Genomic DNA, 67925 nt, shown 5'->3' with positions numbered 1-67925 from the left:
GGTTTCTTTGACCAGAAGAGCCCCAAATATAACAAGAGCCCCAAATATAACAAGTGAACCAAAATTCCCTCAAGAACTATGAATAATGAACTGAATCCCTCACTCCAGGCTCATCTGCTCAAGACCTGCTGCTGGTGTGTGTTTGAAAGCCCAGCTCCATCCTCCCAACACCAGAATGGTTTTAGAGCCCCGAGCCACGAGCTGCTGAAGAACCCAGAAATAATGTTGTTATTGGAGTAGTGCTAATTCCATCCCTGCTAAATCTGGGGGAAAAAAAGGATTGTTAAAGGATGGGGTTGTTCCTTAGGGGGAGAGTGTTTGTGTGGGTTTATTGCTGCTGGGTTTTAAATGTTACAGATGATGTTGGTAAACTCATAATAAGTGGAAAGTGGTTTTACTTCTGGTTTTACTTCTTCCCCTGCAGCTTTTGCAATTATTAAAATCCAGAGGTTACGATGGAATTTGTTAAAATCTCTTCTGAGGGATGCAGAAGGAATTATTCCAAGTGACTCAGACCTGCTGAGACTGGAGGAGCTTTTCAGAAAGGTTTGGGAGTGTCTGAGCAAATCCAGGAAGGCCCTGCTTAAATAATGAGCTGCTAATTGCAAATTTAGGCATCAGGACCAGGAGTTTTGGCCATTTTCTGCAAACTGCCTCCCCTCATTCATTCCTGTCTCCCATGGGAGGTGGTTTATCCAGAGGATGGATCAACAAACCCTTGGCTGTTGGGAAGCTGAAATCAGAGTAACCAATTTGCCAAGCCAAAAGGTGGTGCTGGGCTGAGGAGGTGAAAATCCATGGGTGTGGAAAGGTTGAAGATCAGTGGGAAGGAGCTCTGGAATTTGGGAATTACAGGAGTCCTTTAGCATCATCACACATTTCTGAGAAACCCAGCCCTCCCTGTCCACCCCTAAAAACAAACCAGTGCCTTCCAAACAAATGTTCCTTCAGCTGGTTTGGGAGAGGGTTTCAGGATGGTGAGGAAACGTTATGGGATGTTATAGTGAAAGCAGGGCAACGGCCACAAAGGCAGGAAATGTCAGGGAGAACTCCATAATATCAGCAGGCTAATTAATTACTTTATTATACTCTATTACTCTATATTATATCACACTATGTTACATTACATCTAATCTGAATCTGCACAAGCACCCAACTCAACTCAGCTGCCCAGATTCTCCTGACTGTCTGCTGACCCACACTCTGCACACGCTTGGCCCTGACAGGCCAAGGAAACAAAACCCCTCACTGTGGGTAAACAATCTCCATATTGCATTCTGCTTTGGTACAACACAGGAGCAGCCAATGAGATAGGAATTGCTTTGATCATTCTTTTCTCTGCTTCTCTCAGGTTCAGGGAATGTGAATGCCACAGAGAGGGGCTTTGGCAGGGGCCTGGTGTGACAGGCCAGCTGTGGATGTGGGCTCTAAGGAAACAGCCACATTCTTGTCCTACATTATACTGTATTATTCTCTACATTTTACACTATATTACACTACATCTTGACTGAATCTGCACAAGCACCCAACTCAACTCAACTCAACTCAACTCAACTCAACTCACCTCAACTCAACTGCCCAGATTCTCCTGACTGTCTGCTGACCCACAGTCTGCACACGCTTGGCCCTGACAGGCCAAGGAAACAAAACCCCATCACTGTGGGTAAACAATCTCCATATTTCATTCTACTTTAGCACAACACAGGAGCAGCCAATGAGATAGGAATTGCTTTGATCATTCTTTTCTCTGCTTCTCTCACTGCTTCTCTCAGTTCAGGGAATGTGATTCCCACAGAGAGGGACTTTGGCAGGGGGCCTGGTGTGACAGGCCAGCTGTCGATGTGGCTCTAAGGGAAACAGCCACATTCTTGTCCTACATTATACTGTATTATTCTATACTATTACCCTACATCTCAACTGAAACTGCACAAGCACTCAACTGCCCAGAATCTCCTGACTGTCTGCTGACCCACAGTCTGCACACATGCTTGGCCCTGACAGGCCCTGACAGGCCAAGGAAACAAAACCCCATCACTGTGGGTAAACAATCTCCATATTGCATTCTGCTTTGGCACAACACACAAGCAGCCAATGAGATAGGAATTGTTCTAATCATTCTTTTCCCTGCTTCCCTCAGGTTCAGAGAATGAATCCCACAGGATGTCTCTCTCTAATTCCTGCTCCCTGCAGGCTCTGGACACGTGTGAGCACAAGGACTCCAAAATCCACAGGAGCTTCTCTTTGGGCAGCTCCCACAGCCCCTTGGGCCTGGACTGACGTGCAGAGATCAGGGGGAGCACTGGGCCCTCCCCACACCCCCTGTCCCAGCAGGAGCCAGCTCCTGGCCAACCCTTCACCTCCAGGGAATTTGGGGTTTGTAGTGAACCCCCAATTCATGATTCCATCTCACCCAGGCTGGTTAAGGCACAAATGCCCTAAGTGTGATTTTAATCCTGATTTATGCAACTCATCCCATTCAGATTTGGGGGTTTGGGTGGTTTTGAGGGAGGGGAAGCACCAGAGGGGGTTTTGCCTTGGCCAGAGCTGTTCTCACACCCTGGGAAGGCAATCTGGACATTCCCAGGGCACAGCTGCTGACCTAACTCAGGGTCAGGGGGTATTTTACAGGATATTTTACAGGAGATTTTACTCCCTGTTCCTGGCAGATTTTCCCATGGGACAGCTCCAGAACATGGATGAGTGAGAAGCTGCATTTTCCAGTAAAATTTTAGGGATTGGTCTGAGAGTTTTGCTCCTCAGCAAAGAGGGTGGAATTTGAACCCTGGATAATCAATCTGTGGTTTTTAGAGATAAATGCGAATCAAATGAAGAGATTTGACCTAAAGGGTGTTGGGGAACTCCCTATCCAATAATCCCTATCCAATATCCCTATCCAATAATCAAAGCTTAAATGTGGAATTTACTGCTTAAAAAAATTTTGAGTTGTGCATTAAACAGCAAGTGGTGTGCTAAAATATTTTCTTAAGGAAAAATAAAAAGAAAAAGGAAAAAGAGACGGGAGAAAGGGAAAGAAAATGGAAAAGAGAAAGGGAAAGAGTTGGAAAAGAGAAAGGGAAAGAGATGGGAAAGAGAAAGGGAAAGAGATGGGAAAGAGAAAGGGAAAGGAAATGGAAAAGAGAAAGGGAAAGAGATGGCAAAGAGAAAGGGAAAGAAAGTGGAAAGAGAAAGGGAAAGAGTGGGAAAGAGAAAGGGAAAGAAAGTGGAAAAGAGAAAGGGAAAGAGATGGAAAGAGAAAGGGAAAGCAGATGGAAAGAGAAAGGGAAAGAAAGTGGAAAAGAGAAAGGGAAAGAGATGGGAAAGAGAAAGGGAAAGAGATGGGAAAGAGAAAGGGAAAGAAGTGGAAAAGAGAAAGGGAAAGAGATGGGAAAGAGAAAGGGAAAGAGATGGGAAAGAGAAAGGGAAAGAGATGGGAAAGAGAAAGGGAAAGAGATGGGAAAGAGAAAGGGAAAGAGATGGGAAAATAAAATGTAAAAATAAAATTAAAAACAAAAATAAATGTAAAAACAGAAAAAGAATGTGACAAAGAGAAAGCAGAATAAAAACAAAGAAAAGAAAGAAAATAGAGAAAAAAGAAAAGATGAAAAGAAAGAAAAGTAGTTGGTAAAAACTGATGCTTAAATTTTACAGAATCTCACAGATTATGTTTGCTCTAGAGATGGAACCAAGGATCACAAATGGTGCCAGGTGACATGAGGGGAACAGGATTTTCTGAGGGATCCCTGCTAAGTGGATAAAATAATGGAGCAGAAAGGCAGTTTAGGGACCCAGAATCTCCTCCAGAAGGAGGGAAAATCCTGGCTCAAGTCTAGCCATGAGATGTTGTGGGGAGTTCCTGCCTCAGCTCCATCTCTCTGCTCTGCTCGGGGCGGTGGGATGGGACAGAGCACCTGGGGACTCACTGAAAAGGGATTTTTTCACTGTAAACCACAAAATGCCTCTTGTGGTGAGGTGCTGGGACGCTTCGGAGCCCAGCTGAGGTCAGCAGCACAGGGCAGCTCCTGCACAGCCTCTTCCTTCTGCTGCTGCCTGCGCTCATCCCTGCCCTGGAAATCCCTTCCTGGAGCAGCAACTCCTCCTAGGCCCAACCCTGCTGCTCTCCCGGAGACAGGAACAGAAATTGTCCAGCTTTGGGTTACTGCAGTGCCAGAAATGTCCCTGTCACCAGTGGGGCCACACCCAGCAGCACACGGACACCTGGCTGCCACCCAGCCAATTCCTGCTCTGCCAGGAGGGAGGGATGGATGGATGAGGGATGGATCCAAATGCTGATCCCTGCACTGAGAGCAGGAGGGCACGGAGGCTCTGCAGAGGGATCAGGACAGGCTGGATCCATGGGGTGACAGCAGAACTGTGAGGGTCAACAAGGCCCAGTGCCCAGTCCTGCCCCTGGGTCCCCATGGAATGTTCCAGGCTGGAGGAAGTGGGGCTGGAAAACTGAGAAAGGCCCTGGGGGTGCTGGGGACAGTGGCTGGACAGGAGCCCAGGTGTGCCCAGGTGGGCAAAGACAAGGGCACCTTGTGCCAGCCATGGTGTGACAGCAGGAGCAGGGCAGTGCTCATCCCCTGAGCTGGCACTGCTGGGGCACCTCAAGTGCTGGGGACAGTTCTGCGATAACCCTGGCAAAACCTGGAGGGGCTGGAGCGTGTCCAGGGAAGGGAACAGAGCTGGGAAGGGGCTGGAGCCCCAGGAGAGGCTGAGGGAGCTGGGAAGGGGCTGAGGCTGGAGAGGAGCTGGGAAGGGGCTCAGCCTGGAGTAAAGGAGACTCAGGGGGCCCTTGTGGCTCTGCACAGGCTCCTGCCAGGAGGGGACAGCCGGGGCGGTCGGGCTGTGCTCCAGGGAACAGGGACAGGAGCAGAGGGAACGGCCTCAGGCTGGGCCAGGGCAGGTCAGGGTGGAAATCAGCAGAATTTCCCCATGGGAAGGGCGGTCAGGGATTGGAACTGCCCGGTGCGGTTTGAGTCCCCATCGCTGGAGGTGGCCAAGGAACGCTGTGCGCTGGTGACCAGATGGGGACGGGCCACAGGCCGGTTTTGCTAACTCCGGTTTTGCTAACCCCGGATTCGATAACCCCGGAGCGCTTTTCCAGCCCCAGCGATCCTTCAGGGACAGGAGCGCCCCGGAGGCTCCCGGCGCCTGAGGGGCCCCGACCGCGGCCGCCAGGGGGCGCCAGGAGCAGCGCGCCTCACGCACGCGCAGCGCCCGCTCCCGTGTCCACCGCCCCGGCCGGGCCGCCTCAGACACCGCGCGGGCGGCGGAGGGGCCGCACTGCCCGACCAGGGACACCGGGAGCACCGGGGGCACCGGGAGCACTGAGGGCACCACGGGCACCGGGAGCGGCGAGGGGACGGAGAGCGGCGAACCCCAGCAACCCGGAAGCGCCGCTTCAGCCGTGCCAGTGCGCAGGCGCGGGAATAGAAGCGACCAATCGCAGCCGGCGGCGCGGCGGTGACGTCACAGGGGCTGTGAGGGGGAGCCCCGCTCCGGGAAGCGGCGGCGAACGAACCGCGAGCGGCTCCGGGGACGGTTCTGGGCTCCGGGCTCGGCCCTGGACTTCGGGGGCCGTTCTGAATTCTGGGGGCGGTCCGGCGGCTCCGGGCTCGGCCCCGGCCCCGGCCCCGGGCTCCGGAGCAGTTCTGGGCTCCGCGAGCATTTTGGCTCCGGAAGCGATTCTGGGCTCCGGGACCTGGACCAGGGCGTCCCAGGGGTCACACGGTGGCTTTAGGAGGGTCAGAGGAAAGAGTCGCCACTTGTGGGTGACAGATCTCGGTTGAGAGACACGCCGTGGAAGAGGCTGGCGCTGTGCTGGTGCTGGTGCTGGGGGAGTTTTCCAGGCTGGGTTTGGTTGAGGCAGCTGCAGTCCTGTTCGTGTCCCAGGAGAAGGGCAGAAACCCGGTCACAAATGCTCTCCAAAGGAAGAATTTGAGGTAGTCAAGGAGCTGCTCCAGGCTGTGGTTAATCCATGATGAGCTTCCCCAAACCCTGTTCTGCTGCTGATGTCTGCTAAAGAAGGCAGGAGCCTCCCCTGAAATGGAAAATGTAACACCCCCCCCCCCTCCAAATTGCTATAAATTTTAAATTAAGGGGCTCTCGGGCAAAAAATAAGGGAGCAGGAATAACAGTTTTCTACTAGGTAAGAAAATAAAAAGATAAAATAAACAATGCAGTAAACTAAACTAACACTGACAGAGTCAGAACAGAACCTGACACCCTGTGGGTCAGGCTGTTGGCACAGTCCCATTGGAATTGTGGCTCAGCCCTCCTGCAGTGTCAGGGCTGGTTCTGGAGCAGGGATCCTGGAGAAAGGTGCAGTCTCTTCCTCTCAAGATCCAGGGGAAGAGGCAGCTGCTGCTTCTCTGGGGAATCCAGTGCAGAAGCTGTGCTGGTGTTCCAGAATCTCCAGATTTTATTTGGGTAGGAATGCTTGGCTCCTCCTCTGGGCTCACATCTCCCAGTGGGATGCTGTAGTTCTTGTCAGCCATGCAGAGACATTCGATGGCTGTTAGCAGGTGTCCCCCAGAGGGAGGAGTGGGTGTGGGAGAGAGAAGGTCTCAGGGTCTCTGCTGCTCACAGTGACCCCGAGATGTGTTAGAAAGTCTCTTTTCCCAGCCCAGCACTCAAAGGAGGAGTCAGGGCTCTTCATTTCTCAGTCTCAAGGTTGTTTATTGTTCCTTATCTATAAAATTCTTTCTCCTGTCCTGCCGAGGTCCGCTCAGCAGGACAGTTCCAGGCACTTTGCCCACCCTTGCAGCGGTGTTGTTATCTTTTATACTAAAAACTACCTGTACAATGTTTACAATTCCTTACCTGTATTAGACAGTGAGCTTCTACTCTGAACCAATCTGTGAGTGCCACCAGCACAGCAGAAGATGGAGGCCAAGAAGAAGGAGAAAGGCTGGACAGGCCCAGATCCCTACATCTTGCCCCCTGAACCCCCATTCTAAAAACCCCAAAAATCTATTTTTTCACCCCATGATAAATTCACTCTCATTCTACTGAAACTTTCGTGGCTTGTAATTCTTCATACAAGGTTGGTAATTGTTTTTTCCAAGGGCTAAATCAAAGGCACAGGAGTCTTGGGCTCTGTGCCAAGGTCTCTGAGCCCCCTGGGCAGGGGCTCAAGCCCTGCAGGGCAGCCAGAAGAATTTCCTGGGTTCCAACAATAAGGAAAACTGCCCACTGAACAGAAGACAACTGCCATACAGATGGCAAATAGAATAAAATCTGCTTGGCAATCCAGGACACAAGGCACCCACCTCTGACCATCCCTGCTCCCCTCCTTTCCCCTGCACACTCAGAGTTCCTGCCAGGGCAGACAGGGGCAGCTGGAAGGGGAGCACAGAGCCTGGGGAGCAGCAGAGCAGCTGTGACAGCCACCACAGTGTGCCCAGGGAGTGCCACCCTGGGGCAGTGCGAGCTGTCCCTGCCCATGGCAGGGGCAGAGCTGGATGAGCTTCAAGGTGCTTCCAACCCAAACCAGTCTGGTAATTAATGACCTTGTGCTAATTACCCACAGCAGCACTGACACAAAGCCTTCACACCCTCAGCCCACCTCACGTCCTTCAGAGGATTTTGCTGATTTTTGGGGCGTTGGAAGGACTGAGTGCTGCACACAAGGCACTGCTGCCCTGCATTTAAATAGCATTTATTGATCCCCTGCAGTCAGGGTGGGCCAGGGAGACAAAGGAAGGCCTGGCTGGTGACTTCTCCTGGTTCAGAATTGCCCAGAGCTCTAAAGGTGCCTCATTTCCCTGGGCACGGACAGGTGGGAGCACTTTGTGCCTGTGTGAAACCCTTCCTGCTCATTTTGTGGCTCTCTGTTCCCTAAAACCGATGGAAATGTTCATTGTGTGAAGAAAACCCTTCAGTGAAGGCAGGGAGAGCCTTGGAACGTTTGCTGAGCCCTGAGTACAGCTTTGATCAGAGCAGTGAAGCCCAGGCTGCTTTTTGTGCACATTTTACACAAAATGTTTCAGTCTTTGGGTTTTGGCAGCTCAGTTTGGGGTTTTTCTCCTTGACAGTAAGGATTCTGTGGGGTCACTGGTTTGTTTCAGAGCACTCCTGAATTAAACAATACCTGCTGGTGAAGCTATTTTTGTCTTGTGGGCTGAATTTATAAATTGGGATATTTTTGGGAGTGAGCACAACTTCCTGCCTGCTTTCCTGTGCTGCTGCTAGAGATGAAGGGCACGCTGGTGCCTTGATCTTTATAGCTCTGTGCCAACAGCCCTAAATCCCAAATCCAGGGCAGTCTGTCAAGGAAGGAGCTGAGCCCCACCTCCTTCAGCTCTTTGTGGTCTGCCACAGTCACAAAAGCAGGAGTTTGAAGCGCTCAGTGCTTGTGCAGGGGGTGCACTTGGCTCCTGGAGTGAGGGGTTATCTCTGCACAGCCCCTGAGCTGCACTTTTTACAGCTTTTGGGTTCTTCAGTGAAAACCTGGCCAATAAAACTTCAAAAATTAACAAGTTGAGTGTAGAGGATCTGTGAGCAGAAGGCTCGTGCTGAACAAGGACAGCTCAGAGCAGCTGCTGGCAGCAAGTGAATGTTGTCATTGTGCAGCTCAGTTAGAAACTGAGTTCCAAAATTGGAGACAAGTTGTTCTCCTGCAAGAACATCAGGGAATTAGACAGATTTTATCAGAATATTCTGACTTTGGACCATTTTCTTCAAAAATCTGCTTTAAAAATAGAGGAGAGGTCCAGAAGGAAGGGGGGTGGGAGAGAAAAAAAAACCATTTTACTCTCTTCCCCCTGCACAGCTAATCAAACTTGGAATTTTTTTCTGTTTAATTGGGATATCTGAGAGTTCAGCAAGAGGAACAAAGAGGTAAAATGGCTCCAAATTCTGTGGACCTTGGCACAGTTTTAGGGGACACAAAGTTACTGTCACAGCTTCTCCTGGGATTTGTTTTGCATGAGTATAACACGAACACACCCAGAGTCAGACAAAACTGCAATTGGGGCTTCAGGGTCTGACAAGAATATTCGAAATGTAAATAGAAAACACTTGTTAAAGTCCAGTACAAGAAGGAAGGGGGGTAGGTGTTTTCCTGACATATTTCCTGGTTTTTAAAGGAGAAATCCAAACCCATTTTTACGTCCATGTTTGCTTTGAAAGCTTTAAGGAATGGGGGGAAGAAAGCTTCAAAAAGCTTCAAAACCTGGAATCCTGAGGGACCAGCACTGCCTTTCCCACCCATTGAACAGTCCAAGGTTTGCCAGGCTGGAATTTCCTTGGAGCTGCCTGAAGCTGCCAGGTGCCAAGGGAGGGGGGGGGGGGACAAGGCTCTGAGGGGGGACACACGAGGGAGTGATGGCTCTGAGGGGATGGCACAGAGGGGACACAAGGGGTGATGGCTCTGAGGGGACACAGGGTGATGGCACTGAGGGGACACATGGGGTGATGGCTCTCAGGGGACACAGGGTGATGGCACAGAGGGGACACAAGGGGTGATGGCTCTGAGGGGATGGCACTGAGGGGACACAAGGGGTGATGGCTCTCAGGGGACACAGGGTGATGGCACTGAGGGGACACAAGGGGTGATGGCACGGAGGGGGATGGCACTGAGGGGACACACGGGGTGATGAGGCTGGAAGGGGATACCCGAGGTGATTGATGGCTCTGGGAGGGGACACTGTGAAAAACACCAATCACTTGTTTATAAAATTTAAAAAGTTTAATAGTAATAAAATGATTATAAAAATAGCAATGTAATTAGAGTAATAATAATTTGGACAATTAGGATTTAGGACAATATGAGACAATAAAAACAAAGAGTTATAGACAGTCCGGGTACCTTCTCTGGGCAAAATAAGCCCGAAAAAGGACCCACTGTTAACAGAGGATTAACCCTTAAAAGCAACAGCCTGTTGCATATTCATACACCTCATCCATGATGCATCAATTCCATTCAAACACAGGATTCTGTCTGGTCAGTGTCAACTTTTTCCTCTGAATCCTGATGGTGTCTTCAGGGCTGAGCAGGCAGGAAGAAGTTCGTTTCTTCTGATAATGGAGCAATAAATTCTCTTTCTCTGAAAGATTCAGGTGTCCTGTGGCTGCTGTCTCAGTGTGAGTCCTCTCTTTAAAAAAAGTATCCTATATAGCATAGTTTCTATTTTAACATTATGTTCTAACCTAAAACTATATTTAACACACTATTTAGGAAAATTAACACAGCATAACTTTCTAACATAACACATATAATATTATTTTTTATTATTTGCAAAAAGCCAGTCATAAAATGCGCATTTTTCACAGACACCCAAGGTGACTGATGGCTCTGTGGAGGGGACACCCAAGGTGATGGCCCCAGATCCATGGCAGCAGCAGCTCCCAGGATCTCTGGAAGCCAGGAAACCCCAGCACATCTCTGAGTCCACAGGTCTGGGGCAGCTGCCAGGAGTACCTTCAGCAATAAATGAGCCCCCACACGTATAAATCTGTACATCATATGTGGATTTCTAAATATGTATCTTCAGCACAATCCTATTTGCCTTGAGGAAGTTAGGGTGGTTTAAAACACACCGTGGGACACAAGCAGGAATTTTCTTGCTTGCGAAAAAAAGAGAGAAAAGCCAATTAACAGCATGTTAATTAGCTGGGGCCTCTGTGCTCCAATGCACTTAAAGGTTTAAATAGGTGTGAGGCTGGGTTTGCAGTGGCAAAGCGCTTCCTACGGCTTCAGGGGGCTCCTAGTGCCGAGAAATTTTACTGCAGAGGTGCAAAAATCAAGTGTCGAAGGAGTTTTGAGGGAGAACGTGCGGAAAAATAGGGAAGGAGAGAGGAGTGTTTCCGATCTGGCAGGAAAAGTGAAGCTTCCCATACCGGGAGTCGAACCCGGGCCGCCTGGGTGAAAACCAGGAATCCTAACCGCTAGACCATATGGGAGGCGCTGGAAGGCGCTTCACCCGCGCGCCTGAAAGAGCTACTGCCCGCCCCGCTCACCGCCAGAACGGTTCCGCTGGACCCTGCTCTGCCGTTCCATGGGAGACACCGGGAGTCCACCGGGAATGCCCGGGACTCATCGGGACCCCCTAATAAACGCCCCCGCCTTGCCAGAGAGACGCTGCCCTCACCCAACATGGCGGCCGGGGCTTCGGTCACCCCGCGCCCGCATCACGTGACAACGGAGCGCGCGCGTGCGCGGGGCGGGAGGGGCGCGCGCTCACGTGACCGGCGGCGGCCGCCGAGCGCTGGGTCCCGTGAGCGGGGCGGGGGGCGGGACGGGGGCGCCGCCACAGCCCCGGGTAACCCCGGGCACCGCACCGGGCACCGCCACAGCCCGGGCACCGCCTCCGGCCCGCCGAGTCTCGCACCGGGCACCGCCTCCGGCCCGCCGAGTCTCGCACCGGGCACTGCCACAGCCCCGGGCACCGCCTCCGGCCCGCCGGGCACCGCACCGGGCGCCGCCACCGCCCCGGGCACCGCCTGCGGCCCGCCGGGCACCGCACCGGGCACCGGCCCGAGCCCCGCACCGCCTCCGGCCCGCACCGCCCGACCTGCCGGGGCTCACACCGGCAGCGTCCCCCGAGCCGCCGCAGGTGCCGGGGGTCCCACCGGCATCGTCCCCCAAGCCGGCCCCGAGCCGCCCATCGCTGCCGGAGGTACCGAGGCGCGGCCCGGTACTGCGGGGAATCCCGGGGGAATCGCGGGGATGGGGCTGCGGGGAATCCCGGGGAACGGAAGGACGTGCCAGGAGAAGGGGCTGCGGGGATCCTGAGGGAAGGAAGGGGCTGCGGGGATCCTGGGGGAAGGAAGGGGCTGCGGGGATCCTGGGGGAAGGAAGGGGCTGTGGAACGTGCCGGGAAGGGGCTGCGGGGATCCTGAGGGAAGGAAGGGGCCGCGGAGGCGCTGCCGGCCCGGCCGCAGCCACCCCAGTCGGGCCGGGTGGTTTCGGGAGCGCCGGAGGTTTCCCGGCAGCAGCGGGAGTTCCCCATGGGCCGGAGCAGGGGGAGGGGAGCTGGGACTGTGTCAGCGCTTCCCCAGTACCGGGGATGGGATCGGCCCTGGGATTGGGGTTGGCATTGGCATCAGCATTGGGATCGGCATTGGGATTGGGATCGGCCCTGGGATTGGCATCAGCATTGGGATTGGCATTGGCATTGGGATTGGGATAGGTGAGTGGAGCCTGTGCGTGTGGGAAGCAGCGATCCAAGGTGGGCTTCTCTCTGCAGGTGTGTGATGCCAAGCACAGCCATGAAGAAAAAGGTAAGGACGGGCAGGGTGTTTCCCTTCCCCATCCCCATCCATGAGCGCTGTTTGTTGGATCCGTCCCTTGGCTGGGGCTCTGGTGCCTCTCAGTCAGTGCTGCATCTTCTGCTGGAGGTGCCAGGCATTATTAAACCCGGCTTTAATCCTGGCCTGGATGGGCCGGGTTAAACCCGGCTTCAATCCTGGCCTGGATGGGCTGGGTTCCTGCAGAGCCTTCCCCAGCAATTGCTGTTCCCCGGGCGCTGCTGGGGCTGTTGCAAAACCCTCTGCAAAACCCTGTTCTCGGGGAGGAGGATCTGCTCCTGTCCCTCCCCGGTCCCTGGGCCACCCTCCTGAGGTGTCCCAGGAGCCCCAATCCCCTCGGGGCTCCAGGAGGATGAAATTTAACACGTGGGGAAGGAGCAGCAGCTCTGGGCATGGCAGGGGTGGGTGTATCCCAGCAGGAGCACGTCCAGAGCTCTTAAAGGAATATCTGGCTGCTTCTCCATGGTGAGGTAGGGTTAGGTTCCCTGCCTGGCTCTCCGTGCTGCTGTCTGACCCCTTTGCAAGGCCTCTGCAGCCTAAACTTTGGGAATTGAGGCTGGTTTGGGCCGTGCCTCAGACTGGGATCGAGTTTCTGCCTGGGATTTTGTGCTGGTGCTGTGAAATAGGAGCTTGGCTGTTCTCTGGGATCAGCTCAGGGGACAGGACAGGACAGGGCAGCATCCTGGGGGCCCTCCCCAACCCTCCTGGGTGTGGAAGAGCCAGGAACACTCCTTGTTCCCTACCCCTGGAGCCTGTGGGCAGCGTCCCTGTGGCCAGGGTGCTCCCAGCCCGGAGCTGCTGCAGGGATGAGCTGAGCACACGGCCCTGGGGAATTGTGCCTGCCTTTTGTGCCCAGCTCCTGCCCTGCTGCCCAGGGTGGGAGTGGGAGCTGGGCAGCACTCACTGGGCTGCTCTCCTGAAATCCCTCCTGGATGGCAGACTGGCAGGGCTGCTGCCAGGAGCTGCATTTGGCTTTGTGACTGGAACTTGTTTAACAGCTGGGTTTTGTGAGCAGCGCTGTGTTGGCTGCCACTGATGGGTTTGTTTTGTTTAATTTTTATTTTTAGATCACAATGTAAAGCCTTGCCTGGTGTGACTGTCTCCCCTCATCCCCACCCCCAGCAGCATTCCCTGCTTTTTGGCTGCCTCCCCTTTCCCCTGAGCTCTGCAGGGAAGGGACATCATGGAGCCAACAGTCTCCTCTGGTGGGGCATCACTGGAGCCATAAAGGGTCTCCCCTACTCTGGGGATGCTGACCTGGGCTGTCTCATCTGCTTTTCCCCCTTTTTTGGTCTTCTGGCACCCGAAACTGGGAATTTCCCTGTTATTTAGGGAAAAGATAACCAGTCATGTTGTGGGAAGAGCAGTATTAGAAGGTCTTTAAGGTCCCTCCCACCCTGTCTGGTTGGGACAGAGTGTTTGGGGTGGAAAACCAGGAGCTGATTGGTTGTTTTTGGTCTGGAGGGGTTGAGACAAAGCTGTTCCTCATCTTTAAAGTCCTTTGGTGCCCCCAAAGCCATCAGGTGGGAGGGGCTGGGAATGGGGAGGCAGCTCCTGCTTTTCCCAGGTCCTGTCCATGTTTTTGGAGGAAAGTGTTCAATCTGACCATGGCCCAGGGACCAAGGCCAGCAGGGACGTGAGATGACCATGGCTCAGTGACACCCAGGACTGCTTGGGGTGTCTGTCCTGCTCCCCACGTGCTCCTCTCTGCCTCTCTCCTGGTGCATTCCCAGCTGGACTGTGCCAGTGCTGTGTTCAGTGCCTTTGGCCCTGAGATGTCAGCTCGAGGGAGCTGGGGGGGGACTCAGTGCTCTGTGGGAGCTCATTTTTCCTTCTTTCCCTGTGTGCAGGTGCTGCTGATGGGTAAAAGTGGGTCTGGCAAGACCAGCATGAGATCCATTATCTTTGCCAACTACATCGCCCGGGACACGCGGCGCCTGGGGGCCACGAGTAAGGACCTGCCCCGTTCCCACAGCCAGGGCTCCAGCCCTCAGCAGACGGGTGGGGCCCTTCCCTGCAGCCATCCCTGGGTCCCCTGGGTGTGTCCCTGCAGCTGCCACACCCTGCTGGGAGCGTCGGGATCAGCCAGGGACAGGCAGGAAGTGGAGGGAAGGGAAAGGCAGCGCTGGGATCGGCTTTGCTGCTCTGTTGTTCAACATTTATCCTTAACTCCCTTTTTTGGGGTCAGAAAGCAGCCTTTGCTGCTTTATTATTTAACTTTTATCCTAACTCTTTATTTTTGGGATCAGGAAGCAGCCTTTGCTGCTTTATTGTTAAACTTTTATCCTTAACTCCCTGTTTTTGGGATCAGGAAGCAGCCTTTGCTGCTTTATTGTTAAACTTTTATCCTTAACTCCCTGTTTTTGGGATCAGGAAACAACCTGTGATGCAGCTACACCTGTCAGAGCCTCCTGTGTGTTGGTGGAATGTTCCTGCTCCTGCAGGGATCTCTGCACAGGGATCCTGCATTGCCCCCGTGGTTTTGGCAGGATGATGCACTGGGTTTAATGAATGCCTTTCCTTCTTCCCTTTCCAAAGCCTTTGTTGGGAAAGAGCAAGAAGTGATTCCTCTGGGAGAGGTGGATGAGTTGTTGGGATCTGGTGCTTCTCACTGGGAAGGGCCTGTGTGGATTTAACGTCAGGGATTGGTGTACATTTCCTCTTTGCCGTGGATTTGGCCTCTTCCTGAAGTTTACATTCCCTGTGTTCCTGGTTTATTTTGTCAGGGATGGCTTAGAGCCCTGCCCAGTCATTCCTACAATATCCCAGGGATCAGGGAATGTGTGAGTGAAGGGGAACACTTACTGCACTTCTCAGGAGAGCAGTGGGCAGGGAGGCCTGAGTTCCTCTGGGAAATGGGGTTTTGGTGGGATTTTACAAACTGGGGCTGCTTTGTGAGGAATGCCCATCCCTGGAAGTGTCCAGAGCCAGGCTGGATGGGGCTTGGAGCAGCCTGGGACAGTGGAAGGTGGCAGGGGCTGGAATGAGGACTTTAATCCCTTCCAGCCCAAACCATTCCATGAATTGGTGCTGATTTCCATGATTTTTGGCTGCCAAGCTCTGCCCTGGCTGTGGTGCAGTCAGCGAGCTCCTGCTGTCTCTTTGCAGTTGATGTGGAGCATTCCCACGTCAGATTCCTGGGAAACCTGGTGTTGAACCTGTGGGACTGTGGAGGGTAGGTACTGATTATTCCTGGCCCAGCCTTTGGGGGAGGCTCTGGGGAATCAGGGATGGAGCAGGGGGGATTTTCCACCCCCTGGGATGAGGTGGTGCCAAGGGAATGCTCCTTCTGCTGTCCTGAGGTGCTGGAATTGCTCACTCCAGCTCCATCCAGGTGGGATTTGTGCAGAGAGGCCATGCTGGAGGTTGATCCTGTGGCTCCTGGAAGCAGCTTTTTTCAAGGAATGTGTCCCCTCCTCAGCTCCATGGCCTCTGGACCATCTCTGTCATGTTCAGCCAGAGTTAAAGGAGATTTAAATCCTGGGATTTAAGGCTGAACTGATGCTTTGGGTCACGTTTCACCTGTTCCTGCTGCTGTGGGCTTTCACAAACAGCTCCTTACAGCCAACCTGAGGCCAGAAGCAGCAGCACATGAGGGAAGCTTTGGTTTCCTGTGGGACTGGGGGGGCTGATGCTCTCCAGGAGCATCCAGCTTTCCTTGGGAATGCCCAGGGCACGCAGCCCCAGCCTGGCCTCCCGAGTGGGGGCTGCAGCTCCAAATCCCAGCCCTGCCCTCCTGGCAGGAGGAGCTTCCCACAAACCCAGCGTGCCAGGCAGGAGCTGCCCTAAAGGGAGTGTCCTGCTCTGCCCCCTCAGCCAGGACACCTTCATGGAGAACTACTTCACCAGCCAGAGGGACAACATCTTCCGCAACGTGGAGGTGCTGATCTACGTGTTCGACGTGGAGAGCAGGGAGCTGGAGAAGGACATGCACTACTACCAGTCCTGCCTGGAGGCCATCCTGCAGAACTCTCCTGATGCCAAGATCTTCTGCCTGGTGCACAAGATGGACTTGGTGCAGGAGGACCAGCGGGATCTGGTGAGGAGCTGGCATTGCCATGGAAATGCATCCCCTGTGCCCTGTGGGTCACACCTCAAAGGCAGCCCCAAGGGGCTGTTCCTCGAAGGCTTTCTCAGATGTCCTCAGAGCTTTTCCTGCCTTCTTTTAAAGTGTGTCATGCTAGAATCAGTGGAGAACAGCAGTGCTGGTTTTTAGGGACAAGAAAAGCCTTTCCTGCTTGGTTCCAGAGCTCCCAGCACACCTTGGCTCCTTCCAACCCAAACGATTTTGGGATTCTGCAGCAAGACATCCCTGGCCCTGCTGCTCCCTGGGAGGGTTCCTGGCCACTCTCCCCTGCAGTGTCCCAGAGATCCATGTGAAACTCGTCCCATAAATCCATACAGCAGCCACAGCACAGGCAAGAACATTTCACTCAACCCCTCAACTCTCTTTGCTCCCCAGATTTTTAAGGAGCGTGAGGAAGACTTGAAGCGCCTTTCCCGGCCCTTGGAATGTGTTTGTTTCAGAACTTCCATCTGGGATGAGACTCTTTACAAGGTTGGTGCAGCTTCCTCTCCACATCTGCCTTCCCACTGGGAGCAGAGCAGGAGGAGGATCCCTGGAGCTGCTGTTGGTGTGTTCAGCTCTGCAGCTGCTGCTTCTGCGGGGTGGCAGTGAAACCCAAATTAATCCTGGGTTTATTAATTAATTTTAAAAAGTCAGGAGCATGTGGTAAATATTGGGAACTTGGCAGATAGGGATCCCAAATATCCCCCGAGCTCTGGGAAGGGTGAGCTTGGAAAATCCGAGTGTGGATGAGCACAGATGTTGATCCCAGCATCCCCCAGCCCCTCCTGGGCTTGTTCCTGGCCTGTTGGGATAAGTTGGAACTTTGGGTCAGGGATGAGCTGCCAAGTGTCCATCTGTGTGCTGACCTTGCTCAGGATTAAAGATCTCTGTGAATTCGAGTGGGACAAGGAGACAGAAGCATTCCCAGCTTAAAGCAGGGATGATTTAAGTCTGTTCAGCAGCACTGTAGTTTCTCTGCCTGCTGGAGAAGAGCTGGAGCCAGGGAAGGGTCTCCTCAGGTCTGGGCTCCCACTGGGACCTGGGCATGGAGGGTGGAGAAGCTTCTCAGCCTTGCCCAGGCTGTCAGCACCCAGAAGTGCCCAAAATCCCTCTGGGAGCACATTTCTCATGAGAGGCTGAGGAGAGGAGCTGCTGGGACCTTTGTGTGTCTCCCTGTCCAGGCCTGGTCCAGCATTGTCTATCAGCTGATCCCCAACGTGCAGCAGCTGGAGATGAACCTGAGGAACTTTGCTCAGATCATCGAGGCAGACGAGGTGCTGCTGTTTGAGAGAGCCACGTTCCTGGTGAGTTCCTGGCAAGGGTTCCCTGGGTGGAGCCTCCCTTTCCCTCCCTCTGCTCTGGAGCCAGGCTGGGAGAGCTGGGAGAGCTCACCTGGACAGGAGAAGGCTCCAGGGAGAGCTCAGAGCCCCTGCCAGGGCCTGGAGGGGCTCCAGAGAGGGACTGGGGACAAGGGATGGAGGGACAGGACCCAGGGAATGGCTCCCACTGCCAGAGGGCAGGGATGGATGGGATATTGGGAATTGGGAATTGTTCCCTTTGAGGGTGGGCAGGCCCTGGCACAGGTGCCCAGAGCAGCTGGGGCTGCCCTGGATCCCTGGCAGTGCCCAAGGCCAGGCTGGACACCTGGGGCTGGGAGCAGCCTGGGACAGTGGAGGGTGTCAGGTTGGAACTGGATGAGCTTTGAGGTCCTTCCAAGCCAAGCCATTGTGGGATTCCATGGAAGCTGGGAGGTGCCAGCCCCAGTGCAGAGTGCCCTGATCCAGGCCTTGGCATTCTGACAGCAGCTGCTGGGATCCTGTGGCCCATGGGACCATCCCAGAATTCCCCCCTGCAGCAGCTGAGCTGAGCTTTGGTTGGGGTTTCCTCTTGCAGGCTCTGGGAGTGTTTCATGTCCCCATTGTGGTGGGACTGCTCTGAGAATCCCCCTCTGCACAGGGCAGGAACCTTTTGTAGCTTCACAACCAAACCTTTTCACTTCCTCCTGCTGAGGCATTTGAGCTAGACCTGATTTCTTTTGGTTTTTGATGTTCTGCAAATCCAGAGCATGGATGGGGGGTCAGCCATGGGATTGTGATGCTTTTCCAGGTCCTTGTGCTCCAATCCCTCTGCAAAGCTGCTGGATAAAACCACTCTTGTCCATATTCTGATTGCTGGGCTGGGCTCTTCACACTTTGCACCAAACTCTTGCTGAGCTGAAGGAAATACTTGAATTATTTGGAGTGTTTTCCTTGCTGGTGATTTGGAAATGATGGAGGGAATTTGGGAAAGGAGCCATGACTTTTTTTTCCTCCTTAAACTATCAGAAACAAACACTTGCCATGCCTGGCAAGTTCTGCTTTTTGACCTTTTGGAGATAATGAATAGTTCCACCTTGGGGTGTGTGACAGTGTGATTGTTACAAGGACATTTTTAACTGAAAGAAATTATCTTTGCTTCAAAAATTGTGGGCTTAATTTAAGTGCAATGGTGACTTGTTAAAAAACTCCTTCCTTTTTTTCATACACTTAAACGCTCTCAGGACTCTCTTCTCTTGAAGGGAAATCTTCCTGTGAAAATCTCTTTGGGAAATCTTATTCTGAAATTGTGTTTAAATTGTGGAAAAACCTTATCTGGGAAGTTTAGGAAGGAAATTGAACACTGGCAACTGCAAGTCTTGAATGTGGCTAAAACTGTGCTTATGGGAATAATTGGGCAAGTTTAAAAAGTGATGGGTTTAAGGTGGTTAAGGGAAAAAAAGAGGAAAAAAACCCTAAAAAAAACCTGTTAAATGTGACTCCCCTGAATAGAGCAATTTCAGGTCCCTGTGCAAGGGCTCCTGACACATCCAGTGAGAGCTGATTTTGGGATTGAGAAGAGTTCAAAGCAGCTGGCCTAAGGTTTTGAAGAGATTGCTGTCAGGTTTTACTGTGGGGATTGAGCTGTGTGGGCAGGAAATGCAGCTCTCACTCCATGTGGCTGAGGAATAAAGGGCTGGGGCCACCAGCTCGGAGGGAATGGTTATGGAGATGTTTTCAAGGGTTCCTAAAGCCCTTCAGACCCTCTGGGTGTTGGCACCCAGGCACTCAGGGCTGCTCCCTCTGCTCAGACCGGAGTCAGAGAAGGAATGGAGAAGGGATTCCCAAGGAAGCAGCTGCCTTTGAGCTGCTTGTCTTGGGGAGGAGCAGCTTGATTTGGCTTTGGGATCACTGCCTGTGCAGGATGGGAGGGAAAATCCATCACAGCACTCAGCCCATTCCTGAGGTGATGGACACATTTTTTACTCTGTTTCCACCTGTTCTTGGATCAAGATGTAAATTGCTGCTGAGGTGAAGCCCTGAGGGGACAGTGGTGTCACCTGGCAGGTCTGTGCCATCCTTTGTGTGCTGATCCTGTCACTGAGTTTCCCCACAAAAACCCCACAAGAATTTCTGTAGAACTCCCAGGATCAGTCAGCCAAAGGCAAAGGGGATCCTCCTGCTCCCCAGGCATTCCCAGAGCTGCTGTGGGAGTGCTGGGCTGGAATCCCTGACTGCCTGTGCCCTCTCCAGGTGATCTCCCACTACCAGTGCAAGGAGCAGCGGGACGTGCACAGGTTTGAGAAGATCAGCAACATCATCAAACAGTTCAAGCTGAGCTGCAGGTGAGCTGCTCCCATCAGCACTGGGCACATCAGGGCTATTCCAGCTCTTTGCAGAGAATCCCAGTTTGACTCCTCAGCAGCTGGAATATTGCTGGAACACAAATGATTTAAATGTTCATTTAACACCCTCCTTTGCTCATGGTGGGAGAGCTTTGGTGCTGTTTTGTTCCAGACCTCCTTCTCTTGGATCAAGGCAGGGGAGTTCCAGGGCTGAAGTGATCAGAAGTGTTTCTCTTGGAAACTGGGAATGGAGAGCTCTGCTCCAGCCCAGGCCCACAGGCTGCTTGGGGAGGATGGGGCTGCAGGCACTGTTTATCCCTGTTTGCAGTGGAAAAGTGGGAAGCTTGGCTTTGCACAGCCCTCAGGCTCCACTGCCAGGTTAATTCTGAGGGTGTGTGGAGCTGGATAGAATGGAGAAGTTTTTGGGGGGGTTTACAGGTGTTCAGATGTCTCCAGATATTCCCATTTTATGCTTATTTCTGCTGCTCATCCAGAGTGTCCAGCTGGGAATGGCTGAGCCCTGGTATCCATGGGGAGCAGGCCTGGTCGGGGGGGTTGTGTCTGGAATTTCCTTCATTCAATGCACAAGCAGCTGATATTGTTCTCATTTGGCCCCAAACTGAGGAATTTGCCTTTAAAACCAAGCCCAGCCAAAGCCCTGCTGTAACCACACCTTGCCAAGTGGGAATTCCAGCTCCTCCTTGTTCCCAACAGCTCAGATCAGGGATTTTGGCCATGTGGGCACAAAAGCTCTTCATTCACTCTTTTTTCCCCTTTATTTCCCTGTTTTTCAGTAAGCTGGCAGCTTCTTTCCAGAGCATGGAGGTCAGGAACTCCAACTTTGCTGCTTTCATTGACATCTTCACATCCAACACCTACGTGATGGTGGTCATGTCAGATCCCTCCATACGTAAGTCAGAGCCAAGAGAAACCTGCTTGGGGCAAAAAAACCCAGAAAAAAAAACTTAAAAAAGCTGGAATTTGTCCAATTTAAACCGTGTTTCTCTTGAAAAATGAGTTTTTAATTACAGAACTGATTAAGAGAGAGGGATTGAGTGTGAGCAGGACCCTGCAGAGGTGGTGGTGGCACAGCTGAGCTGCTGCTGCTGCTGTCACAGGGAGCCACCAAACCAGACCTGGCTGAGCAGGTCGTGCCTAAAGCCTATTTTGGGCATTGGGAGCTGGCAGCCCTGGTGATTTTTGGGGAGGAAGCAGAGCTGGCTCATGTTTGGGTGTTGCTGGGCTGTCTTGGGTGGACAGGCTCTAATTTTAGCAGCCTCTATTTATCCCAAGGAGGAGCTGCAGCAGTGCCAGCCCACAGCCCCTGGGAGCAGATCCCTGTTTACACAGCTCTTGGAATTCCTGCTGGGAGCTCAGGGGCTCCAGGGACACTGCCCAGCACTCCCCAGGCCTGCTGCTGTGCTTTCCCTGCCCTCCTCCCTTGGGGAATTAGGGACACTGTGGGATCCCTGGGCATTGCTGGGCTGGGGAGCAGCTCTGGGATGAGCAGCTCTCTCTGGGAGAGGCTTTTCCTCATGTTCTTCTGGGATCAGCCAACAGCCCTGACCATCCCACATTTAATTTGCCCAGACCATCCCACACTAAACTTTGCCCAGACCTTCCCACATTAAATTTTGCTCAGACCATTCCATGCTGAATTTTGCCCAGACCTTCCCATGCCTAATTTTTACCCATCCCACATGAAATTTTGCCCAGACCTTCCCATGCTTGATTTTTACCCAACCCACATGAAATTTTGCCCAGACCTTCCCACATTAAATTTTGCTCAGACCATTCCATGCTGAATTTTGCCCAGACCTTCCTATGCTTACTTTTTACCCATCCCACACGAAATTTTGCCCAGACCTTCCTACATTAAATCTTACCCAGGCCATCTCAGATCAAATTTTGCCCAGATGTTCCCCCATTGAATTCTACCCAGACCATCCCACCTTAAACCTTGCCCAGACCATCTCACATTAAATTTTTCCCTGCCCAAAAGCCCGCTGTGGATTTTGCCTGGCTTGGGAGCAGCAGGATTCACCAGCCCCTGCAGACAGAGCTGTTGGAGCCAGGCAGCCCTGAGGCCGTGGTGACTCTCACCCTTTTAAACTTCTTTTTATCTCCCCTGTCCCTTTTCCCTCGCAGCTTCCGCGGCCACACTGATCAACATCCGGAACGCCAGGAAACACTTTGAGAAGCTGGAGAGGGTGGATGGACCAAAGCACAGCCTGCTCATGCGCTGATCCCAGGCACCGGGGCTTTGGGGGGAGAAAAAACACACCGGGACTACTTCTTTTTAGGAGAATCTAACACTGTCCATGTCTTTGTTGGGCTTTGAAATGAGTGTGCTGCTTGTTTTTTCTCCTCATCACGTTGGACACTAGAGCTGGAGGCTGCCGGATCTGCTGCGGACCTTCCCGGATTCCCTGGCACGGGAGGGTGGGGAAGGAGGCAGGAGGGTGCTGTGCCCGCAGGGGGTGTGGCAGAGCCCTCCTGGAGGCGCGGCTGCCGGCTGATGGGATATTTACTGTTTCCTTGGATGGTTGCTAGAAAAAGTTTATAAATTTCTCCTCATCTTTGGTCATGGAAATAAATTTTTGCTACCAGGGATTTCAGATCTGAGAGTTTTGCAAAGTGGGTTTGCTTTCTCCCGAATCCCGAGGCAGCTTTGGGAAGCAGGAGCTGTAGAGGCTGGGTGGCTCCTTTTGTGGTTTTGGGGGGATTTGGCCGAAAGCCAGTCCAGAGTTTCACTGGGAATCGCTTGGCAGCATCTTCCTCCCTTTATTCTCTCTTGCTGCATCAAATTACTGTGTGAAAAAGGGTGTGGTGCCTTCGTGCCTGGCTCTTCCCTGTATCCCTGCCCACACACCCGCTGGGAGGGGACAAACCCACCGGGGCGAGTCCGGGAGGGGGAACGAGGAGATAAAAGGGCTGGAGAACCTGAGTCCAGGAGGGGGAACGAGGAGATAAAAGGGCCGGAGAACCTGAGTCCAGGAGGGGGAACGAGGAGATAAAAGGGCCGGAGAACCTGAGTCCAGGAGGGGGAACGAGGAGATAAAAGGGCCGGAGAACCTGAGTCCGGGAGGGGGAACGAGGAGATAAAAGGGCCGGAGAACCTGGGGGCTCTGCACAAGAGCTCCCAGCCCCGCTCCATCCTCCTGGAATTCCACAGCCGCGTCTCGCACCGCCCACCCGGCAGCTGCCGTGCCTCGGGCTGGGGGAGTTCCATGGGAATCGTCCCCGTGGGGAGGAGCTGCTCCAAGGGAGCCCCTGCAGAGCTGGGAATGGCCGGGCAGAGGCAGAGGTTGTGTTTGCCGGGGTGCGGGTGTGGAATACCTGGAGTGGGAATCGTAGAACAGCCCTGACACAGCCGCTGTTCCCCCTTGGAGCTGCCCCGTGCCTGGGATCAGCCCCTGCTGGGAATGTCACGGCTTCCCACACTCCTTACCCTGGCCCGGAGCAAGAGGATGATGCTGGGTTGGACCTCTGGGATATCCCATCCCACTGGGAAGGGCTTCAGGAGCTTTGGGCACCTGCTGGGAGCGGTGGGAATGCTGCTCATTGCCATGGTGACAGGAGGTGCCGCTGGGTTTCCTTAGGGAATAAACCCCAGCAGCACATGGAAGTGGGATGATGCCAAAGGGGATGTGGAGTGGGGGGCAGGTGACACAGGGACAAATGGCCAGAGCTGTCAGGAGTCAAATCCTGTCCGGGCTGGAGCTCCTGGGACAGTGCCCCAGTGGGGTTGGAGTAAAGTTCTGCTGTTCTCCCATTCCAAATCCCTTTTCCTGAAGTGCACGGATATGGGGTTCTGTTGGAATCAGCGTGGTCCTTTTGCTGTGGCCAAGGTGCCACTGTGCTCATCGAGTGACAGCCTGTGACAAACACAGGTGGCTGTGCCCTGCCCTGCCTGCTCCCATGGCACCGAGGTGTGTCCTTTGTCCCTTCCCAAAGCAGATCCCAGCCTTTTTGGGAGCCTGGGGTTGGTTGCTGCTCTGGCCCCTTCCATTCTGAGCAGGGAGATTTGGGAGATCAGGCTCATCACCCTCGTCCCACTTTCTCTGGCAGCTCCTGCCCTCAGAAAAAAATATTGATGCCTGCTCCAGATGTTTCTCACACAAACATCCCAAACCTGGATGAGGTGGCCGTGATCCAGCCTTTTCCTTCAGCACTTGACCTTGTAATGAGGAGAAACTTGATGCCAATGTCACTGAGATCGTGAATAAATCCCCCCTTGGCCCAGTTCCTTTCCCTGGGAGCTGCTGTGGGGCCTGAGGTGAGTTCCCTGGGACAGGCTGTGCTTCCTGGGGCTGCCTTGGAGCTACTTCCAGATTTTTTGACCATTTCTTTCTTGCCTTGAAGCATGGATGGCTCCAGTGGGGTCAGCCCCAGGCTGTTTCTCCCAGGATGAGCTGTGTAGGGTCAACAATTCCTGAGGGTCTCCCTGGGGATGCTTCCACTTGTTTTTCCTCCTTAGTGGCACAGAATTGTCCCCAGGAGGTGCTGGGGGGAGGACATGGGGCTGTGGTGGCCACACGCTGCTCTCCAGCTGGAACCAGCTCCTCCAACCCATCCAGGGGGTCACGAAGTCTCCAAAGTCACCCTGGACTGTCACTGCTGAGCTGTGCCTTGTGGGCACCTCGTGAGGAGCCTCTGCACCATTCCCTGCCCCTCCTGCCCAAATGCATCCCTGGGCAGCAGGAGAGGGGGCCTTGGGGGGAACTCCTGCGCTGTTCCCCCCTTTCTTCTGTGTTTTTTGGGAGGTCACCTGTGCCTGCTGCTGGTCCCTCAGCTCAGTGACATCGGGGTGGGGGTGCTTTGGGTGCAGGGTCCACAAAAGCCCCCCAAGGAAGGTTGGCTGTGGGAGGGTCCCTGCCTGAGCCTGTCCTGGGGCCTCCCTGGTGTTTCCTGAGGAGGGAGAGGGGTTTTTGCCAAAACGAAGTCGGTTTGGTGCTGTTTGTGTATGGTGTGGTGGCTTGGCAGAAGTGGGGGTCATGGGGGTCCCTCCTCACCCCTGGATGAGCTCTGTGTGCACCAAGGTCACCACCTTGGTGGCCATTACCTGCTCCTGGAGTCACCCCTGGCAGGGACATGGTGAGCAGGGGACACCTGGCTGAGTCCCCATCTGCAGGATTTCCCATCCCTGGGGATGATCTGGGTCAGGGCTGGGGGTGGGGGTCCTGCATTTGGGGGGACATGGGGTGATTAACCCAGCCTGGCAAATGCAGAGCAGGGTGGGGACACCCCGAGGCTGGGGACACAGCGCTGAGAGCAGCCAGGTCCCGTGGGATGAGGGCTGGAAAACCAGTGGGGTTCAGGGAGCGTGGGGGTGGATTCCCACTGGCACTTCCACCCCAGGGCCCCCCAGGAAGGGGCCAGGGGACCCCCAGACCCCTCCACGGCTGCAGCCCCTGGAGGGGCTCCCCCAGCTCTGGCAGGACCCTGCCACCCTGGGAGACCCCCCCGGGGTGCTGAGGGGGTGCCCCACATACCTGGGGGCTCACCTGTGCGGGACGGGGGCAGTGCAGGGAGCGCCCCCAGGGCACCCCTGGGTGTTCGGGTTCGGGGGTGCTCCAGCGCCTGTGGGTGGCGGTGCAGGAGAACCCCAAACCCCCAATGGGGGGGGGTCCCTGCTCCTCCTCATCAGTGCCACGAGCTCCCCCGGGCTGAGCCCTCCAGCACCGCCCCCCCCCGGGTTTTGGGGTGCACTCCGTGTGGCGGGGTGGGAACAAGTTGGGGTCCACCCCCCCTCCCCCAAATCCTGCGCGTTCCCATGGCAACGCCGGATGCGAGGGGAGCCGCCCATTGGCTGCCGATGATGTCATCTCAAGGGCGGGGCACCCCCACCCCAAAAAAAAGAGGGTGGGGGAGGGGAGCTCCGCCCCACGCGGCCCCTCCCCGCCCGTGGGGGCCCCACCCCGCCCCACCCGGCACCGCCCCGGGGGCAGCGGCGGCGGCGGCGGCCGGGGATGCGCTCGGAGGAGGCGCGGGGGACGGTGCGTGGGGCCGGGGGCGCGGGGGGCGCGCGTGGGGCCTGAGGGGGCCGGGAGGGGGGGGGAATGGGAGCGCGGGGTCGGGCGGGGGGAGCGGGGAGGGAGGGGACGGGAGGGAGGGAGGGATGGAGGGGGAGGGCCCCGCCCCCCGCGCCCCCTCAGGCCTCCCCTCCCCCCTCGCCCCTCACGAGGGGGTCGCGCGTGGGGTGTCCCTCCCCCCCCCCCGCCGTGCGCCGCGCGCGCTTCCGGGCAGGGCGCCCCCCCGCGGCCGGGAGGTCACAGCGGCCCCGCCCTGCCCTCCCCTCCCACGCCCTTTGCTCTTAAAGGGACAGGCCCCGCTTGGGCTCCAGCCCCCCGTGCCCCTCGCCCTCCCCCCCCACACGGGCGTCCCCGCTCTGTGTTCCCTCCGTGCCCCCCCCCGCCCCCGCCGTGTCCCCAGCGGCCGCCGGCGGAGGGTGGAGCGCGGAGGAAATTCCACGGGGGGGTGTGGCGGCGGCGGCGGGGTGTGACCCCCCCACGCCCACGGGTGGGGGACACGCAGCGGGGGGAGGGGGTGGGGACACGGAGGGGACAAAGCGGTGGGGGGGGGGGGGCCGTGGAAGGCGTTTTCCCACGCTCACCCCCCCGCCCAAGGTCACCCGAAATGCCTCCTTAAGCTGTTTAGGGATAAAAACGGGGGGCACTAATTATTGCCGGGGTGTGGGGGACATAAAGCGTTGGGAGGGATGCACAGCGCCCCCCGATATGTGGGTTTGAGGGGGGGGGGCCCGAGCCCCCACCCCGCACCCCTGGCTGGCTTTGGGGTGCACCGGGCTGAGGACGGAGGAATTCAGTTCACCCATAAAGGGGGGGAGGGTCAGCAGTGCAGGAATTTGGGGTGCAATGAACCTCCCCCTGCCCACTCAGCTGCCCCATCCCGCACCCCCTACCCCCGCGGTGCTTTGGGGTACAAGGGACTCCCAAATTTGGGTATGGGAGGGTCCCCCAGGGGAGGACAGGGTCCCTTTTGCAGCCCCCCTCAATGAACCTATTTGTGGGGACCCTCCTGGTGTGAGGGGCTGGTCCTGGGGGGCTCTGGGGGGACAATGAGGTCCCCAGGTGCGGGGGGCAGTTGTGTGTCTGTCTGGGGGTGTTCCCTGGTGTGTTTTTGGGGGGGTCTGGCTGGAGGGGGTGCTTTGGGGACCTGGGGATTTGGAGGGGGTCCTGACTGAGCGTGGGGTGTTTGACGGGTGTCTCTCCTTGTTGGGGGGTGTTTTGGGGGTCCTGGCTTTGAAGGGGGGTCTATGGGGGTCCCTACCTGAGAGTGGAGGTTTTTGGGGGCGCTGGTAGTTTGTGAGCGTGTGAGGAAGATGCTTTGGGGGTCCTTGGCTGGTTCTGGGGCTGTTTGGTGGGGGTCCCTGGCTGAGTGTTTGTGTTGGGGGGTCCCGCCAATATGTGGGTACTGGGGAGGGGGGGTCTCTGTCTCTGTTTGGGGTTGTTTGGGGCTGTTTGGGGGGAGGGGGCTCTGTGTGTTGGGGGTCCCCAGGTGACGAGGCGGGTTCTGGGGACGGGGGGGTCTCTCTGGCTCTTTTTGGGGTGTGTTTGGGGGCTCCCGGTTGTACCTGGGGGTGATTCGTGGGGGGCTCTGTTCGGGGGTTCCGTGCCTCTGGGCGTCTGTTGGGGGGGGTCCCTGGCTGGGTGCGGGGGTTCGCGGGGGATCCCTGCCCTGAGCGTGGAGGCGCTTTGGGGGGACCCGGTTCTATGGGCACGGTGAATTCGGGGCTCCGTGTGTGAGCGGGTGCTCCGTGCCCGTGCCTTGGGCTCGGCGCCGGTGCCGGGGGGGTTCGGCGCCGGTGCTCGGGCTCGGTGCCGGTATCGAGAGTGTTCGGTGCCGGTGCTCGGGCTCGGCGCCGGTATCGGAAGTGCTCGGTGCCGGTGCTCGGGCTCGGTGCCGGTGCCGGGGGTGCGCTGTAGCCGCCGCCCCCCCCGGGCGGGGCCGGGCCGTGTGCGCGGGGCGCGGCGCTGGGTGTGGCGGGGCGGGGCCGCCGCGCGAGGCCGGTGCGTGGGGGCTCCGCGGGCGGGGACGGTCCCTGCGTGGGCAGGTACGTGCGGGGGGCCCGGGGCAGCGCCGGGGGGTGCCGGGGCAGCGCGGGGGGTGACGAGGAGCTCGTTCGGCCGGGGGTTCCCCCGGACCGCTAGTCCCCACGCGTGCCCCGGGACCGAGCGCGGGGTGCGGTGGGGCCGGGGGTCCCGCTCGTCCCTCGGTCGTGTCGCGGTCCCGCGGGGGCGCAGCGCCGGCCGTGCCGCGGGTGGGGCCGTGCCCGGTGCCTCCCGCGGGGGCCGGGCCGGGCCCTTTAAGAAGCTCCACCCGCGGCGGAGCCCAGGTGGAGCCGCGGGGCCGTTCGCACCTCGGCCGGCGCGGCCCGGGAGATGGTGCTGCGGGCGGCGGGGGGGAGCTGCGGGCGCGGCGGACACGCGTGGGAGCCCCGCGGGTCAGTGCGTGAGTGACCTCGGGCGGGGGCGCGCGGGCCGGGGGGGCGCGGTCCCTTTAAGGCGCGGGGGGAAGGAGCGGGGCGGGGCCGCCACCGCCCCGCGCGCGGGACACGCCCCCGCCCCGCCCCGCCCGCGGGGGGCGGGGCCGCCCCGGCACAAAGGCGCGGGTGGGGGGGCGGGGCCTGCGGTTCCCGCCCTCGGCGCGCGCGGCCGCCGCCGTGAGGGGTCGGGCGGGTCCGTGAGGGACGGGCGGGCCCGGCCCCGCCATGCCCGGCGACCCCCGGGTGGCCCCACGCCCCGCCGGAGCCGCCCCGAGGCGCCGCCCCGGTCGGTTGGTTGGTGAGAGCCCGTTAAAAAAACCCCTTCGCCCCCGCCCCGTGCCTCAGTTTCCCCGGCTCCTCACGGGCTGCGGGTCTCTTGCAGGGCCAGGGGAAGGCGACGCCCGCCATGAGCTCGTCGGCGCTGCTGGCTGAGGGCCCCCTCGACCCCCCGGTGCTGCTGGCCGACATCAAGACGGAGCCCCCCGAGGAGCTGCTGGCCAGCGACTGCAGCCAGCCCCAGGCCGAGCCCGTCGATCTCTCCCTCAATAAATCCAAGGTGGCTCCGGCCTCGGCCCCGCCGCCACCGCCCTCCACCTCGGTCCAGTCTTCCCCCATGCTGGTGGCTCCCCCGCTTCCCGCTCCCAGCACCGTGTCCATCCCGCCCTCCGGTCTCAGCTCCACCTCGGCCATCCCGGCTGTCCTCTCACCCGGCTCCATCCTGGCCTCCACGCAGGGCAGCGGCGGGCAGCAGATCCTCCACGTCATCCACACCATCCCCTCTGTCAACCTGCCCAGCAAGATGGGAAACCTGCAGACCATCCCCGTGGTGGTGCAGTCCCTCCCCGTCGTCTACACCACCGTGCCCACGGACGGCGTCACCGCCATTACCGTGCCCCTCATCGGGGGGGACGGCAAGAACGCTGGGTCTGGTAAGGGCACCTGGGGAGAATGCTGGAATCTGGGGGGTGGAGGGTGTCTGTCCTGCCTCGTGGAGGGGCAGCCTCGAGGGGAATCTCATTTTTCACTGTGGAGTGTCCCTGCCACTGCCGTGTGCCACTCTCATACAAAGCCTCTCAGCCCCCAGCCTGTGCCCCCCAGGGGACATGGGGAGGGCAGGGACACACAGGGCATGGCACTGCCTGTTCTCCACCCATCCTGCCGCTGGCAGCCTGCCCTGCCCTTCCCACTGGCTGCCTGCTGCCAGCAGCTCTGGTTTCAGCTCAGCTGCTCTCTGTGCCCCCCACAATCCCCTTTCCCAGGACATTCCCAGCTTCCCACCTTAACCAGGGTGGGGGACCTGGATCTGCCCTGCTCTGGGCAGGAGCAGGCAGCCAAAAGTGGTGCCCCCAAGTTGTTTCCTCCCTTTGGCGGTTCTCCATCTACCCAGTTGGATTTGATTCTCTGTAGGGACAGGCTGTGCCAGGAGCACTGCAGGAGCAGGGGGAAGGAGCAGGAGCAGCCCCTGATGTGGGCTGGGTGCTTTGGGGACGTCTCTGTTCTGTCCTCACCCCTTGCCTCTTTGTGCCCTAAAGCTTTTCTTTCCCGGACCCCTCCAGTGAAAATGGACCCTGGCTCCGTGTACCCCATGGACATGAACAGTGACAGCGAGGACAGCGCCTCCGAGAGCGGCCCAGCGCCTTTCCAGGACCTGCCGAGAGAGTGAGTGTCCTCCTGCCTGTGCCTCCCCACCCTTGATGGCCCTGAGCCCCCCCTGAGCCCCCCGTGGGCCGCGGGGCCGTGGCTCCAGCTCTCCCTGCTCCCGGCAGGCCGGCGGCGCGGGGGCCCAGGGCCGATTCCCCGGACCTGAAGAAGCGGCGCATCCACCAGTGCGACTTCGAGGGCTGCAATAAGGTCTACACCAAAAGCTCCCACCTCAAAGCCCACCGGAGGATACACACAGGTAGAGCTGGGATTGGTGTGCCTGGATTCCCCATGGGATGGTGCTGTGGCCCTTTGGGAGTGCTGGGTGGAGGTGCTGAGGGCTTCCCCGTTGGGAATTCCTGTGAGGGCTCTGGGGGCCCGTTGTTGTGGCAGCGCTGACCCCTCGGTGCTCCCCCGCGCAGGCGAGAAGCCCTACAAATGCACGTGGGAAGGCTGCACCTGGAAATTCGCCCGCTCGGACGAGCTCACCCGGCACTTCCGCAAGCACACGGGCATCAAACCCTTCCGCTGCTCGGACTGCGACCGCAGCTTCTCCCGCTCCGACCACCTGGCCCTGCACCGCCGGCGGCACGTCATGATGTGAGCGGTGCCCGCCGCGCTGGGAGCCGGCAGCGCCTCCCTCCCTCCATCCATGCACACCCCGCGGCTCCTGCGGGGCGGGGCGGGGACTGCGGAGCGTCGGGGCCGAGCCGTGCCCGCTGCAGGAGCCCCGCCGGCACGGCATGGGACGGCAAACAATGGATTCTGGACTGCTGCCCCTTCTCTCTTGTCCCCAGCTGTTTTTATTCCTGCGTTTGTCCTCGCCTGGAGGCTCCTTGACTCCTCACCTGGAATTGACCCAGCAGCTGCCTCTGGCTCTTCAGCCTCCTGCCCGTTGTTGTCCCCTGTGTGCTCCCTGCCCCTACCAGTGCTGGGAGCCGTGGCAAGGACAGGGGCAAGGGGTGATGGGCCCCGTGGAGGAGCTGATGGCCATTCCTGCTCCATCCCCAGACTGTCCCAGCAGGAGAAGGGACATCACCTCTCTGTGTGTCCCTCAGCACGTGCTGGGCTTCATGGGAAGTGCTGGGTGTGCAGAGAGCCAGGAGGAAAAGAGGAATCAAGAAAGGGGGAAACAACCCATCAGTGACCCACAAACAAGACTATCACCACCACACAAAGGGAAACTTTGTGGAACATGGAACTTTTCTTTTATGGAATTCTACGAGGGGGTGGGACAGGGTGGGGGGGACGAGGGCCAGCAGCTCTCGGGTTTTTTGGAAGACTCTGGGCCACTTCAAGTGTTTCTAAGTTAAACCAGCGGCTGTGGCCACACGCTTTGCTTTTTAATAATGGTTTTTGAGGAGTGTTTCTTCATCCCCCCCAGCCAACCCCCCTGGTTGCTGGAAGGGTGTCAGGATTTGGGGTTGGATGCTGAGAGCTGTTGGGTGGTGGGAAGGGTGATGGGGACCATGACACCTCCCATGCTCAGGGCAGTCCCTGTGGGGAGTTACCAGACTCCCTCTGAGCTGGTGCTTTTGCTCTGGCTGTGTGGGGATGGGGGAACTGATGTGAGGAAAGGCTGGGGGGGCACTTCAGGGACCTGTGGCCCCTGAAAACAACTCACAGCTGCTTGGGAAAGTGCATTTCCTCAGCTTCCCATCCACTAGCCAGGGTGTGCCATGGGCAGAGCTTGTCCCTGGCCTGAGGTGGTCCCTGACCCCACGGCCTGAGGGAGAGTCTGGCTGGGCACTGGGCAAGTGCTGGGGCTGTCCCTGGCACAGCCACCCCACCCTGCAGGCCTGGGCAGGAAAGCTGCCAGGTGGGGAATGCCTGTTCAAACCTATTAATGGCAAGAGGCACTGTAGGAATAGCATGGATTGGCCTGGTCGGGGTGAGGATGTCACCTCCCACAGGGGACAGGGACAAGGCAGAGCTGTTCAAGGCATTCTGTGTCCAGAGGATGGACCAAGGGAGTCCCAGTGCCCTGAACTGGATGAGCAGGACTGCAGGAATGATCTTGAATGAGCTTGTGCAGGATCTCCTGCTCCAGCTGGATCCCTCCAAATCCCTTTGGGACCTGGTGGGATTCATCTGAGAATCCTCCAAGAGTTGCTGATTCCATCACAAAGCCTCTCTTGATGATTTTGAATGGTCTTGGGACTCCAGCAGGTCCCAGCTGGCTGGAAACTGGGGACTGTTGTCCTGATTTTCCAGAAGGGCAAGAAGGAGGACCCTGGAACCCACAGGCCTGTCAGTCTCACTTCAGTGCCCAGTAAAATCCTGGAAAAGATGATTCTGGGAGGTATGGGAAGACAACAGTCATTGGTCACAGCTCCATGAGGGGAAAGTCCTGCTTGTCCAGCCTGATTTCCTTCCACAACAGGGTATCCCACCTGGCTGATCAAGGAGATGGAATCTTTTTGGACTCCAGCAAAGCTTTTGATCTGTCTCTCCCAGGGTCCTTCTGGACAAAATGTCCAGGCTGCAGCTGGATGCACACATGGGATGGGCAGCAACTGGCTCCAGGCTTGGGCACCGAGGATGACAGAGTGGGGTGACAGCAGCCTGGCACCTGTCATTACTGCAGTGCCACAGGGCTCCAGCCTCATCCCAGTTCTCTTCATCATCCTGAAATGATGAAAGATTGAAAATCTGGGTTTTCATCATTCATCCTGATGAAAACCCACATATAGGACTCTAAGGAATGCTAAGGAAAAAATCTCTAAATTCTTCAATTGAAGCTTTTTGGGGATTTTGCATGAAAAATGTCCCATTCCAGGGAAGAAAATTATAAAGAAATGATAAAAATTACTCCTTACAGAAATGAAAAAATCCTACTTTAAGAGGATTTGGGAATTCTGTCACCTTTTGAAGAGCCTCGTGGCGCCACCTTGGGCTCGGTCGAGGCTGGAGCTTCTTAAAGGGCCCGGCCCGGCCCCACCCACAGCCCGGCCAGCGGGACCGGGGGACAACTGGGGGACAAGTGGGACCCCAACCCCACCCGGGACACGCGTGGGGCTCCCGGCATGAGGTGCCACGGGGACCCCTGCCCAAACCGGCTCCTCGTCAGCCCCGGGACCCCCGGGCTCCCCTGCACGCACCTGTGGGCACCTCGGGGGTGTCACTGGGGGCGCCCCCAGCCAGAGCCTGGGCGTCCCTTGAGGGCACAGGGTGCTGGCAGTGTGTGTCAGGGCTGGGGGCTTCCTCTGGGGGCACGGGGGGGCTCTCGGGAGCTGCCCTTTGGGGGACAGGTGCCCTTTGGGGGACAGGGCGCTCTTTAGGGGGACAGGTGCCCTTTGGGGGGACAGGTGCCCTTTAGGGGGACAGGGTGCCCTTTAGGGGGACAGGTGCCCTTTAGGGGGACAGGGTGCCCTTTAGGGGGACAGGTGCCCTTTAGGGGGACAGGGTGCCCTTTAGGGGGACAGGTGCCCTTTAGGGGGACAGGGTGCCCTTTAGGGGGACAGGGCACTCTTCAGGGGGACAGGCGCTCTTCAGGGGGACAGGGCACTCTTTAGCGGGACAGGGCACTCTTTAGGGGGACAGGTGCCCTTTAGGGGGACAGGGTGCCCTTTAGGGGGACAGGTGCCCTTTAGGGGGACAGGTGCCCTTTGGGGGGACAGGGCGCTCTTTAGGGGGACAGGTGCCCTTTAGGGGGACAGGGCACTCTTTAGGGGGACAGGTGCCCTTTGGGGGGACAGGGCACTCTTTAGGGGGACAGGGCACTCTTTAGGGGGACAGGCGCTCTTTAGGGGGACAGGTGCCCTTTGGGGGACAGGGCACTCTTTAGGGGGACAGGTGCCCTTTGGGGGACAGGGCACTCTTTGGGGGTGCTGTCACCCTGTGTTAAGGTGCAGGGTGGCACTTTGGGGCACTTAGGCTCTGTGCTCGCCCTTTTTGGGGTGCTGGTAGGCAAAGCCATGCTCGGAGGACCCTCCTGTCCTTCATTGCCCAGGTTGGTCATGGGGTGCCCCCCCTCCTGAGCACCCCCAGGGCCCCGCAGTCCGTGTGTGGGGCTGGGACCCCGGCAGTGCCTGGGGCTGCTGGGGCGGTCCCGGTGGGCGCTGCTCGCACCCCAAACCCGGCCGGGCGCGTTGCTGGGACCCGGTGGCAGCGCTCGGGCACCCGGTGGCGCCAGCGGCCCGCGCTGAGCCACGGCCGGGGAGGAGCCGGGGGATTCCCGTTCTGTGGGAGCTTCCCCGATCCCCCGGTGCTCCCCCGGCACGGCTGAGGAGCCCCAAAAATGCCCATGGGAAGGCTGCACCTCGGAGTTCTGCAAGCATGGGGGCATCAAACCCTTCCGCTGCTCGGGCTGCAGCTCCTCCGCTCCGAGTGCCTTGGCAGGGACCGCTGGCACAGGGGAATGGGGGGACAGCCCCCCGGTGTTGGGAGGAGCTGCAGAGGTGTGGGGGTCACACAGGGTCCTGTGCCAAACGCCCGGGACAGAGGGACAGCAGTGCATGGGCATCACCCTGCGGCTGGAGCAGATGCTGGAGCAGGTCCTGCCACACAGGAGCAGGTGCCACCCCCTCCCCAGGGGCTGGCCCCGCCATCCCGGGGCTCCAGGCTGGGCTTCCCCCCAGCTGCCTCTCCTGGGTGAGGCCCTGGAGGCTTTTAATTGCTCTGAGCAGCCCCACTTGAGATCCTCACCCACATCCCTGGGCCCATTTCAGCTCAGCATGGGGCCTCCAGCTGCTCCCTGTGCTGTCCTGGAGCTGTCTGAGCCCTTCCACAGCCACAAGAACTTTTCCCCCTGGCTCTCACCTTGACCTGCCCCATCCCTGTCACCTGGGCCTGTCCTGCAGCATGTGCCAAGGGCAGGGTGACCCCCAGGGAGGGCTGTGCCACCCCCGTTCTGGGCACAGGTGGTCCCTGAGCCTCAGCAAAGCCCCTCTGGCAGTGGCTTTGCTGTGGCATGAGGGGCACATCCAGCTCCAAGTGCCCTGGGAATTCTTCAGTGCTTGGTGGGAGCCCAGAAAACCCTCCCGGTTGTTTTCCCGGCTTGGCAAAGGTCCAAGGCTGGGGTTTGGGGGGGAAAAAGGCCGATATCATCTTCCTTGCACTCTGAATTTTTGTCCTGGAAACCCAGCTCAGCCTCAGGCCCTTCTGCTTCCTCACCTTCCTCCTCCTCTCCCAGGAACACCTGGAGGAGCTGCTCCATCTCACTGCCTCCCAGTGCTCCCCCACTGCCTGACTGGGGGTACGGGGGCCTCCCCATCTCCTCTGGGCTCTTTCCCCATCCCCTGCCTGCACTTTTCCATGGCTGGCAGAAGAATTTAGCAATCCCCAAGGAGCAGTGGCTGGGAGGGGTTCTGCAGCCTTCTGGGGGTCCTGCGGGCCGGTGTCCCCCCCGTGTCCCGGGGGACAATGGGGTGGCGGTGGCCTGGCTCTGGGATCCCCGCGGTCCCTGCGGACTGCTCCTTGTCCCTGTCCCTGTCCCTGTCGGGGGTGCCGGGGCCTCTCCGCCCGCCCGCCCGGCCGGCACTGCTCAGACTGGTTTAGCAAGTGGATGGGACGGGGCGGCCGCTTTTCCTTTGAAGGGCTCCCGGGAAGCATTTGATGGCTGGAAACCTCCCGAGGAGGAGAAAGGAAAAGACAAAAATAGGTGGTTTTGGGTTTCGGTGGGGGAGCGGGGGAGGCGCGGGGCTGCTCGGGCAGCTCTGCAGAGCTTTGTGCGCCGGCCGTGGGGACAGGCGAGCGGGGCCTGGCCACGGGGAGCCCGCGGCGGCCTCGGCCCAGGGAGGCACAGCCAGAGCGGGCTGGGTTTGTCCACCACGGCCCCGAGACAGGTGGGTGCTCCGGGGTGCCCGGGGGGTTCGGGGGACAGCAGGGAGGGAAGAGCTGCTGCAGGAGGGAAAATGGGCCAGGGACCCCCAGGCAGGGCCGGGCCCCTTCCCCAGCTCCCCTCCTGGCTGGGACCTGAGGGGGGCTCTTTGGGGTCCCTTGGGGAGCCAGCCAGTGCTGAGGTGTGAGGGTGTGACCTGAGTGGGGCTCTCGGGGGTCCCTTGGGGAGCCAGCCCAGTGCTGAGGTGTGAGGGGGAGCCTGAGTGGGGCTCTCGGGGGTCCCTTGGGGAGCCAGCCCAGTGCTGAGGTGTGAGGGGGGACCTGAGTGGGGCTCTTGGGGGTCCCTTGGGGAGCCAGCCCAGTGCTGAGGTGTGAGGGTGGGACCTGAGTGGGGCTCTCGGGGGTCCCTTGGGGAGCCAGCCCAGTGCTGAGGTGTGAGGGGGGACCTGAGTGGGGCTCTCGGGGGTCCCTTGGGGAGCCAGCCCAGTGCTGAGGTGTGAGGGGGGACCTGAGTGGGGCTCTCGGGGATCCCTTGGGGAGCCAGCCCAGTGCTGAGGTGTGAGGGTGGCTGTGGGGATGCTGGGGACAGGCTGGGGCTGCCTCTGCCTGTGCCTGGGATCATTTGAAGAGTGAGAGCTGAGGTTTGCTTCCCAGCCTGGTCCAGGTTTCCTCAAAATTCAGTGCCTTTCTTGCCTTTTAGCTCAAGTCTCTGTAATCCGGGGCTTCACCTGCCTCCTGCTCCCTTGTGAGAGGGAGGAGGGCCTGGCTGTCCTTCCTCACCATTCCCATGGACCCGGAGTGCCGGGATCCGGGATCCGGGGCTGGCTCCCCAGATCTCCCCAGCAGCCTCAGCCCCTGGGTTGGGACCCCCTCTCAGCTCCATCCCTCCCTGCACAGGATCTCCCTTCCCAAAGCCCCTCCAGCCTCTCGGTGTCGGCTTTTCAGAGGGGAATTCTGCGTGCGATGAGGTGCGGTGAGGGAGGGAAACGTGAGGAAGGTCGGGAGGGAGCGCGTTGGTGGCCGGGTCACGGGAGCCGCTCTTATCTCTGCGCCATCGCGGGTGGCACGTGGGGACACAACGGGACCGGCGGCGCCCCCGGGCAAAGGGCCGGGGGCAGAGAGGGACCCAAGGCCGCTCTCCCGGGGCAGATAAGGGCACTGCCTGCCTTTGGCCCATCCCTGCCAGGAGGGGCAGCTCCACCTTTGGAAATCGTGGATTGCTCCCTGCTGGGCAGGAGCAGCCTGCTCCTGGGATTCACCCGGCTACGCGTGGGATGGAGAGAAAGGGAACACTTTTGGTTTTATAATGGAATCATGGAATGGTTTAGGCTGACAGGACCTTAAAGCTCATCCCATCCCACCCCTGCCGCGGCAGGGACACCTTCCACCGTCCCACTTAAGCTTCTTCGACCAATTTTCAAGCCCATCCTTCCTGGGAATCCCACTAATTCTCATCTCAATAACATTCCCAGCTCTCTTACTACCCTCCCTAGACAATCGATGAATTACTAACTGCTTCTCAACCCTCCAGCTATGATTTATCAACCTAGTCACAAAACAACTAATAATACCCTTAGATTAAAAAGGACACAAATGAGCCCTAATTTTAACATCCCCTCATAATCTTCCTGCTCCAAACCTCAATGTCCAGCCAGGCCTTGGGCACTGCCAGGGATCCAGGGGCAGCCCCAGCTGCTCTGGGCACCCTCACCACCCTCACTACAAACTTCCTCCTGTCCCCGTGGGGTCCTGCAGGGCTGGTGACACATCCCCCTGTCCCTGGCATCCCCCTGGGAGCCCTGGTGAGAGTTCCAGCAGCAGCACAGCTTCCCTGGAAAACAAAACCCTGCAAGGCCGGAGCTGTTCCTGTGTTTGCTCTCCCAAGGGCTCACAAGCTCTGCTCTCCAGGATGCTCAGCCCCCCCCAGCTGATGGTTTTGGTCCCTGGAGTGGGGTGGCAGCTGTGACACCAAACCTCTGCTGTGGCTCCTGCTCTGAGTGGTCACAGGTCCCATGTGAAGGCCCTGGAGTGGCAGGAATGCCATGGAACAGGCTCTGCCCTGCCCTGGCAGCACTGCAGCTGCTCTCCCTTTGCCCAGGGGGGTAGAGCAGCCTCGGTCCCCACACTTCCTTCCCCTGCTCCTGTGCTCCCCTGGAGCTGCTGGGATGTCCCCAAGGTGGTGACAGCAGCATCCCTGCCTGTATGGGATCCTGCCTGGGACACACAGGGAAGTGGGGAATCTGGGGCTGATTTGGGATGGATGAACACAGAGAGGGGGAGGATGCAGGCTCTTCTTTGGGGAGGGGTTGGGGACACTCGGGGCTGGATTATCTGGAGCAGAATGGCTTTTTTTTTTTTTTTGCCCTTTTTTTCCCCCCCAGTTCTTTGCCAGAAAGGTAATTTTTATTCCCTTTATCTCTGGATCTTTACACTCCTTCCTTTCCAGAAGTGAAACCCAAACACAGTTGTCTGGTGTCTCCATAGAACCCTGTGCCCTCCTACCTGTCTGTGTTTTCCAACTGTTGCTTTTTGTTGCTTTTCTTTTCCTTCAGGGTTTGTCCCTTTTATTTTTGATCCTTCCTTTTTATTTTTTATTCTTCGCCTTTTCTCCCCGGGAATCAGAAGTGTGAGCAAACAAGAATTTCCTCTCAAAAGTAGTTTTGATACAAAATTAACCCATTCATGCAAAAATGGCATTTTCTTATGAAAAGTGCCCATGTGTGTAAAAAACTGGAATATCCCCCTTGTTTCAGTGCAGGGGACTCAGTCTGGGGACAGTGGCCCAGCTGGGGGGTGTTCCAGGCCTCGAGGTTGGGACTGACCCCTCCATCCTGGTGGTGCTGGAGCTGGCCAGGCCCTGTGGCTGATGAGGCTCCTGGAAGGACTCAGGGATTGGGATTGGGATTGAATCTCGGAGTGCTGGAATTTCCTGGGCTCTGTATGGGAGCAGGGCTGGTGCCAGAGTTTGGGGTTGGGATTGGGGATTGAATCCTGGGGTGTGGGATCGTCCTGAGCTCCATGTGGAGCATGGCTGGTGACAGAGCTCCTGGCCTCCTGCTTGGGGTTGGGATTGGGGTTAAATCCTGGGGTTTCCTGAGCACTCTGTTGGAGCATGGCTGGTGATGCAGCTTGGGTTTGTGTTGTAGTGTATTTTTTATTTGGCATGTTTACTGCGACAGGTTTGGGATTGGGGATCAAATCCTGGAGTGCTGGAACTTCCTGAGCTCTCTGTGGGAGCGGGGCTGGTGCCAGAGTTTGGGGCTGGGATTGGGGATCAAATCCTGGGGTGTGGGATCGTCCTGAGCTCCGTGTGGGAGCAGGGCTGGTGCCAGAGTTTGGGGCTGGGATTGGGGATTGAATCCTGGGGTGTGGGATCGTCCTGAGCTCCGTGTGGGAGCAGGGCTGGTGCCAGAGTTTGGGGCTGGGATTGGGGATCAAATCCTGGGGTGTGGGAACTTCCTGAGCTCCCTGCCAGAGCATGGCTGGTGACGGAGCTTGGGGTTGAGATTTGAGTCCTGGGGTGCTGGAGCTTCCCAAGCACGTTGTGGGGTCACGGCTGGTGACAGAGCTCCCGGCCACCTGCTCAGGGTTGGCATTGGGATTGAATCCCGGGCTGTGGGATCTTCCTGAGCTCCCTGTCGGAGCCCAGCTGGTGGCAGAGCTCGCGGGCTGTGTTTGGGGTGCTGCAGCTGCCCGGGCTCGCTGCCGGGGCTCCTCTCGCCCTTTTATGAGCGGTGTCCCGGCGGGGCCGGCGCCGGGAGCCTGATTGGCTCCGCATCACCGCCCGCTCCCGGGGCCGCTTCCTCCTCCCGCGGCCAGGTAGAGCCTTCCCGCGGCCAGGTACAGCCTTCCCGGCCTCCCACCCGCGCAGCTCGCTCCGCCTCGCCTCAGGGGTTTTTTTCCCTTCCCCTCCCTTGTTTCTCCCCCTTTTTTCCCCCTTTTCCCCGTTTCCCGGGCCTGTTTCCCTGTCCCGTGCGGGGCGCGGGGGGATGAGCAGCGGGCTGGTGGACGCGGCGGTGTTGGCACCGCTCAAACCCGTCAGCATGTCCGGGGAGCCCAGCGAGGACACCCCGGTCTTCGAGGACATCAAAGGCCCCTCGCGGCCCCTGGAGACCCCTCCCGAGCTGGCGCAGGTAAGCGCTGGGAGGGAAGGGGCCGCTCCCGCCCGCTCAGGTGCCTCCGGCTTTGGGCTGAATTCTGCTTTGTTTCTCCCGTCGTGGCTGCGACACCTCCGTGGCTCTGTGGGCTCCCGCTTCCCCCTGCGCTGGCTTTTCTCCTGGGCGTGTTGGGTTTTGTTCGGGAATTTTGGTTTGGGTTTTTTGCCTCCCGTCTGCCTTCAAAACTCCCCGGCAAAGTCCGTGTGGGCTTTGCTCCCGCTCCAGGGTTCAGTCCTTGTCCCCTGGGCTTGGCAGGCCAGGGGTGTCCAGGGTCTCTCCCACCGGGAAGGGTTTTGGGATCGGGATTGCTGTGCCTGCGCATGCCAGATGGGACACGGGACCTTATTTTCCATTTTACTTGATTCTCTGTACTTTTCCACCACCGCCGTGGGGAAGGAATGCTCCTCGAGATTCCCTGGCAGCATTCCCCCCAGATAAAGGCCAGGATAAGGCTTTGGGATGTTCCCGCAGGCCCACCCCTCTCCTGGGCCCTGCTGCCCACCCCATGTGGGGGACCAGGCTCCGTGTGCCACCCCCAGAGCCTCCGGCCGCTCTTCCTGCTGCAGGGAGGGTGAGGCAGGCCGGGCCCCACCCTGGAGCCGAGGTTTCCCCGTTTCCCGCTCCGTGGGGCGCGGGGTGCCCGGGTAATGATTAACCCCAACCCCACAGCCCCAGCGCCATTTTGAGCGGGGCGGGAGCGCTCCGGGCCCGGCTCCAGGGCCACACAGGGACCCCCACCCGGCCTCTGCTCCTCCAGAGACCCCCGGGAGGCCACCCCAGCCTGGGTGGCACCAGCCAGGCTCAGGCCCACGTCCCCAGTGCCCCTGCTCTGGTCCCCACGTCACCGGAGTGCCCAGGGCCATTTTGGGGCTATGTCCCGCAGAGGGAGGTGAAGGCCGTGGCTCCATCCCTGGATTTCCTGGAGCTCCGGGATCCACAGGGGCTGTCAGTGGTGCTCGTGGCTGTGGGGTCAAACAGGGAGCCATTCCTCCCTCCCCTGTGGGGTTTGGGGATCACCTGGAGCAGAGCTGGGTGGTGGCTCTTGGAAAGCTGGGATTGTCCCCAGGGCCTGTCCCAGGGGGAAAAGCTGTCAGCTCCCTCCAAACCCCCTCAAAAAGGGCTAGGCAAGGTGAGCTTGGCTTCTTGCCTTATTCTGTCTGGGTGGGATGAGGCAGTGTGGCCATGGCTGGCCATGAGCCACCTCCTGTCCCCCTCATGGGGACACCCATGGTTGGGGACACCTTCACCCCACCCCATCCCTGCTGCCCTTCCAGGTGGTTTCTCTTCCCAGTTTGGTCCCACTTTCCTCTGGGGCGGTGGCAGCTGAGGTGTGGCCTTGGAGGTGTCACCCTTTGCCACTGACCCTCCTGTGTCCCTCCTGGGCAGTGGGATCCTGGCACAGCAGCTGTGGAGCTGAGCAGGTCCCATGGATCCCATGGATCTCCAAACCCACGCCGGGAGCAGGGCTGTGCTGGGACACCCCAAGAGCCCCGGGCTGGAGCCCACAGCCCTGGGCAGGAGTTTCCATGGCCTGGTCCTTTTTTCCCAGCAGGTTCCAGGGGCTGTGGGAGCCCTGCCTGGAGGCTGGAGGAGCTGGAAGCTGCAGGGCTGGGGAGCCTTTGCTCCAGAGGGTTTTTATCAGCTTGACGAGGCAGGTGCCAAAGGCTGTGACCTGTCAGGCTCCAGCTCGGGGCAGTTCCTGTGCTCTGGGTGCCTGAGCTTGGGAAGAGGCAGGAGCAAATCATCCCTGTGATTTCACTGCCATACATCCCCTTCAAATTGCTTTTCAGATGGGAGCTCTTTGCTGTCAAAAATTTTATTGGATTCGGCTCAGGTGGAAACAGATCCTTTGTGGAATTTCCAATCAAATTTTCCCTTTCCTTGGCTTTTCCAACAAAAAAAAAAACCAGAGAAAAAAGGAGGGAAAAGGGCTTGTGAGAGAAAAGGACTTTTCATTCCTGATTTGAGTCAGATCAGCCAGAAAAAGCATTTTCCTCTTTAAATCTCCAGTGGCTGATGCTGGAGGGAATAATAATAATAGTAATAATAATAATAATAATAATAATAATAATTGCAGTAGTAAAGCAAAAGTAATGTCCAGGGAACATTTCAGGAGAGGAGGAGCTGATCCCTTTGTGTGGCTGTCGGGTTCCCTGGATGAGTGAGGGGCCTGAGGGATTTATTCTTGCTCCCACCTGGCTGCCACAGCATTCCTGGGCCCCTGGGGCTGGAGAAGCATCCTGGGATCACCCGGGCCTGGAGGGCAGGGCAGGAATTGGCTCCTCCCGGCTCCCCTGTGGCTGTGGGGAGGTGGCTCTGCCACCCTCTGTCCTCGAGGGTTTGGGAAGGCAATCCCTGTGTCCCTGGCTCCAGCTGGGAATTCTGGTGTTGGAAGCTGTTGAGAGAGGGCAGGAGCTGCTGGGAAGAGACAGAAGGACAAACCCCCGACCCTGTCCCTTGGTTTAACCCCTTCCTGCCTGTGCCAGGCCCCAGGGCAGTTGTGGTGGGGCTGGAGAGCTCCCGGTGGGGCTGAGGCTGTGGTGGGAAACAAGGAAGATGCTGATGAGTGTGGAAAGGGATTTTCCTTGGCTGCAGGCTGGGGAACAGCAGCAAAGGGCTCCCTTTGTGTCCCCTGATCCCAGTTCCTGCCCCACAGGCACTTCCCCACCCTGTCCTTGGCTCTCTCTGGGCTAGGGGGGGCTCAGGAGGAACAAAACATCTCCAGCATCTGGGGGGTGCTTGGGCACATGAGATGGGATGAGGAAAGTGCTGTTCCCAGAGCTTTTCCTGGCACGTCACCTCCTCAGTGCTGGGAATGGCACTGCCAGACCCTTCCAGCAGCGTGGAAGAGCTGTGGAACAGGGTGCAGGTGCTGTGCTGTTCCTCTGACTTATCTTGGCAGGGATTTTGCTCTTGGATCACAGGAGGAGCTGGATCCAGCATTTTTAGGAATGCTCCAGCTTTCAGGAGCTGTTTCAATCCTGCCCCTGTGCCATGTCCTGCACCTCCTTTGGTGCATCCTTGTCATGAATGTGGCTGTGGTGGCTTGAGAGTGGCTGTCCCTTGGAGCAGGGATGGCTTTCCCTGTTTCTTGGTGCTCCAGTGCCTTGGAACCAGGGTGATGGGTCCTGGTCAGGGCCAGGAGAGTCCTGCCTTCCATAAATAAAGCTCCTTTACTTTTTAGGAGAGATGTTGGAGTGCCCAGCACAGCTCCCAGGGCATGATTCATTTCATTGGAATCTCAGGAGCTGCAGGCAGGGAATAAATTTGGCTTTTCTGCAGGGAAAGGGGAGATGGCTGCTTTGGAATTTTGCTGTGGACCTGGAATGAGATGCTTGGGGGGAATTCCCTCCCTTGGGGATCCTCCTGGCTTTGGATAAGGGTTCAGAAATTCCATGCAAAATCCATTTCCAAAGGGTGCTGACTCCAGGGAGTGCAGGAATGGGGTGGGAGAGATGGGAAGTTAAATCTTGCCAAGGAGGAACGGGAACACCTGATCCCTCTGGCACGAGGATGGGTTTGGGAGCTGGTGGAGCCTTGCATGAGGGATCTCCAGAGGGAGGGATCCTTCCCTCTGTTTTGCTTGGGATCAGCTGATCCCAATGTTTTTGGGACCAGCCCGTGGATTTACAAGTCTGATGGGCTTTGTGCCTGGCAGGTGTCTGCAGGGCCACGGGGAGCTGGGATAGATTCCCAGAAATGATCCATTTATCCCTCTGATTTTGCTGGAAGACCCTCAGGAGAATCCCTAGCCCAGGGGTGTGCCAGGGGTTGGTCCCACAGCAGAGCAGCTCCAGAGCCTGCAGGAAGCTCTGGGTAGAACCAGTGAGGCCAAACCCAGAACATGCCAGGGCTTCATCCACAATATTTGTTATTTGGGTTTTCTGGAGGCCCCAAACACTGCTGAGCTCCATGGGTGGGGGCAGGAGGGAGTGAGGAGCAGGATAGAAGGAGAGGCAGGATGGAAGGAGGAGGATGGAAGATGGAAGGAGGAGGATGGAAGGAGGAGGATGGAGGATGGAAGGAGGAGGATGGAAGGAGCAGGATGGAAGGAGGGGCAGGATGGAAGGAGCAGCAGGATGGAAGGAGGAGGATGGAAGGAGAAGGATGGAAGGAGCAGCAGGATGGAAGGAGCAGGATGGAAGGAGCAGCAGGATGGAAGGAGGAGGATGGAAGGAGCAGGATGGAAGGAGGGGCAGGATGGAAGGGGCAGGAGGATGGAAGGAGCAGGATGGAAGGAGCAGCAGGATGGAAGGAGGAGGATGGAAGGAGCAGCAGGATGGAAGGAGCAGGATGGAAGGAGGGGCAGGATGGAAGGGGCAGGAGGATGGAAAGAGGAGGATGGAAGGAGCAGGATGGAAGGAGCAGCAGGATGGAAGGAGGAGGATGGAGGATGGAAGGAGCAGCAGGATGGAAGGAGGAGGATGGAAGGAGCAGCAGGATGGAAGGAGCAGGATGGAAGGAGGGGCAGGATGGAAGGGGCAGGAGGATGGAAAGAGGAGGATGGAAGGAGCAGGATGGAAGGAGCAGCAGGATGGAAGGAGGAGGATGGAGGATGGAAGGAGCAGCAGGATGGAAGGAGGAGGATGGAGGATGGAAGGAGCAGGATGGAAGGAGCAGCAGGATGGAAGGAGCAGGATGGAAGGAGGAGGATGGAAGGAGCAGCAGGATGGAAGGAGCAGCTCCATGGAGCAGCTCAGCCGAACTCTGAGCCGCGGAGCTGCGGCTCTGTCCCGGTGGGACAAAGGCTGATTGTTCTGCTCGGGAAGGGGACGAGGATTCCAGGTGTGCCATGCTCGTTCTCCTCCCTGCGACCTGCCATCCGCTTGGATTAGCTGGGAAAGCGCCTGGGAGTTGGTGCTCTTTTCCTTTTTGGAACGCTGGGAAAGGAGGGAGCGAGCGGGGCGCTCCGGATTTCCCTCTACGGCTCCCCCTGAGCGCTGTGCGGGAGGCAAATCCCGTCACCTGAACTCGCTGCCCGGCTTTGGGGAATGCATTTCTGGCCCGTGCATCACCGCCCGGGAGTTTTCCCCCTCTCAAACCTGTTCGGTCACCTCCCGGCGCTGTTTTGTTCTCCTTCCCTGCTCCAGTGAGTTCTTTTATCCAACCCATCCACTGCAAATAATCGCACTTACGAGCGTCTTGTGAGCTCGATTACAGTGTTTGCTTTCCTCGTGCTCCATTGGCGAATTCCCGCAGTCACAGGGGCCGGCCGGGCTCCGGGGATTGGAGAACTCGTGTTTACAATTCAGATGTTCTCAGAACTTGAGCTAGCATGAAAACCCTCCAAAAAAACCCCCATGGGCTGTTTACCACATCAAAGAGCTTCAGCCCCGTTCAAGCTCGGCTTGAAACTCAAACAAAGAATCTTTCATTGAGTTCAGAAATGCTGCGAGAATTCTTGGAAAATTATTGTTTTTTCAGCGTGAGGGGGAGGGACCTTAAGTTCCCACCCAGAGCAGGATTTGTGAGTATTAAAACATTTCAGGACCTCGCTCCTTGTAGGATTTTCAGTGCAAGCAGGAGAAGGGAACGGCAAGGAATTCATTGCAGTGTAGCTGCTCTGAAAACACAGGTTTATCCCAAAAAGCAGGGCATTATCCATCCCTTATCAGATCCCTCACACCTCTGAACCCATCGTGGAGAGCCCAGAGGATGTGGATGTTCTCCAGCCCATCCAACCATGGGGTTTTTTGTTGTGTATTTATTTACCCCAAATATTTTAATGTTGTTTCTACAAAATCATGATTTTGCTGCTCCTCAGGGACATTTCAGGGAGCTCAACCCAGGAATGGCTGAATATATTAAAATTAATATATAAATATTAATATATTCCTCACAATGAACAGATTTGATGTTCTCTTAGCTGTGGAAAAGCCCCAAATTTGTTGGGAAAATCAGGGCATCTCCCCAGGTGCTCATCCAAAACATTTCTGAATGTTTTGTTCTGGGCAGCTTCCAATATTTGGGGGTTTTGTGGTTCTGTGGTGTGGGAGGAGCTCAACTCCATTAATTTGGGGTTTGCCATCCCCTTGGGGATGCCAGGAGTGTCCCAGTCCTTGTGTTTCCCAGGGCTGGCAGTGCCCAGGCTCCCAAATGCTCCCACTGGGGTTTCTCCAGGGCTCAGAGCTTCCCCTGGGAGCTGTTGCTGGCCTGTGCCATAATCAGCTTCTCTTAATTAACAGCAACTGGGGATTCCTTTATACAGGGAAAGTGTGGAAAGAGAGGGTTTGGGTGGAGGGCCCTGGGTCTGGAGGAAACCCCAGATTTCTGCTCCCAGCACCACACCAGAAGCACAGAGCAGGGGGTGGAATGAGGTGTTGGTTGAAACCAACCAAAACCATTCCATGATTCCATGAAATACTCAGCACAGGGCACGTGGCAGGAGTGGGCCTGCTCCAGTGTCCCCCTCAGTCCCAGTTTTGGCAGATCTCCTCGGCCTGGGGATGTTCAGGCTTGGAAAAGGGTTGGCCCAACCCAAGACAGCCTCAGGCTCTGTTTTGTTTTCCCAACTGCTCTGGGAGGAAGCTGGGGCTGCAGGGATGGGGGGATTTGCTGTCTGCACGTGAAACCTGACCTTGCCCAGGGTCTGCCCGGTGGTTTGCCTGGGAAGAATGGGATTTGTGGCCTCTTTGATGGGATCTGGGTGCCAGGAGGGCTCCACAAGCCCCGGCAAGCAGCCAGTGACTCATTCCATTGTCAGCCCCTGGGAGCTGCCTTGGACAGGAGAGTGAGCTGCCACAGGGGCTGGGGGAGGCAGAGTCAATCCCACCAGCTGGGGATGATCCCTGGGAGCTCCAAACCTCTCCCACAACACCTTCAGGACCTGGGGCAGGGATGTGGAACTGGGGGAACTGGAAGGTCAAAGATAACCCCTGTGTCCTGTTGGCAGGAACAGATGGATAAATCTGTCCAGGTAATCCTGGGGATTGTGGCCTCCAGGAGTCAGGGAGAGGCAGTTCTGGGCTGGAGCTGAGTCCAGAAGGAGCAGTGGAGCTGCAGGGGGCCCCTGCTCCTGGCTAATTCCAAATCCAGAGCTGATTTGTGTCTGTGTAACCCAGGGTTCCTTGAGTGTTTTGGCTGAGGCTGGAGCAGCTCCAAGCCTCTCGATCTTCCAGGAGTTGAAATAACATGAAAACATTTTTCCCAAAAAACCCTCCAAGGGGCTGTAGCAGCTCACATCAGGGATCAGCCCAGAGTGACCTCCAGGAGCTTTGATGGAAAACCTCCATTGCCTTCAGGGGCTTCACCTCAGCCTTTGCTGAGCAGGAGCAGCTCAGAAATCATGGAATGGGAATATCCTGAAAGCTGGGGAGGTGCAGCTCCCTTAAACCCTCATGTCCTCCCTTCCCACACTTTGAGAGTTGTCCTCACACCGTGTATGGAGAGGGGAGAGGCCATCCCTGATTGCCACCTCCCTTCCAGCTCCATCCAGGGCTGAGGTGGCTCTTGGTGGCCCTGCAGAAGTGGGATCTACCCCAAAAATGTGGATCACCAAAATCACCATGGGAGCCCCCCACCCTCACATCTGGAGATGCTCCTGTGTCATTCCCTTCCCGCTCTGTGTCTCCAAGGGTTTGGTATTTTTCACTCCATTTATGGCTCTGTTTTTGGGAAGGTTTCTGCTTGCTGCTGGAGCCTGGCTGTTCCCAGCTGCTCCTCTGGCAGCCCCTTGACCTTGGAGTTGGATGAGGCTGTTTTCCCTGGCTCCCTTGGCCTTTGGGATTGTGGCATGATCCCGGTGATAAATTCCTGAGCTGGATTGCCTTTGAGGGAGCCTTTATCAGCTGCTGGAGGGAAGGAACTGCAAACACAGCCAGCAGGTCTGGGAGTGGGACTGCCTGGATGGAGAATCCCAGCTCCCCTGGTTCCTGGGAACTCATCATCTGCTCAGGGAGTTCCAACACAAGGGCAGGAAAGAGCACCGGGATAACCCTCCCCATCTCCTGGGCCAGCCATGGGCACAAACCTGGAGAATGAATGAAATTCCATGAATGATTTGGGAGCAGCACCTCATCCTGGAGTGCTCTGAACACCCAGCTTGGGGCAGGATGGGGTCTGACATCCTTTGTCTGGCAGGAAAAGGGGAAATGTCTGGGGTGGATGATGTCAACCTTGGTCACCTTGGAGGTGTTTTCCAAGCCAAATAATCCACGAATGCCTCGAGGGCAACCCCTCACCCTGGAGTGCTCGGAGCCCATCCAGGGCCTCCCTGGGCCCAGCACATTCCCACGGATTCCATCTGGGACAGGCTTTGTTGTTTACAGCAGCAAACGTTGGGCACTTGAAAGGAAGAGTCCCGGGGCTTTCTTTGCTAATCCCGTTTTACAGAGAGTTCCAGGAGACGTGAGGAACAAACAGAAAATAACGTCGATGCAGGTCGGTATCAAACCCAAATGATCAGAGGATCAAATATTTACCCAGGTCAATATTTAACCAGGAGACAATAAATGCTGATATTGAACCAAATCTGGATATAAATACAGGCTATTTATAAAGTGAGCCTGCAAAGGGGCACTGCCAGGGCCGTGCCAGGGGGGTTGATTGATGATTATCCTGCCCATTGTTTGCTGATTCCCTTGGAGGCTGGAGTTTCGTGCAGGTGCACGGAGGGAAGGAACCAGGGCTGGGTGGTGGCACGGCCGTTGTGCCACACCTGTGCCCAGGTCCCTCATCCTGGGACAGCCCCCCCTTCCTGCTGGAGCCACCTCCTGCTGCTGCCCCATTCCTTGAACCCCCAGGTCAGAGAATCATCCAGACAGGGACTGGTTTGTGCTGGGGGGACATTGGAGATCACCCAGCCTGACATCTCCCACTGTCCCAATGCTCCAAGTCCCAGTGTCCAACCTGGCCTTGGGCACTGCCAGGGATCCAGGGGCAGCCCCAGCTGCTCTGGGCACCTCTGCCAGGGCCTGCCCACCCTCACAGGGAACAGTTTTTCCCTCAATACCTAATGTAAACCTACTCCCTTTCAGTTTAAAGCCAAGTTTGGGTAGGAAGGGATTTTAAGATTCCTTGGGCAGGGACACCTCCCACCATCCCAGGCTGCTCCAAGCTCCAACCAACCTTGGACATTTCCAGGGATCCAGGGGCAGCCACAGCTGCTCTGGGCACCCTGTGCCAGGGCCTGCCCACCCTGCCAGGGAACAATTCCCAATTCCCAATATCCCATCCATCCCTGCCCTCTGGCAGTGGGAGCCATTCCCTGTGTCCTGTCCCTCCATCCCTTGTCCCCAGTCCCTTTGTAGCTCTCCTGGAGCCCCTTCAGGCCCTGGCAGGGCTCTGAGCTCTCCCTGGAGCTTCTCCTGTCCAGGTGAGCACCCCCAGCTCTCCCAGCCTGGCTCCAGCCTGGAGCAGCTCCGTGGCCTCCTCTGGATTTCCTCCAGCAGTTCCACATCCCTCTGATGCTGGGCCTCAGGGCTGGATGCTATTGCCTGCCCAGCATGGACACAGGTGACATTTTTCTTACCCCCTGTCCCCAGAGCTCTTTGCAGCCCCCCACGCTGGGGTGTGGCTGTGAGCAGGAGCCTGGATCCAGCTGAGAGGGAGTCTCCCACCTGGGAGAAGGGCTGGGAGCTCTGCCCAGGCAGGAATGGGCACAGGGCTGGTGAAACACCCCCAGGTCCCCCCCTGTGCCACCCTCAGAGCTCTGGTGCCTGTTTAGCAAACACCGATTTCCCTCCTGGTCCCCTGTCCCTCCCGGGAGGTGACAACACCTGATGTTCCTCTGGGGCCGTTTGTCATTTATCACCTGCAGATTAGGAGGTGTTTAATCAGGGGACAGCCAGTCCCACCCCAGCCCCAGCCCAGCTCTCCGTGCTCGTGGTTAATCCGGGTTTATCTGGGGCCTGCCAAGAAATGTTTGTGTTGGACTCTGCTTGAATCGATCTCTGTGCTGATAACAGCTCCCCGAGGCTGGGACATCTGATCCAGGCATAAATCCCAGGCTCCTGCAGGATTTATGGGAACTGCCAGGGCTGGAGGGGCTCATGTCCACCTCTGTGAACCACTGGAAAATCCTGCTTCTGCAAAATCCCCTCTGGAGAGGTGGGATGGCATTGCTCTCTTCAGTGAGCCACTGGTTTTACTGGGCCTGGGGGATTCACACCCTCCAGCTCTCCCAGGGGCTGCTCCTGAGGTTATCCCATCCTCCCCAGGGAATTTTGGTCACCAGGTTTGGTGTGCTGAGTGTAACTCTGCTGGTTCAGAGACACAAACTGGTGTCCTGTGGCCTTTCTGGAGTGGACAAAGTGCTGCTTTGTGCCTTCTCCTTGTTTTTAATTTGGTTTTCTTTCTCTGCCAAGTTGAGGAGATGATTCTCCAGGGTTAAACTTGGGTGACTTTTGGGGGAAAATCCCCCAGAATTCAGTGCTTTGGCTGTGAGAGGAGTTTCTTCTTGTCTTTCCCTTCCTGGACAGCTGCAAATCAAAGAGGGTGGGTTTGGGTGGGATTTTGGGAAGGAATTCCTGGCTGGGAGGGTGGGCAGGCCCTGGCACAGGCTCCCAGATCCCTGGCAGTGTCCAAGGCCAGGCTGGACAGGGCTTGAGGAATGGGATGAGCTTTGAGGTCCCTCCCAGCTCAAACCATGGTGGCACTCTGAAGGATCCCAGTCCCTCTGGCCTCCCAGCAGGTCTGTTGGTGTTTCCCCTTTCCCTCAGCTGCTGATCCCTGACTCGTGGTGGCTGCTGGAGCTGTGCCCATGCAGTCAGGGTTGTCTGGTGCCTCCTGCCCCCATCCTGGTCCCCAGGGATGGCCTGGCCATGACTGTGATGGAAACTGGGCTGTGACCCCACTGAAAACCTGCTGGCTCTTCATCTGCAAGGCTCTGAGGCCTTTCCCCACGAGTCCACATCACTGTTGGGATGGGCTGAGCACCCTGTGTGTGGGATAAATTCAGTCCTGCCCAAAAAGAGCCAGGAAATGGCTCCTTCCTGCAGGGGGGGTTGGGCTGAGCATCCCAGGTCACTGCTGTCCCACGGGAGGGGACAGGCAGGGGTGTCCAGCTCTGAGATCTGAAACTCTCCTGGCAGTGAGCAGGAGAATGGTGTGGGATGAGAGGGAGGCAACAGGAGCCTGGCAAATACTGGTTTGGGATCTTGAGGAATCCCAGATCTCTTCCTCTCTTCTTGGTGCTGGAGGGCTGTGGCCTGTTTGGGACACTGACCTTGGAGAAAGGATCTGGGTCTGAGGGATCTGGGAAGAGCCCTCAGCCCTCTGTGGGAATCTGGGAGAGGCAGAGGCAGGAGGAGGGAGAGGTGCAGGACATTTGTGAGCTCACTGTCATCTCTGTGGGGGTGATAAAGGGATTTAAGGTTCCGTGCCTCAGTCTCCTTGGGGAGCTCAGTACTTCCCATTTGTCTCTTCTTCCCAAAGAGGTTTCCCTGTTCCTCCTTGGACAGGCTCCAACCATGGTGGGCAACCATCAACCCATGGTGGGCAACCACCAGCTGCTTCCATGGTGTGGGGTGGGAGGAGGCACCACTGGCATGGGGGACACCTGGAGACCTGGGGGGCTCTGGGGGTGCTGCTCTCCTTGGCCAGGGGAATTTGGGGGGTCTTTGGGGTGGCCAAGGCAAGGAGGACACCCCACTAACCCAGCCCTGCCTCCCACAGCTGCACCCCATGAGGATGGACCAGCGGATGCCACCGCTCATCCTGGAGGTGAGCACCTTCCCTCATTCCTTCCCCTGCATCCTCCTGCTCCTGCTGGGAAGAGGAAACACAGGAGCCCCCAAGAGACTGAGCTGGGACATTCCCTACTCCCCATTCCCACTCCCTCCTTCCATCCCCACTTCCAGCTGGGACACATCCCTCCCTCTTTGCCAGTCCCCTGTGTGTGTCACTGTCACCTCCATGGCCTGTGTGTCCCCATGGGCTGTGGGACACAGGAGTGACAGCCAGGAGCACCTGAGTGCTTGAGTGGCACTTGGTCACCTCAGTTGTGCTGGTCTCAGCTGAGGACTTTGTAGGATCATGGAATTGTTTAATTTTGAGAAGCCCTCTCAGACCATCGGGTCCAACCATTCCCCAGCACTGACCCAAGTGTCACATCCACATGGCTGTTAAATCCCTCCAGCAATGGGGACTCCAGCCAGGGCTGGAAAACCCTTTTTGGGGAAGATTTTCCCAATATCCCCTGACCTGCCCTGGCCCAGCCTGAGGCCGTTCCCTCTCCTCCTGTCCCTGTTCCCTGGAGCAGAGCCCGACCCCCCCGGCTGTCCCCTCCTGGCAGGAGCTGTGCAGAGCCACAAGGGCCCCCTGAGCCTCCTTTGCTCCAGGCTCAGCCCCATCCCAGCTCCTCTCCAGGCTCAGCCCCTTCCCAGCTCCTCTCCAGGCTCAGCCCCTTCCCAGCTCCCTCAGCCCCTGCCCTGGGCTGGGGCCCTGCCTGGGAAGTGCTTTGGGGTGGGAGGTGCCAGCACCCGGCCGGGCAGAGTTTTCCAGGTGGTTCCACAAACAAAAGGTCCCCATGTGTCCCTGTGGGAGGGACGCTGGTGCTGGGGGTTCCTGCAGAGCTGTGGCACGGTGGGGCATTCCATGGGGTGGGATTGTTGTTGTCCAGGTCCTGCACACTCACAGAGAGCAGTGGGGCAGGGATGGTGTCCCCCTGCCTGGTGACAGCCACTGCTGTCCCTTACCACCCCTTTCTCCAGGAGCCTGAAGGGGAATTGCTGTGGTTTTTTAAATGGAAAGATCAGGAAATGACAGTGCTCCGCAGGGAGGGGTGGTTCTGGAGGAAGGGAGGTTGGGTGACACCAAACAAGAGCCCTCCATGGAAATTTGGGCCCTTGATGCCTTGTGAAGGCTGCCCTAGAACAGAGGCTGGACAGAATTACAGAATAAAGCAGAGATTTATTAAAAGGCCTCAATGGATCCATCCACCTTGGGCAGCACAAGAGCCCAGCCAGGACCACACCCAAGATGAACCAAAATGGTCCCAAAATGGTCACGGGGTCTGTCACTGGGATCAGTTCTGCTCCATTTGCATCTTGCAGTTCATTGTCCCATTCCAGCTTTAGCCCATGCAGTCCCATCCTTGTTTTTCTCTCTCCAGCCCATGGTGTTTGTGCTCTTGGGCTGAGATTTGGATCATTTGTCCTTGGTCCCCAGCTGGAGCAGGAATTGTTTTGTCTCCCTGCTCTGTGCACAGAGCTCAGCATCCCCTCATATGAAGCCCAGACCCACACACTAAAGCAGCACAGAATCTGAAAAATAGAAAAGCAAAAACCTGAGGCATCACCCTCCATGGAAATTTGGGTCCTCCATGGAATCCTTTAGTTTGGAAAGACCTTTTGAGCTCCACACTTTTCCCTATTTCTCTCCTGCCTGGTCCCCTGCGGCAGAAGGACCTTCCCTTGGGAACTGGAGGTGAGAAAGTGAAATGCCAGAGATAAGGGAAGTGTGAAGGAAATGGCAGCCAGCACTCACCCCGCCCTGCTCCTGCCAAGTGGGGCCGTTCATGGCTCAGGAATGTGTGGCATCCCGAGCTGCCCGGGGCGAGCTGATTCCCAAGGGAACCTGGCCCGTGCCAGCCCGGGTGCCAGGAGTGCCCAGGGCTGGGCTCCAAGGCTGTGCCGTGGTTCTCTCGTGGTTCTCCCGAGGGAGGAACCAGCCCAGCCCCAGCAGGGAGGGGTTGGGGCTCTCCATGGGGATGGAGTGGAGCTGCAGCTCTCCCAGCCCCTTCCCTGCTGATGCCTCGGGGTAAAGAGGGAGGGCAGGCACCAGGGTCAGGGCCCAGGGAATGGCTAGGGCTGTGCCAGGTGGATATCAGGGAAAGGTTCCTTATCCAGAAGGTGCTGGACACTGACCAGGCTGCCCAGGAAATGGAGCTCCGGGAATGTTTAGTCAATCAGGTTGTTGGGGTGCCCTGTGCAGGACCAGGGGCTGGGCTGGATGATCCTTGTGGATCCCTTCAATCCTTGGCATATCCCATGAGTCCACAAGCAGCTTTAGGCTTTGCCTGAGCCAGGGTTCCTTCTCCAGAGGGGCTTTGGAGCATCCTTTAACCAGGACAGGAGTTTGCAGCACCTCCATGTTTGACAAGGACAGCCATGTCATGGTTGATGCCCTTAGAGGTGTTTTCCACACATGACAATTCCCTGGTTCTGCAGGATTCCCAGCAGGCTGTGTACACACAGCACCCTGGCCCTGCCCTGCCCGGCCTCCCTGAACTCCTTCCCGAGTGCCCAGGGTGGATTGGTGGCTGTCCCCTGCCTGGGTGACAGCCAGCTCAGCCATGTGTTGCCAGCAGGGCTCCCAGAGGTGCAAAGGCTCTGAGTGAGCTGCAAGCTCTGTGATCCTTTCCCTGGAAAGGGCCAGGAAATCTCTTGGCTCCCACCCAGCTTTGTTAAGAGCCCTGAGGTGGCAGCAGGGCTGACTTTGGCCCATGGCACCATGGTGACACAGTTCAGGGCTGGAAGTGGCTCAGGGCGTGGGCTGAGATCAGCTCCTGCTCCTGGAGTGCGCTCTGGGCTCTGCCAGGGAAACCTGGTCCTTTTCCAGCTGCTCTCCATGGGAATGAGGGCTGTGACACTTGGGGAACCACGCAGTGAAGGGCTGGAGCTCTGCACGAGAGCTTTAGTGCTGGGATCTGCAGCCACAGCGAACAGAACCTGAGTCACCCAGTGCCAGAGGATGGATTTCCTCGAGGATTGCTCCATCAGGGTGCTGGATGGTTGGGCCTGGATCCAGTGGGATGCCCCAGCAGGCAGGAACCACGTGGGGAAGGAGCCCAGAGGTTCTGGTAGCTTGGAGGAGCCAGGCTTGTAAAAACAGCTCTGTAAAACCAGAACTAACCCAAAGGTTAGGCTGGGGCTGAGTCACTGCCTAGGTGAGGCACGAAGGCAGGAACTGTTCCCATTTCAGGCTCAGAACATGCTAAATTAGTGGCAACATCACAAAGAATTCTAGGCCCGAATTATTCCCAATTAATTAAAGATATTGTCCTAGAGTTCCTCAGTTCATTAAAGAGACTGCCCCAAAATAAAACACTCCTCAGGCTGCTGAGTTTAAGGAGACCAGAGCCAGCATGTCCTGGTGGGCTGCAGATCCAATGTGCCTGAGGTGTGATCCTGGCTGGATTCATCCCATTCCTAGCGCTCACTCCTGCTGCTTGCGTGGCCAAAGCTTTGTACCCAAAGCTTGCTTCCTTTTATCAGGTTTGATTTCTGTCCTACCTGCATCCTCTCCTGGCTGCCCGGTGTTATCAGGGCGATAGGGAGGGGGGAAGTGGGGCAGAGGACGCTGATTCAGCCCTGGGGAGTCTGGCTGAGTCAGACCCGGAGCTAAATCACCTCAGCTCAGGTTGCTGGGCCGTCACCGCTGCTCCCTCCATTTCCTGCTGGAGGGACGTTGGTCTCCCCCCGCTGGCGGTCAGGGTCAGCGTTCCCAGCCCCGTGTCCGTGTTTTTGCCGCAGGCACGCTCGGAGATGGACAAGTACCTGTCCAGCGAGGTGCCGCCCGTGCCCGTGCTCCCGGACAAGAAGTACCGCCGGGAGAGCGCCTCGGTGGTGGACGAGTTCTTCTCCACAGAGAAACCCAGCTCAGCACCCTACAGTGTGAACATCAACGTCATCCTGCCCGACACCACCCACCTGCGCACGGGGCTCTACCGGCCCCCCAAGCCCGTGGCCCCCTTCCCGCAGATCAAATCCGAGCCCGGCACCGCCTTCTCCCAGCCCTGCTCATCCTCCTCTGGCCCCACGCAGACCCTGCCCGACTTCACCAGCGTGTTCAGCATGCCCCAGTCGGTGGCGGTCAACAACATCTTCATCAAGCAGGAGATGCCCGCGGAGATCCCGCTGTCCACCCACCCGCAGCAATCCCAGCTCTTCCAGCTGCCCCTGGGCGCCGCCAGCGCCGACGTTCCCACCCTGGCGTCCTCCTCCAGCAGCACCACGGCCATCAGCTGCCTCAGCGGGGTCACCATGTCCACGGGCTCGGTGGCCAGCGTGGCACACAGGCCCGTGCAGCCAGCGGGGCCCCTCAAGCAGTACCCACACGTGGCCCAGGGACAGGGCAGCTTTGGGAACATCTCCGGGCAGTTCTACCCCTCCCCGGGGGTGACTCTGCCCCCCTCGCCCCCCAACTCACAGCCCGGCAGCCCCGAGAACCAGCCCGAGCTCATCAACACCATCTCTCCCCGCCCTCCTATGAGGCCACCTTTGGACTGAAGCTGGTGCAGTCGGCCCCGATGCCCCCAGGGCCCAACGGCGTCGGGGGCCTCTCCCAGGGCCACGTGGTGATGCAGCCCCCCAAGTACAACCGGCGCAACAACCCCGAGCTGGAGAAGAGGAGGATCCACCACTGTGACTACCCAGGTGTGCTCACGGGGCCTCTGGGGGCTCTTGGCACCCCGAGGGTGGGTGGGAGCCCCCAGGGAGGATAATCTGAGATCCTTTTGGGGTGAAGCTGTGGATGAAGCCCCAGGGAAGTGGGAGGGAGTAGAAGAGGTTGATCCCACCAGCACGGTGTGCTTCCTGTTGTGTCCCCTTCCCTCTCCCTTTACACTCAGGCAAATGCGACTCAGGAAAGCTCCTAAGGCAGGGATGCTCCTGGGAATCTGCTCCTGGGAATCTGTACTTGGGAATCTGCAATTGGGAATCTGTTCCTGGGAATCTGTACTTGGGAATCTGTACTTGGGAATCTGCTCCTGGAAATCTGCTCCTGGGAATCTGCTCCTGAGCTGTTGCTTCGCTCTGGTCCTTCCCAACCCCGAGCAGCCACTGAAGCCACTCTGCCATTCCCATTCCCCTTTTCTTTCCGTCTCTCTCACATTGGGTGGAAAACCAGCAAGGAATTCCCACCAGGAGCTCTGCTGGACTCTCTGAGAGTTCTGATCTTCTAAAGAGGCAATGAACTGAATATCCCTGTGCCATCCTTCCATGGCTCCACGTGCTGCAGCAGGAGCTGTGCAAGGGCATTCATGGAGTGCTTTGGGTTGGAAGGGATGTTTAAAGGCCATGTCATCCCACCTCCTGCCATGGACAGGGACACCTTCCTGTCCCAGCTTGCTCCAAGCCCTCAGGCTGGGGATCAGCCCAGAGCAGCTGTGGCTGTCCCTGGATCCCTGGAAGTTGCCAGGCTGGACAGGGCTTGGAGCAGCCTGGGACAGTGGGAGGTGTTCCTGCCCATGGCAGGGGGTGGAACTTGGATGAGCTTTGCTTCCAATCCAAACCAGTCTGGGATTCCATGGCACACACCAGGGAAGCAAATCCCATTGAGAGATGGCAGTGAGAGCCACTCCGGGGCCAGGACACACCTCCCACTTCCTGGGCTGATCCCCAGGGCTGAGCAGCTGTGGATTAGCAAACAGCTTTCCCGTGGGGGTGTGTGAATGAGGAAAGTCACTTCCTAACTGCCTCAGGGAGATTTACTGACCCTTTCCCTGGCATGGGAGTGGCTGAGGCCAGCCCAGAGGCTCTGCGTGCTCCAGATCCCATCTCCAGCCATGATGCCAGGAGCTGCCTAAGAACAGGAGAGGTTGAGAGAGATCTTTCTGTGCTTACGCCTTCCCACTCTCTGGCACCCTGTGGATCAGGGGCTTTCTGAGCCACAAGCTGCCAGTGGTTGATGGTTTGTGTTGAATTTTTTATCTTCTGCTGGTATCAGACTCACTCCTCGTGTCTGACTGCTCAGAGGCTCATCCTGCAGGATTTGCACCAAGGCAAAGCTGCTTTTAGCAGGATTTTGGTCTGTGGTGCAAAAAAAAAAAAAAAACACAAAAAAAACCCACCCCAATCTATGCTGAATAAGTCCTGGGTCTGTACATGCAGAGATGGAGCAGGGGTCCATGTGATCCCTCCTTTGAAGGTTCAGATGGAAGTGACTCCAGTCAGGAATAATGGTGAGGGATTCTCACCAACCTGGCCTCTGTGAGGAAGTGAGGGGGGCTTGGAGACTTCACACCTGGAACCAGATGAGCATGGGAGAGCTGTTGGTAAAGCCCCCATCCAGAACCTTCCAGGGCCTGAAGGGGCTCCAGGAGAGCTGCAGAGGGACTGGGGACAAGGCATGGAGGGACAGCACACAGGGAATGGCTCCCACTGCAGAGGGCAGGGATGGATGGGATATTGGGAATGGGGAATTGTTCCCTGGCAGGGTGGGCAGGCCCTGGCACAGGTGCCCAGAGCAGCTGGGGCTGCCCCTGGATCCCTGGCAGTGCCCAAGGCCAGGCTGGACACTGGGGCTGGGAGCACCTGGGACAGTGGGAGGTGTCCCTGCCATGGAATGGGAAGAGCTTTGAGCTCCCTTCCAACCCAAACCATTCCTTCATTCCATGATCGCTCTCCCAAATGTGAGGAGCTGCCAAAGCTTCAGAGCCCCAGAAGCAAAACTGAACAGGGTCACCACCCCTTGTCCCTCCTGCCAAGGAGGAGAAAAGCAGCTCCTGCCCCACCTGAGCAGGACAGGACCAAGGGCTGATCCTGAGCAGGAGGCTCCTCTGGGCTGGCTGGAAACACTGGGATGAAAAATATCCCCATGCTGCTTGTGCGGGTCATAAAAATGCAAATTCATATTTGAATGTCCTCATCAAAACACAAAGCAGCAGGGCCAGAAAGGGCAGCAGAGGCTTCCTTAAGCTTTATCCAATTTAAACTTCAGAGGAGTCAAACTGACTCCTTTTGAGTTGCCTGCTGTTTGAACTGTTCCCCAGTCGTGGTGTTTCTGTTAAACACTGTCTTGATGAAACCTGTTCATGCTGGTCTTGTGAAAACACTTCCCCCTGGCTCTGCTCTGGGACCTGGAAGCCAAGTTGTGACTGTCCCTGGCTGTTTCCTTCCTGGAACATTGGTACCACGTTTGCTGGGCCAGGACTGTTACAAAACCCGGCCTTGCAAAGTCCTGTCAGCTCTGAGAGGAGCCCAGAGAGACAGGGCAGCACAGAGCCAGGAGCGTGGGGGAATCAGGGCTTTTCATCCTGGTGCTGGAAGGGGGGTTTGAACCTCTGTGCTTGACTGTGCCCCCCTAATTCCCAGCACAATTCCCATGGGTGGCAGGAGGAGCTGGTAAAGTCTCTTTGCCTAAGAGCAAATGCTCCTTAGTTAGTGCTGAGCCCAAGCCAGGCTTATTTGCATGGCCCAGCTCTATCCCTCCCCTCAAATATCAGAGTTTGTTTGAGTAAGGGCCCCTTTCTCACAGGGAAATTGTGCTTTTTTCTGTCCTTGCAGGTTGCTCAAAGGTTTACACCAAGAGCTCCCACCTGAAGGCACATCAGAGGACTCACACAGGTAAGAGCAGCTCCAGGAATGCTGCCAGCCTCAGGTACCAAAACCCCCAAAAAGGGCAAGGTTAGAATGGATATCAGGAAGGAATTCCTGGCTGGAAGGGTGGTGAGCCCTGGCACAGGGTGCCCAGAGCAGCTGGGGCTGCCCCTGGATCCCTGGCAGTGCCCAAGGCCAGGCTGGACATTGGGCTGGGAGCAGCCTGCGACAGTGGAAGTTACCATGGTGCAAGATGGGCTTTAAGGTCCCTCCCAACCTGATCTGTTCCTTGAATCTTTGATTTTTTGTCACTCTAAGCTCTTCCCTTGATTCCTAAATCCTATCTGGGGCTGATCCTGCTGATCCTACAGGAAGGCTGCATAAGGCCTGTGCTGCACATTTAGGATCTCTGAGGAGACCAGGGCATCTCTTCTGTGTCAAACCCCCACCCCAGGGCTCCCAGGGAGAGGGAGGAACACCTCGTGTCTCCCTGAGTTCCACTGCCTCTGAACCCACCCAGGGAAGGGCTCCCAGTCCGTGAGGGGATGGGCTGAGGGTGCCACAGGGAGCCCAGCTGGGAGCTGATCCCAGCACAGCTCCCCTGGGCTGATCCAGCTCCGTGACACTCTGCATTCAAGCCCTGGCGCCCTCATTAAGGCATTTATTATACCTGAAACATTATCAGATCCCCAGGTAGTCCAGGAACCATCAGTGCCCTCATAAATCTCTTTTATAGGAGGGCTGATCTTTACTGAGAGCAATTAAGCCAGGCCCAGAGTTCACTTCTGTTTTTTATGAACAACGACCAAAGCCCGTTCTGTGGCTGGGAATTGCTCCTTGCTCTTGGCTCTGTTCCTTCCCCCCCTTATCAGCCCTTCAAACAAAGAATTTCATCTTGTGCCTGAGCCACGGTGGTTCTTTGGCAGGGGCTGGGCACGAGGGGCTGAAAACAGCACGGAAGGGCTGGAAAAAAAGGAACAGGAAGGATGTTGTCCCAGGGCTGGGTGCTGATAGGGGTTTATCACAGTCTGGAATCAGGCCTTTAAAATGAAATGCAATGAAATTAAATTAAATATCTCTTGTCCCTTCTGTTGGGAGCTCTGTGCCCAGGACAGGATCCATGAGTTGGGTGCCTCCTTACCTATCACATATAAAGATGTACCCAGAAAAACCTGGGTGGGTTTGAAATCCAGGAAAACTCAGTGATTTTCCAGGTTTCCCAGTAATCAGGCAGGAAATCCAAGTGGCTTTGCCTCCTTTCCTTCCCCTGCTGTTAGAGGGAAGGGTGGAGAGGTGAGGGAGGGTGTGAGCTGAGGAGTCAGGACCACTGGTGGTGGCGTGGGATGAGCAAAAAGCAGGGAATCCAATCCAGAACCATCCTACAGTCCTGGCCCAGCATCTCTGCATCCAATGTTTTTAAGCCTCGTGTTTTGCTTTGGAGGCCTTATCCTTGCTGAGGTCCTCACCAGAGCTGCAAGAGCAAGGCTCACCCCAAATCCTGCCTCAGCTCCACCACCCAAAGGGTTAAAAATGTCCCTTCTCCCATTCCCTGCCTGACAAGTGCCTGCTCTGGGAGCTCTTTCCTTGTGGTTTCGTTGCCATGGCCAGGCTGTTTTCCTCTGCTGGAGCCACCATTCATTTCCTGGGTGCCATTGTGAGGTTAAACATAAACCCCCGGGGCGGGAATGCCACCTCGGATCCTTTGTTTGAGCCCGCCCTGCCGTGCTGTCCCGGGAGAGGCAGCCAGCTCCAGGGACAATGGGAAACCCGGGACAATGGGAAACCTTGGGATTCCGTCCTGGACATTCACCTGGCATTGTTTGAAAGCAAAGGGCTTGACCCAGCCAGGTGACCTGCAGGGGACAAGGTCTGGGCTGCAAGGGGCAAATCCTGCCTTTGGAAATCCTGCTTTGGGGAAAATCCTGCCTTTGGAAAATCCTGCTTTGGGGAAAATCCTAGCCTGGGGCAAATCCTGCCTTTGGGAAATCCTGCTTTGGGGAAAATCCTGCCTTTGGGAAAATCCTGCTTTGGGGAAAATCCTAGCCTGGGGCAAATCCTGCCTTTGGGAAATCCTGCTTTGGGGAAAATCCTGCCTTTGGGAAAATCCTGCTTTGGGGAAAATCCTGCTTTTGGAAAATCCTGCTTTGGGGAAAATCCCACTTTTGGGGAAGATCCTGCCTTGGGGCAAATCCCACTTTTGGGGAAGATCCTGCCTTGGGGAAAATCCTGCCTTTGGGAAAATCCTGCTTTGGGGCAAATCCTAACTTTGGGAAAATCTTGCCTTTGGGAAAATCCTGCTTTGGGGAAAATCCTGCCTTTGGGCAAATCCAAACTTTGGGAAAATCCTGCCTTTGGGAAAATCCCTCTTTGGGAAAATCCTCTCTTGGGGCAAATCCTGCTTTTGGGCAAATCCTGCCTTTGGGAAAATCTTACCTTTGTCTTGGCATGTCCTGAGTCCCATAAAACCCCCACCAGCTCCTTGTAAATCGTCTGCAAGTGCTGTGTTCACATGAGCCATAAAAATCCCTCTCCCTTTCCCATGGCGCAGCATCCAGGGGTTTTTGGAGGAGCAGGATGTGTTCATGCTGCTCTACCTGCTCCAGGTCCATGTATCCCTGGTTTTGTGTTTTATCCACTGCAGGCAAGGCACTGGAGACCTTGCTGTGGTTGATTTCACTTCCCTGGCCAAATGTGGCATTCCCAGCCCTGGAATTGTTCAAGGCCAGGTTGGATAGGACTTGGATCTAGTGGAAGGTGGAATGTGGTCTAGTAGAACCTGGTCTGGGGAAGATGGACTTTAAGGTCCCTTCCAAGAAAAGGCATTCCAGGATTCCCTGGCTCTGTGGGAGGAAGGGCTCCCTGGGAGCATGGAGAGGAAGGAATCCCTAGAAGTCACTGTAGGAATCCCTGAAAGTTGGTGGAACCTGGTCTGGGCAGGGTGGAACACGAAGGGCTTTATGTCCTCTCCAAGCTGAGCTGTTCCAGGATTCCCTGGTTCCATGGAGTAGGCTGTGGGAGGAAGGGCTCCCTGGAAGGCTGGGGAGGAAGGAATCCCTGGAAGCACGGCAGGGCAGGGCACACATGCCCGTGCACGCGTGCTGCGTGCGGACGTGCGCTCCCGCCGCCGCTGCGCCCAGCACTTGGCCCCGGGAAGGGTAAATATTTGAGGTCGGGAATGTCAGCACATTCCCTGAACTCTGCCTGCCTGTTCAGGCTGTTAAGAGCAGCACTAATATTTGAGAGCACCACGCCCTGCGTGGGGACACGGCTGCAGCCAGGGCTCAGCCCCGTGGCCCGGCTGGAAGCGGCCGCGGCTTTTCCGGCGCAGTTCCCAGCTGGCTGGGAAGGTTCGTGCTTGAGTGGATTTTGGTTGGGAATGGGTGTGTTTGGGAGGGAGGAGGAGAGGGCACGGGGATGACATCACCTGAATGTGCTGAGGGAAACACAATGGGTTGTGTACAGAGCTGCTGGCAGAAGAATTAGGAGGTGTGGAGCATTAGGTAATGGAATACTGGAATGGTTTGGCTTTGGGAAGGGTCTTTAAAGGCTGTCTGATCCTTTAGGGACATTTTCTACTAAACCAGGTTCCTCCAAACCCCATCCAACCTGGCCTTGAGCACTTCCAGGGATTGGGCAGCCATCAACATTGGATGACGGTTTCAAAAAAATTTAGATTTTTCGGATTGAAATTTAGATTTAGAGCCCTGTCTTCCTCCTGGTGCCTCCCACCACTCACAGCTCCCTTAGGAATTTCTGGCTTTTTATTTAAAAAAAACCAACCTAATTCACAAGTTGTCTTTTTTGCCAGAAATGCTCCAAAATCCAGCAGGAACTTGAAGAGCAGCAGAAGGCAAAATGGGAGGGGGTGCAGAGGGGCAGGACCTGGCTGGTGCAGCTCAGTCCCTCGGTGGCGCTGGGCTGTGTGCAGCCCTGGCAGTGCCAAGGAAATTGGGTGTCTCCCAGAGGCTTGGGGGCGGTTTTGGGAGGCTGGGCAGGGGGTGGAGAGGGACAAGCCCTGTGTGGTGCAGCTCAACCCATGCTCCCTCAGCAGCCCTGGGCTGTGCACGCTGGGGAGCCCTGGCAGTGCCACTGACGGGGGGATCTCCAGAGGCCAGGGCGGGTTTTGGGGGGCTGGGCACATGTGTGACCTGTGGCTGTCCCCGGGCAGGTGAGAAGCCCTACAAGTGCACGTGGGAGGGCTGTGACTGGCGCTTCGCCCGCTCGGACGAGCTCACCCGGCACTACCGCAAGCACACGGGGGCCAAGCCCTTCAAGTGCCTGGCGTGCGGCCGCTGCTTCTCCCGCTCCGACCACCTGGCCCTGCACATGAAGAGGCACCAGAATTAGGAGCTGCCTCCCTCCCCACTTCTCCGAGAGCAGCTCAAACTCTTCCCTTCTCCCAGGGAAGGACGTGTACATAGGAACGGCCCCGCGCCGCCATCGCCCAGGCGGCAGGAGAGCCCTGCCAGCCTGGCCCCAACGCTGTCTGGTCTTACCAGAGACTGGAACCCCTCAGCTCACCTCAAACCAGCCCTGACTGCAGACTGAGCTCCTGATGAGGCTCCTGGTGGCACTGGGGTGCAGGAGCATGGATGCCCAAGGGCGTTCTTCTGGCAATCCTGCTATCTATTCATCACTCAGGAGTGATTTCTTGTCTCAAGACCCTTTGGGATGGGTTTTACCCCTTTGGTGAGGCCCAGGAGGATGTGACAGCTTGGCTGTGACAGCTCTCACTTGGACTCTCTAGGACAGCCCCATGGCATAGCCATGGATGTGACACTGTGTGACCATGGACGAGGCACCTTGTCCCATGGTGTGACCATGGGTGTGGCACTGGTGCCATGGTGTGGTCATGGATGTGGCATCTGTCCCATGGCATGGCCATGGATGTGACACTGTTTCCCATGGTGACCATGGATGTGACACTGTCCCCCATGGTGTTGACCATGGATATGGCACCAGTGCCAGGGTGTGACCATGGATGTGGCCCTGTCCCCCATGGTGTGACCATGGATGTGACATTGTCCCCCATGGTGTTGACCATGGATATGGCACCAGTGCCAGGGTGTGACCATGGATGTGGCCCTGTCCCCCATGGTGTGACCATGGATATGACACTGTCCCATGGCCTGGCTGTGGATGTGGCCCTGTCCCCCATGGTGTGACCATGGATGTGGCACCAGTGCCATGCCAGAACAGGAGCCGTGCCCAGGACTGTTGGCTGTGACAATCCCAGTCTCTGTGGGAGCACAGAAGAACAGACCTGTGACAAACTCACCCTTCAAACAAGGGGCAGCACAAAAGCAGGTGACAAAGTGTCACCTATGTCCCACTGAGCCCATTCCTGGCAGCCAGCTTGGGACTGTGAGCACCTGCCCTGCCTGGCCAGGATTTTATGGCTGTGTCCTTAGCATTTCTGCTTCCAAGAGGAATTTAAACTTCGGGTGTCTCTGGGAGGACCAGCGTGGGTTTGAAGCCACCCGGGGGACAGCGGAAGAGCCACTGTTGAGGTCTGGTGTCCCAGAATCCACCAGTGGTGCCCTTCTCCAAAATTTCACAAGGACTTGGTGGCTGCTGGTCCCACCAGGCCTGTGCTGTTGCCATTCCAGCAGATGGGAAAAAAAAACAGGGAAAAAAGCATCTTGGAAACAAATTCCAATAAATCCTGCTGTTCAGAGTGGAATCACATGACTACCTCACAGGTTCACCTCCTCTGGCTCCCTAAGCTCCTTCCCTCATCCCATGGGATGAACATCCCTGTTCTCCAAAGCCTTCTAGGGGTTAAATTTGGGCACAACAAGAGCCAGTTCCAAGACCAGCTGTGAGCTTTGTAAATGAATCAGGACCAAATAATGGGTTTGCTGTGTCCAGCAGAACATTGATTTGTTCCCCACCCTCCTCCTCCTCTCTTGTTTCTCCATGGATAAATTCGGGTGACTCATGGATTGATGTGTGGGATGAGGGGCCAGGCTGGACCATGGCATGGTCAGCTGGAATTTGGAGGCCACTCCTCTCTGCTGCTGCCAGAGCCACTGCTGGGTTCCTGCTTGGCCTTTTCCTTGGATAAACAGGAGCAATCCCATGGGTCTGCTTGACAGCAGAGGAGGGCAGGAAGGATTTGGGGTCTGTGGTGTGTGTTGGCTTTGGGATGGACGCTGCTCCAGCTCTGTGGTGACTCCTCTCTGTGGCTCCTCAGCCAGGGAGGGTGGGAATGCAGGGGAGAAAGGCCATGGAATTGCTGCATGGCTTTCCCAACAGTGGGAACAGTTTTCCAGCCCTCAGCAGCAACCTCCACGCTCCAAGATGGTTTTTTGGGGCATCTCTTGTGGTTGGACCTCCCCAGTGCAGGAGCCAAACCCCAGGGCACAGGGTCCCCACGTGTGTCACCATCAGCCCCACCCGTGGCTCTCTCAGAGGGGTCTCTTCACCCCCTCTGCCTTTGGCCAAGGAAATCTCCTCTTCCCATCCCTAAGTCCCCTCCTTCCCCACCCTGTGATGCTGATGGAGCCCAAAACCAGTTTGCTAAAACCCAGTACAAAGCCAAACCCACCAACAGGCAGCTTGAAATCCGAGGGGAGTTGGACATAATTTTCCTGCTAATCTTGGGAATCTTTTCCCCTACAGCCTGTGCTTGTCCTCCCCTGGACTCTGTGTGTGTAAATATATAAATATATAAATATTATTTTTTTCTATCTGATAAGGGGCAGAAGTGTTTTCGCACCCATGCTCTGCTCTGTATGCAAACTCCTCACATGCAAATCCTTCTCTATGCAACAATTTTTTGTTTTAAAAACGAGAACCACGACAAATCCTCAGCTCTTGTTCCTTTATTTTTCTATGGACAGAGTGGACAGCTCTGGGTTTGTATTAATGCCAAGGGCAGCTGTTTTTGAGGAGAAAGCTGGGGAAAGGGAGTGGTGGAGCCACGTGGCTGGGGCCATGTGACACTTGTGACAAATGAAGGTCCCTCCATCCCCAGTCCCATGGGACATTTTGGAAATGTCCACCACTTTGCAAGGAGTGGAGCAAATGCTGGAATGTGGGTGCCTCATCTCTGTTTGATAACGGGGAGAAAATCGCTGTAAATAGGCCAAAAATGCTGTGTGAATTCATGGGTTCTCCCAGGTGATCCTTTATTATCCAAGATGAACACAATGGGGAAGAAACTGGGACCTGGAAAATGTGGGGGGGAAGATTTCTTTTCCTGGGATGCTGTGTTGGTTACAGAACCCCTCTCCCCCACCAAACCCCTCCAGGAATGTTGATCCATCTCCTATTTTGTAATAAAATTGTATCACCTGCAGACCTGGTCTGGCTTCTGGTCCTTCCTGCTCCAGGAGCTTTTCTTGCCTTCATCCCTGGCCTTTCCAGGCATAAGGAAAGGGGGAATAATGTTTTTTTTATTGGGGAAATGGGTGTCCAGGCAGGGAAGGGTCCATGGACGGTGTGAGTCTGGAGCTGTACCTGTCCCAGTGCCATGAGAAGGGACAGGGGGGCACGACCCTTGTTTTTGATTCCCTCACCTTTATGTGCTCCCATTCTTTATCCTGAGAAGGGAAATGGGGCATCCACAGATCCTGGAAGGATCTGGAGCAGAGCCAGGAGGGGGAGAGGGACAAGCCAGGGACAAAAAGCACCTGAACATTCCGTGACCCCCTCCTGTCCTTGGGGACACTGCTGTGCCCTGGGCTGTTCCTGGAGAAGTCACAGGACAGTGAATATCAGCGATGTCAGGGAGGTTTAGAGGGTGGCTGATTGCTTGAGAGCCTGAAGCGTCCTCCCAAACCCCAGAGAGGGCCCCATGCAGAGGTGTCACACCTGGCTGGGGTCCCTCTGGGCCAGCTCCTCCCTGGAACCTCCTCTTTGAGCAGTGCCAAACCTGGGACAGGGCTCAGATCGAAGTTCAGGCTCACCCCTCAGCGGGGTCCCAGCAGAGCAGGATCCCAAAAAGCCCTGCTCCCTTTCCCACCCCATGGCTGTCCCTCCCTGCAGCATCCCCCTGTCACCGTCCCCTTCCTGGCCTTGTTTGTGTGATGGTGAAGCAAGGGCTGTAAAGGCTGGGCTGTGCACAGACTGTTCCTGCCGGGCTGTTAAAGCTCCAGGAATGCCAAGATCCCGCTCGTCAAGGACAGGAAGGGGAGCAAGAGGGAGAGGGAGGGGTAAAATCCTGGGGGAAGCCTGGAGGAGGCCACGCGGTGTCACAGGGCACAGCCAGGAGGGGACAGCACCAACGGGAGACTCCTCCCGGCTTTCTTCTTGGAATGCAGAAGGAATCTATGCTGATGGCACCACACCGTGCCCAGGACCTGGAAAACACAAGGAAGGAGGGTGGGGATGGGAAAGCCCCTGGGGGAGGCTCTGCCCTTCCTCTGCTCCCCAGGTGATCCCAGAGGGAGAAGCTGGAAGGTCCCAGGGACAGCCAAGGTCCTGCTCAGTGCCACCCTGTGCCCAAGGTCTGCTGGGACGTGGGGAGACAAAACCCAGCCCAGGGCCCCCGGGATCTGGAAGGGCCCTGGAGATGCCCCTCCAGCCTGGCAGTGACTTTAAGGGTGGCTTTAATTTTGAACTTTGCTGTCCCGACATCTCCCCCGGCAGATGTGGGCTGTTCTGTTTGATGTGCCCGGGCTGTAAAGTTATTTATTGACTCGGGAAAACACAATTACAGCGGGAAGGA

The 67925-nt window shown here is 57.1% G+C and overlaps 3 protein-coding genes and 1 non-coding gene across 7 annotated transcripts; 3 read left to right on the top strand and 1 right to left on the bottom strand.

Moving 5' to 3' along the window:
* Positions 1 to 10836: 10836 nt before the first annotated feature.
* On the bottom strand, positions 10837 to 10908 carry TRNAE-UUC (transfer RNA glutamic acid (anticodon UUC)). Its single transcript has one exon. It is a non-coding gene; the product is annotated as a tRNA-Glu (tRNA).
* Positions 10909 to 11218: 310 nt separating this feature from the next.
* LOC118698778 (ras-related GTP-binding protein A) lies at positions 11219 to 22589 on the top strand. Of its 2 annotated transcripts, none has more exons than XM_036402295.2 (10): positions 11219 to 11642; positions 12195 to 12228; positions 14106 to 14205; positions 15364 to 15430; positions 16072 to 16294; positions 16718 to 16813; positions 17506 to 17628; positions 19873 to 19964; positions 20759 to 20874; positions 22113 to 22589. In XM_036402295.2, the coding sequence occupies exons 2-10, from the start codon at positions 12202 to 12204 to the stop codon at positions 22208 to 22210; spliced, it is 942 nt and encodes a 313-aa protein (XP_036258188.1). In that variant the 5' UTR covers positions 11219 to 11642; positions 12195 to 12201; the 3' UTR covers positions 22211 to 22589. The 2 variants fall into 2 exon arrangements, with proteins under 2 accessions (XP_036258188.1, XP_036258187.1); XM_036402294.2 differs by having other exon boundaries at positions 11220 to 11624.
* Positions 22590 to 25886: 3297 nt separating this feature from the next.
* On the top strand, positions 25887 to 32925 carry KLF8 (KLF transcription factor 8). 3 transcript variants are annotated; one of them, XM_036402414.2, is made up of 6 exons: positions 25887 to 25963; positions 28856 to 29029; positions 29207 to 29402; positions 30006 to 30132; positions 30240 to 30373; positions 30537 to 32925. In XM_036402414.2, exons 1-6 carry the CDS (start codon positions 25937 to 25939, stop codon positions 30716 to 30718), a joined length of 840 nt encoding a protein of 279 aa, XP_036258307.1. In that variant the 5' UTR covers positions 25887 to 25936; the 3' UTR covers positions 30719 to 32925. The 3 variants fall into 3 exon arrangements, with proteins under 3 accessions (XP_036258307.1, XP_036258306.1, XP_036258305.1); XM_036402413.2 differs by having other exon boundaries at positions 28856 to 29402; positions 30030 to 30132; XM_036402412.2 differs by having other exon boundaries at positions 28856 to 29402.
* A 6959-nt stretch (positions 32926 to 39884) lies between these two features.
* Positions 39885 to 63598, top strand: LOC118698864 (Krueppel-like factor 5). Its single transcript, XM_036402415.2, is given in 6 exon segments — positions 39885 to 40028; positions 51666 to 51713; positions 55466 to 56186; positions 56189 to 56368; positions 59219 to 59278; positions 63420 to 63598. Coding segments are annotated over 6 exon segments (1332 nt in total).
* The last annotated feature ends 4327 nt before the right edge of the window (positions 63599 to 67925 follow it).

This window comes from Molothrus ater, chromosome 14 (assembly GCF_012460135.2).
Source record: "Molothrus ater isolate BHLD 08-10-18 breed brown headed cowbird chromosome 14, BPBGC_Mater_1.1, whole genome shotgun sequence".
Lineage (NCBI taxonomy): Eukaryota > Metazoa > Chordata > Aves > Passeriformes > Icteridae > Molothrus > Molothrus ater.
This window is presented reverse-complemented; position numbering and strand designations above follow the sequence as displayed.

Bases quoted from the DNA above. Each gene is read 5' to 3' on its own strand.
- KLF8 (XM_036402412.2), top strand. From the start codon at position 25,937: ATGCGCTCGGAGGAGGCGCGGGGGACG. The intron at 29,403-30,005 runs GTAAGGGCACCT...TGTGCCCTAAAG, and splicing joins CGGCAAGAACGCTGGGTCTG to CTTTTCTTTCCCGGACCCCT. The intron at 30,374-30,536 runs GTAGAGCTGGGA...TCCCCCGCGCAG, and splicing joins CCACCGGAGGATACACACAG to GCGAGAAGCCCTACAAATGC.
- LOC118698778 (XM_036402295.2), top strand. From the start codon at position 12,202: ATGCCAAGCACAGCCATGAAGAAAAAG. The intron at 16,814-17,505 runs GTTGGTGCAGCT...CTCCCTGTCCAG, and splicing joins GGGATGAGACTCTTTACAAG to GCCTGGTCCAGCATTGTCTA. The intron at 17,629-19,872 runs GTGAGTTCCTGG...TGCCCTCTCCAG, and splicing joins TTGAGAGAGCCACGTTCCTG to GTGATCTCCCACTACCAGTG.